The 72,089-nt window shown below is 40.3% G+C and overlaps 2 protein-coding genes across 2 annotated transcripts; one reads left to right on the plus strand and one right to left on the minus strand.

The window, feature by feature from the left end:
* The first annotated feature begins 16,399 nt into the window (after window positions 1-16,399).
* On the plus strand, window positions 16,400-39,393 carry LOC139478126 (sodium-coupled monocarboxylate transporter 1-like). The gene is made up of 15 exons (XM_071260452.1): window positions 16,400-16,756; window positions 20,316-20,381; window positions 22,615-22,666; window positions 23,306-23,373; window positions 24,703-24,857; window positions 25,157-25,297; window positions 27,001-27,130; window positions 28,834-28,922; window positions 30,215-30,339; window positions 32,828-32,985; window positions 33,268-33,479; window positions 34,182-34,282; window positions 35,445-35,518; window positions 37,500-37,580; window positions 38,532-39,393. Exons 1-15 carry the CDS (start codon window positions 16,406-16,408, stop codon window positions 38,658-38,660), a joined length of 1,932 nt encoding a protein of 643 aa, XP_071116553.1. The 5' UTR covers window positions 16,400-16,405; the 3' UTR covers window positions 38,661-39,393.
* A 2,638-nt stretch (window positions 39,394-42,031) lies between these two features.
* LOC139478152 (uncharacterized) lies at window positions 42,032-63,025 on the minus strand. Its single transcript, XM_071260485.1, has 5 exons — window positions 62,683-63,025; window positions 51,373-51,551; window positions 48,639-48,715; window positions 46,734-46,932; window positions 42,032-42,337 (listed from the first exon to the last, which is right to left on the minus strand). The coding sequence occupies exons 1-5, from the start codon at window positions 63,017-63,019 to the stop codon at window positions 42,224-42,226; spliced, it is 906 nt and encodes a 301-aa protein (XP_071116586.1). The 5' UTR covers window positions 63,020-63,025; the 3' UTR covers window positions 42,032-42,223.
* Window positions 63,026-72,089: the final 9,064 nt, after the last annotated feature.

Here is a 72,089-nt window from a genome sequence, read left to right on the forward strand (position 1 = left end):
ACACATTGTACCCATGTCAGGAATCGAACCCGGGTCTTCGGCGTGACGAGCGAACGCTTTAACCACTAGGCTACCCGACCGCTCTGTGAGTTACAATGAATGGACTATTGTATTTGTTCTACTTAAGCAGAAAGAATGAATCGAGCAAATCTGTCTTGTTATTCTTATACATGTAAAATAATATGAAGGTATAGTTTTCATTTTGTTATCTATCTATACTAAATAATTACGCTATAAAACAGCGTGCAAGTACTAGACCAGTAGATGTATAAGGAACAAAGCATATATTGTAATGTTCTTATACTCTACTTAGTTAATGTCGACTGAATATTGTCGTGAACGGTTTCGCATTACTCATTATATTCTTGTGAAAAAATTAAAACAAAGGTCGTAATGAACTGACATCTTAACCCATGCTTACTAACGGAATTGGGTGGTCATGATCAGGCTCGCTGACTTGGTTGATGCATGTCATCGTATCCCAATTGTGAAGATCGATGCTCATGATATCAATCACTAGATTCTCTGGTCCAGACGCGAATATTTACAGACCGCCGCAATATAGCTGAAATATTGCTGAGTGCCGCGTCCAAAACAAACAAACAAAATCCAACGCCGTTGTGGTACGAGGACAGGCATTCAACCTATCAAGTCACCGAATATCATCACCGTGTCAGGTTTGTCTTAAGACAAAGCGTCAGCATAGTAAGTAATGAGAAAATGTTTAATCCCTTTACATTCCAAAACAATTTCCCTACCAGCTCCTGTAGCTGGGATAAGCCCTATGTGTAACGATGGGACGTTTCGGTGGATGGTTCTTACATACCACACGCTCTAGTGCAGTTGTGCAACATGACATACCTGTTGGTAAACGGGTTCTTAATGTAACCTTTACATAAGGGTTATGACTATTTGGGGGGATATTTCGGGGTCTATATGGACAGTTGTAGTTTGCTCCACGTGCTGCGAATTACATAAGCGCCCTTTCATATATTGCCTTTCACCCCGCGCTCGCCCTCCTTTCTGATCACAAAGTACTGAAGCCAGGGCCCGGGAGGTTCGGATGGATTTCAACGAAAACCCGAGCTGCTCTATGCGAAAGAAGGGAAAACATTTCTTTCTTTTCATCCGGCTGCTGACACAAATATCATAATATGGTGAGATAAACCTGCTTGTAAGCATATGTGAGACTTGAGTTGTGAGTTAGCTAAATCGGGCGTCAACGCTACATGCAGAGCTACAGTAAAACCTCAAGTGACCGTACTGACAGTCAACCTACTGGAATACCTTTATCAGATTGACAGTTGACCGTATTGACTGTCAGCCTACAGGAATACCTTTGTCAGATTGACAGTTGACCGTATTGACTATCAGCCTACAGGGATACCTTTGTCAGATTGACAGTTGACCGGACTGACTGTCAGCCTACAGGAATACGTTTATCAGATTGACAGTTGACCGTACTGACTGTCAGCCTACAGGAATACGTTTATCAGATTGACAGTTGACCGTACTGACTGTCAGCCTACAGGAATACGTTTATCAGATTGACAGTTGACCGTATTGACTGTCAGCCTACAGGAATACGTTTATCAGATTGACAGTTGACCGTACTGACTGTCAACCCACAGGAATACGTTTATCAGATTGACAGTGGACCGTACTGACTGTCAACCTACAGGAATACCTTTGTCAGATTGACAGTTGACCGGACTGACTGTCAGCCTACAGGAATACGTTTATCAGACTGACAATTGACCGTATTGACTGTCAGCCTACAGGAATACCTTTATCAGGTTGACAGTTGACCGTACTGACTGTCAGCCTACAGGAATACCTTTGTCAGATTGACAGTTGACCGTACTGACTGTCAACCTACAGGAATACGTTTATCAGATTGACAGTGGACCGTACTGACTGTCAACCTACAGGAATACCTTTGTCAGATTGACAGTTGACCGTACTGACTGTCAACCTACAGGAATACCTTTATCAGATTGACAGTTGGTCGTATTGACTGTCAACCTACAGGAATACCTTTATCAGGTTGACAGTTGACCGTACTGACTGTCAACCTACAGGAATACGTTTATCAGATTGACAGTTGACCGTACTGACAGTCAACCTACAGGAATACCTTTGTCAGATTGACAGTTGACCGTATTGACTGTCAACCTACAGGAATACCTTTATCAGGTTGACAGTTGACCGTATTGAATGTCAACCTACAGTAATACGTTTATCAGATTGACAATTGACCGTACTGACCGTCAGCCTACAGGAATACCTTTATCAGGTTGACAGTTGACCGTATTGAATGTCAGCCTACAGGAATACCTTTGTCAGATTGACAGTTGACCGTACTGACTGTTAGCCTACAGGAATACGTTTATCAGATTGACAGTTGACCGTACTGACTGTCAGCCTACAGGAATACCTTTGTCAGATTGACAGTTGACCGTACTGACTGTCAACCTGCAGGAATACGTTTATCAGATTGACAGTGGACCGTACTGACTGTCAACCTACAGGAATACCTTTGTCAGATTGACAGTTGACCGTACTGACTGTCAGCCTACAGGAATACCTTTATCAGATTGACAGTTGACTGTACTGACTGTCAACCTACAGGAATACCTTTGTCAGATTGACAGTTGACCGTACTGACTGTCAACCTACTGGAATACCTTTATCAGATTGACAGTTGGTCGTATTGACTGTCAACCTACAGGAATACCTTTATCAGGTTGACAGTTGACCGTACTGACTGTCAACCTACAGGAATACGTTTATCAGATTGACAGTTGACCGTACTGACTGTCAACCTACAGGAATACCTTTGTCAGATTGACAGTTGACCGTACTGACTGTCAGCCTACAGAATACCTTTATCAAATTGACAGTTGACCGTACTGACTGTCAGCCTACAGGAATACCTTTATCAGATTGACAGTTGACCGTATTGACTGTCAACCTACAGGAATACCTTTATCAGATTGACAGTTGACCGTACTGACTGTCAACCTACAGGAATACCTTTATCAGATTGACAGTTGACCGTACTGCCACGCTTTTGTGTGGACAGCATATCTCTTCGCCTAAACAATGATGTATCTATTGTCATGCCCGGAAATAAATGTTCCTTGATTTAATGATACATCAGGGATGACCACGACTGATTATATTGTATATTTAACCACAAGATAGGCGTTCGAAGCGGTGCGGTGAGATCAGCTGATTGTTCATTCCAGGTCGCTTTGTTGACGTGTTGCAGTCGGTACTGAAAGTGTTGCCCTTGATGTATGAATATCACACTTTTAAAAATTAAGTAGATTTTGTAAACGTTCCTATATCTATTTTGTAGTATCGCCGAGCAGGCTACATCATATGCATGCATTTCAGTTTGTTCAGCGATACGCGAAACGTGAAGGTCTTATGCAACGTAAAGTTGCCCATAGCCTCGATGTTGTGAATATTGACAGCAATACATGTAAGTACTTGTCAGATATATAACTGAGAGCAATGAGCAATGTTTTCAGGAAACTGTAAGCGAAACAGGCACTGTAAAATTATGTCATCAACTCAATATCAAAATAAAATGTTCAAAATATAAGAAATGGAAATCACTGAAATCTGTTTTGATATTTAAGGGTTAATTGATGAATGTTGTATAAAAGGATTTTATGTATGAATGGTGGCTGGTTGTTGCCAAATACTACCATGAATATATTTCAATATGATCAATGAAAGATATATATTATTTTGGCCTTTTTTAAATTTTACAAAGTAGAAAAAAATTTAGACACAGAGGACCCTATATATTAGTTAAAATACATATTCAAGAGTATTTGTACCAACAACAAAAATTATAAATTATATTCATACTAATTTTCAATCTCTATAATGTTGATTGTATTAACATTGCAGTGTCTACGTCCAGTTTGCATTGACAATAATCATATGATTGTAACACAGATAATGCTCATTCTTAACTTCATTAGGCCTTGCTTTTTATGTTTCCTTGTTCTAAACTGATGTTTCAAATTCCAACATAAACAAATGTTTAATGTTATTCTTTTTTCTCTTCACACCAACAGATATCTGCATTGCACAATGACTCTTATTATTTTATTTAATATCTTGGCATACTAGTGCATGTGTACTAGTATTTGATTACAGGTGCATGGCTTTTTAGCAGTCATCTGTTTAGGAACTGAATATTATGCCAATAAAGATAAGTAACATAAAAAAGGACTCTGGTATTCTTTCATGTTTGGAGAATCAATCAATTTCATTGTGAAAACATTTTTTAATTTCTTACATAAGTGACTTTGTTCTTCATAAGATCAAAATAGATCCAAATTATATTGAGGAGATTAAATTATGCAGACTAACTCATTTCAGTCTGTCTAAAATCCAGTCCTATTTTTCAGGCAAAAATGAATGAATGAAAATTTAAGAAAAAATATACCTTGCCTGAGTGAATCAGTCAATATACATATAGGGCCTGATTATAGACACTGACTGTAACATATGTAATTATAATCTGTTATATGCAAAAACAAATAACTTAAATAAATCCATTATCTACATGGAATGATTGTGGGATTCAATTTGCATTTATTTAACAATCAGAAGATTCGATGATAAACTTTCAAAATTCATATTTGCTATATGATAATAATATCTACAAAATATACTTTATACTACAGGTGTCTTGAAGTACTGTTGAATGAAAATCAGGAAACATAGCTACAGCAGGATAGTGTGTGGGTTTGTAAGGGAAATAATTTGTCAACATTAAAATAAATATAATGTTACTAAAACAAGAAGATAAAACTATGATTTACATCTATTTATGTATCATACACATTTTGTGGGGTAGTCAGCATCCCTGTAATTTACTGCTATTTTAAGAGCATGAGTATCAGAATTCTGTAAGAAATGATGGATCAATGAATTAAACAACACCTTGTTGACTCAGAGCTCTTAATGGTGGGACACATGTTATAAGGTGCAGAATAAAATGGGTAAATCTCTTATTTCAAATCATGATGACTCATATGTATATTGCAACTGAGTAACTGAGTGCTTAATAGATGCATGGTAGATTTTCATTTGGCATATTTCTAAAAAATAATACAAATTTAAATATTCAGATGTAACTTAAATTTTGATATAAAAAGTAACATTTAAACTCAGTTGTTTTATTATTTTGAACGTTATTTCTTCTTAATATATTTGTAAAGGCACGGATGTATACTTACTTTATAGATCATTGGTAAAGGTCTGGGCCTATCAAAGATGTCTGTGTGCTGCAGATGTAGGCGTATCACTAATTGTATTGATACATGGTAGTATTTGTTGAGATTTAAATGCTTCGAATTGTGGTGGGAAATAACGCATAGGCTGATAAAGAAAATGAGTCTGCATTATTTCATCGATGCAATATGTTAGCCCAGACTAACAGAATGCCTCACTGTTTTCTGACGTAGAAAATACCGTGGCAATATACTGTTTTTCATGACGTATTTTTCCATTGTGACAATTCGTCTTGTAGTTGAAGACTCAACAAATGTTGATATTATAAGCTAATAATCACTACAAAATATCTGCTAGTTAAAAAATTCAGTTATAAACGACCATTTTTGAACGAAGGTGCAACAGGGTAACTCTTAGGCTTGGCTCCGTCTCTACATGTCAGTAGTTGTCGCAGCGCGCATTGATCCGGGAACCAGGTCGGAAGCGACAGGTTGGACCGTCGCTTATATCATTTCAAAAGGAGAGTTACCACCCTTTGGAATTAAAAAGATCGCCCATTGACCGTACTGGACCAACAGGAATACCTTTATCAGATTGACATTTGACCGTACTGAATGATAGCCTTCTGGAGAATCTTGTGGGATTGACAGACAGTTAACCATTTGAATGTCAACGATCAGGATTTTTTTGTCAGATTGATAGTCAATGATGACTCATCAGTACAGACGTTGTCAGATTGACAGTCAGTTGACTGTAATGGATGTCAGTACTATACCGTTAATATAGACATTGTCAGATTGACCGTCAGTTGACTGTATTGACATTCATTACTGTAGCTCCATTATCACATTATGCGAATAAGCAGTCGAATGTCATCTTACATTTGAATGTTATTACAAATTATACATGTTTATAACATTACTGTAGAAGTTTTAAAAACTATGAGTTTAAAGAAAAACATTTTTGAAAGTTTAATAACACTTATAATTTTCGATGTTCAATTAAATATGTTGACGCTGCTTAGTTTGTCAAAGTTTGTGACAAAGTAGTGACATTCGTCATTATATAGTTAGATTCTATCACAGGGTGCTCCGTCTCAAGGGTATTTGTCAATATGCAGGGCTGTTATCACAACGGGTTTTGAATACCTGATACATTACCTTACAAACTGCACGTTTGCGGCGGTTATGAGTCGAATAACATACAACTAAAAGAGTTAAGGACCACCCGATTCTTTTATATTTTATTTGGCATAGCAAATTAACTTCAGTTACCTTATATGAAAGTAACGAGTGTTCTCTAATTTCATTTGAGTAGTATATAACAAGACAAAAAAGATAGCTTCTTTCATTTCAAGACACGTTAAATATATGCCATTGTTGATAAATTTACAATTCAAATAGTTGATAAAGTGCGTTGAACGAGTGAACAGAAGGAAGATAATTTATGGATGTCTACAGTTTTATAATGAGAAACACAACGTTTCGGTCAGGTGAATGATGATGGTGATGATGATGATGATGATGATGATGATGATGATGATGATGAAGGAGTAAATATATAATGCGAAACGTTGTGTTCCTCATTATAGTGAGTGAGTGAGTATGGTTTTACGCCGCTTTTAGCAATATTCCAGCAATATCACAGCGGCGGACACCATTAATGGGCTTCACACATTGTACCCATGTCGGCAATCGAACCCGGTTCTTCGGCGTGACGAGCGAACGCTTTAACCATTAGGCTATCAGACCCCCCTCCTCTTTATAAAACTGTAGACATCCATAAATTATCTTCCTTCAGTTCACATCATCATCATCATCATCATCATCATCATCATTCACCTGACCGAAACGTTGTGTTCCTCATTATAAAAATATTGGCATCCATAAATTCTCTTCTTTGTGTATCACTTCAAATTGCCATCAAACGACTTGCTATTAGCTCAGAACATTCATTTGAACTCCCATAAAATTAAAGTCGTCCAATAATACACATATAATGTCTAGAATGAAGATCAAGGCTTCTGCTGGGTTTAATATATCGTTTGAATTTGTGAACAGTTATTTAACTGAATCTGAGGCATGCACAGACAATTCGACTAATTCTTCATCCGTAATTCGTGTTTATAGTCTAGTGTATAGTGTTTATATACAGGACCAAGAACACATAGCTGCATCTTTCCGAGAGCACTTTAAATGCAAGAGACCCAGTCGGCTCAGTCGCTTCAGAGAACGGCTTTACTGCACAGAGTTAGGTCCCCTAGGCGTGCCAGGTATTGATGATCGTGGGTTCTAATTCCAGGTTCGCCCTGATTATACCAGCACCACACCCTTGCCCGTGATCTTTTACCCAAGGTGAGGTGAGGTGAAATGGGGTTTAACGTCGCGTCCAAGATTATTGCACTTATATAGCGACGAGCATGTAAGTGTGTGTGTTTGTGTGGCTGCTTGTACTAGTCCGGACTGATGCCGATTTATAGTGCTAGCTCACTGAGATACCATGCCGCAGTTTAACATGAATACCCCACTCTGACACAGTATACTGACTCCGAGCCGACCAGTCCTTGTTTTAGCCCCTTAATGGCGAGCGCCAGACAGGGTAACAACAAGTACCATCTTTTAACGTCTTTTGGTATGACGCGGTCGGGGCTCGAACCCCGGACCTTCCGCTCCCCGGGCGGACGCTCTACCACTATATCACGGAGGCGGTCTTTTTACCCAAGTGGTAAATATCTGACATCTGCTTCATGTCGGTCTTTCCTTCAGATTGTCTGGTCCAGACTCAATTATTTACATACCGACGTGAAATACCTGGAATATTACCGAGTGCGCGTTACACAACAAACATATAAACAAACCTTCCGCCAACATCAGTCACGCCCTGATATGATGGAAATATCGTTCAGTTAAAAGCATCACTCAGAGTAGGCTCTCTAATTCAGGAGGCAGGTCATATCTTAAATTTTATTTTTAAGCAACATTGTGTGACGGTATTAAACTATCAGCGGTCTCATCAGATTTTGTGACCCAGATTGAAAGCAAATGGCATTAACCTTAGAACAGGTAATCATGTGATCTGTATCAAGTACACGATAACAATTGATAGGCATTATCCAGGTGATAATGAGACCTCAATACGAAACAATATTTAGTCTCCCTGGGTCCGGTTGTACAAAGCGATCATAGTGCAACGACTGTCTTAACTCCTTACGGACCCGTGAAGATTCCGGGGTAGACTAGGCCTTCAGCAACCCTTGCTTCTCGTAAAAGGTGGCTATGCTTGTCGTTAAAGGCGACTAACGGGATTGGGTGGTCAGGTTCGCTGACTTGGTTTATGCATGTCATCGATCCCAATTGCGTGGATCGATGCTCATGATATCAATCACCGGATTGTCTGGTCCAGAGTCGATTATTTACAGACCGCCGTCATATAGCTGGAATATTGCTGAGTGCGGCGTTAGACAACAAACCAACCAACCAACCAACCAACCAACCAACTCCTTACGATAATTGTACGAAGATAGGTACAAAACATGACAATATATTTTTGCCTGTTCCTTAAAGCTACCTCAGCGCTAAAAAGATTGTCACTTCCTTTCTTTAACGTAGAGTTACAATCGAACATGCTCTTCCTGGAAATATTTCAAAGAGCACCATTAAACGGTTGCTCAAAGTTGTTTAATCAGAGTTCTTTCGATGCCATAGTAAAGCCTTCAAAACATTTTATGGTAGGCGGGGGGACATTTCCAAATTTGACCTGTCTTTGCATGTGTTTGTGAAGGGTACCACCGGTTGGGCAGGATATATACGCTCACCTTTTCACTATTTGACACTATTATTCATAAACGCATGCCTATGATCTCACAGTGGACTCCGCTTTAAGTGGAGATTTTTTCTTATTATTATAGAAATGATTTTATCGTAGTCGCAGCTCAAGATCTCTTTGTTGAACGGGGCCAATCGTATCATAACTCCTGCGAATCCATGACCCCGTTCAACACCGCGGCTGTAGCAAATGTATTTGAGTTACGGTAGACTTAGTACTAAGGTCGCTTTCTTGAACGGGGTCGTGTATTTTACCGTTGCCTTGCCGTGATTGTGTACGAAAGCACGTATATCGGGACAAGAACTTGTGCTTGTCTCTTTATCAGTGAATACCGCATGGACAGGCTGTTGTTTTCAAACTGCATTAATCACTGACATATTTTGCATAACTGACTGACGCGGAATCCATGCCATGTGATGACGAGTTGACCAAATGTTTCCACTTGTCCTTCCATGAACAAGATGAGACACATCGAGGGCATGGTATGACTATCAAGCGAACAAGTGGTCGTAAGGTGGGTCGATTTGTAAAGTTGATTTCATCTTTTGTTGAAGTTGTGTCTTTGAACGAGGTAGGGAGACATTGTGAATTTATCGAATACTGTACAAGCTGAAAGTACCCGTGAAGATCTGAGGAAGAATAGGTCTTCAGCAGTTTGGAGATCCCGTGTATGTACGCTCACCTCCAGGGGTCCCTCCGACCACTAGAGGGTACGCATGACATACATATCAGGGGTCTCACCCATTTGTCAGATACCTTAAAATCATAAATGCTACGGTTCAGTTCTTCCACTGTCCAATGCTTGTTACCTAAGTGGTAAAATTTGTCCCGATCATACTCCATTTGATCATACACCGCATGAGACTATAAGGCTTGTCACTGCTAAAACATGCTATTCTTTTGTGGTTTCGAAAAGAATATACGACCCGTGAAGATCCGGGTTTGAATTTATCTCCAGCAACCCATGCTTGTCGTAAGAGGCGACTAGCGGATGGTCAGGTTCGCTGACGTGGTTGATTCATGTCATCGTATCCCAATCCAACAAGCTGCAAGGTAACCTTGTTACTATCCTAATACCGCAACGACGGAAAGGAGGACTCAGCCAAAGCAGATCAGACCAAGTTGAAGATGGTGGTTGGTTGTTAAAATGCTCCATTAATAGAGTTTTAGTCATAAAATAATGGACATTTTGTTGCAGTATTACGGATATGACAGTTAAGCATACACCAGAATCCTAAGCTATTACAAACGACAGGAATTCCAATGCAATGATGTTTGGTTAAAACAAACCCGTAGGTTTCCCAAGTACCGTGCCGAACCACTTAAAGTTGATATTTTTCGGACATACAGTCTATACCTTTTCTATAACAGTTTAGCATAGCCTGTAGTAAGACCATTGTTGATTGAAAATAGCGAAAATGAACGACCTGCAGAGTATTTCATGTGAGTCAGGAACCGACCATTCGATCTTCTGGGGGAGCTGACATAAGCTCACCACGGAACTTCGTACCAGGTGAGCTGTAAATGTTCGACATATTTTATGAATAAATTGTACTGGATTGTAAATAGATCACGCATGACGGATGACGCACGCCGTACAAAGACGGATGGCAATACGTCACATAAGTCTTTCGGACATCTTGCATGTATGGATAAAAAATAAGCTTACTAGAACTGTCCTATGGGGAATTAATGAAGGCATGTCGTACAGTGTCCGCAGCTACACCTACGTACATATCTGAAAGAAATCGATGTAGTAGTTTAGAAGTTGTCCAGACAAATTGAAATGACGAAGTAATAGAAGGCAATAACTCCGCCCAAATAAAAACGACACCAATTGCAATGTGCCCAAGAACATGTTGAAGTGGCCACGTGTACAAAGTTTAATTGAAATCAGTCAATTAGTTTGGAAGGAATTATTCGGAAAGTTATTTTCTGCGGACAGACCGACAGACGGGCTGACACGCTGATTCCATTATACCCCATAAGGTTGCGGGGGTACAATGAACTAATAATCTAATAAAATGATATTCACGAGGGTTTTCAAAAGGAATTCATTAATAGATATTTACTTATTTAGAGTGAGTGAGTTGGGTTAAACGCCGCTTTTAACAGTATTCCAGTTATATTGCGACGTGTCAGCTTAATTTTGGAGGAAAGCCCGAATTGATGCAGGTGTACCACTTCGGTGAAACCCACGAGCACGGCTATGGTCCTGACAAACCTAGAAACATAACGGGAGACGAACCGGGATTCGAACCCACAATAATAGGTTTCTTGCGTGCCCAAGGGACGCATCTCTGCACAGTGAATAGCGGCGCCTTAGACGACTGGGCCACCCTTGTCCCCTTACTCATTTAGATGTTTGAGGCCTGTAAATTACAAAATGGCGACTGTGAGATCATCTTGGATTTCTGAATGAGGTTACAACTGTATGTTGTGCTGATCATCCACACCTAGTTTCATAAAGAGCATTTATTAGTATGGTAAAATAGTCTTAAATAGGGTTAACTATCTAAATTTCGAGCATTCAGAGGACTCCATTCCGTTCGTATTTGTAAATAATTTCAAGGAACGTATACTAATTAACAGGACCATGAACACCTTTCTAGCCTGAATTGCAAAAGTATTTAAGCAATTTATTGCTAAAATACAAGCCAAGATAACTGTATCAAGTAACTACTTCATACGCTTTTTCATCATAATGCCATTTTTTCATTACGTGATAAACCTCCCCTATTTTTGAAAAACACCTATTTTTGTTTTCGATAGATACGTTGTTGACAGTATTGCCAAACACAACGAGGTCGTCCGCAAATAGAAGTAGAAAAATATAAATAAATTCCATTTCAGTAACCAATTTGTTTATAAAAAAACTGAAACAAAAAGGGACAAAGCATACATCCTTGCCTCACACCCATGAAGCAACAAATATGCCAGATAATCTGTTGTTTGAAGGAACACAAGTCTTTACATTACTGTACATGGATTGTAACAGTTTACCCATTCTAGCACTCAAACCATGTTTGTACAATGGCCAGCTTTTTTATTATGTTTCCTGGCACTGATGCTTTCAAAAAGTTCGGATCTGGTGATTTGGGATTCTAATATGTCAATTGTCAGTTCTCCGCGGTTCGCTGTGCAGAGTTGCGTCACTTGGACACGCCAGAAACCTATGATTGTGGGTTCGGATCCCGATTCGCCCCGATTAGGTTTCTAAGTTTGTCAGCACCATACCCGTGCTCATGGGTTTCAGCGAAGTAGTAAACGTCTGAGATCTGCGTCACTTCTGGCTTTCCTCACACATTAGGCTGACACACCGCGATATAACTAATACTGTTAAAAGCGGCGTTAAACCGAACTCACTCACTGTATAGCAATAGGGCTGGGTCGTTACGGTCGTCCAGACACGCTTTATAATGTCCCAAAAACGTTTAGAGTCTACCGCTTCTGCATTTTCTAGGTCACTACTTTTACATTGTGCAAACTGGTCCTTCTTGATTCCACACAGTTATCTGTGTTCATTGCAAACTTCTTAATAAAATATGAGTTATGTTTAGTTTCGTCTGAATGCATTTCAATAATGGCACCGTTCATGTTTTTTAAAATTCTACTTAGTAATTATTACTTTCAACATGGTGAATAACATCGTTCTACACATAGTCCCGCAACACACCGGCTCTACTGCTCATGTACAACTGACCCGTGAAGATCCGGGAGAGAATAGGTCTTCTGCAACCCATTCTTGCCGTAAAAGGCGACTATGCTTGTCGTAAGAGGCAACTAACAGAAACGGGTGGTCAGACTCGTTGACTTGGTTGCTGCATGTCATCATATCCCCAATGCGTGGATCGATGTTCATGATGTCGACTACTGGATTGTCTGGTCCAGACTTGATTATTTACAGACCGCCGTTATATATCTGGAATATTGCTGAGTGCGGCGTTCAACAACAAAAACAACAACAAATAAACAAATGCAAGTACAGTGACAGAAACAGCTGGGTCCTCTTCCAGCAAAATCTCTTCCCCATTTTGTCTATCTATGTTATCATACCAGGTCGATCTCTTCGTCTGAATATATGTAAACACACGTAAGGTAGCTCTACTCAAACCAAACATACTTTTATCCAACAGAATAGTTATAGCATGTCAAACATTAATGACATATCTTACCAGTGAATGTTTTATGAAAAGTATTCCTCCCGAATACCTCCAGAACTGGGAACATTTTGTGGCTGGTAAACAAAAATGTTTATATTCTGGATAAATGTCACTGAAGTAATTTTCTATTGACTATGTTTCATTTTAAGCAACAATGTCATGTTCAGATACAAAAGAAACAAAGCCAATGTCGGACAGTTTGTTGGTTAAATATTCTATATTCCTTGCAATGTAAGATGTGCTTGTGCATAACCTTCGTCCTTGACGCCAGCACCCGCTCCTGATCCACAGTTGTTCAACTTGAGTCGTGATCTGCGACTGGAGCCAACAACTGATGCTCATTCCATTCCAGAGTAGTAGCTGGCATGTCCTCAATGACGAGCCTTTCATTTTTATGATAGCCCCTCTTGTTCTCAGATCTGAGCAAAGTCAGTTTCTCACGCTGTCGCTTATTACGAATAATTGCAAGAAACCGAGCAAAAACAATAAAAATCGTGAAAATGACAAAAAAAGTATCCTATATTTCCAATCAAACTTTATAAGAATATTTTACATTTAGGGGCGATATGTACGCTATTTACCCTTGATGTAAAAAAAATATTTTTTACATTAAGGGTTGCGGGTTGTTACTCTTAATGCAATTTTCCTTACATTAAGAGTTAACATGTAACCCTTAAAGTTTTACATTAAGAGTAATTTTTACATTAAGGGTTGTAACACAGCACGTAAGATTAGCAACATTGTGCAGGCATAGTTCAAATAAGCGATAATTAAACATGCGACCATATCATGACCCCTAAAAGCATCGGTCGTATAAATAACGGCCTTTATTCGTGGTACCTCACTGATGAGATACACCGAAGAAAGAATGGCCACTAATAGATGCTTCTCTTGGTTGTTTCAGGTAAGACATGTTCACTTGATATAGTGTATGTTCTCGTAAATTATATTCCTATTATTTTTTATTGCATTCTATGTTGTAAGATGTTTGAATATTATCACTATTTTAAATTAGGCATTGTAGATTAATTACACTAGTGAATTTATTTTTATAGTTAGGTTAGACCATGTAGCACTAGAAATAATCTAACAATATAGTGTATATTAAAAAAAGTATAAAATATAATATAATAACGTTTAGACATTTATAAGTTCAACAAATTAAAGTTACATATAATCGGGCTCGTGGAAGCAAAGTTATTCTTCTGCACCTGTTGTCAATTTAATATTTGATTGAATGTTTGCAATCAAAGTGTATGTAAATGAATGTATCTTGAAATAATTACTGTGTATCTTCAATTCAAATGATTTAAACTACCCTTGATGTAATAAATGTACTCTAACTAAGCGAGGTGATTATACCGTACTCGCAAATCCCCTGAGCGCACACGACACTTTGTATTTTATTCAATTGCTCATTCATTGCAATATTTTCAGTATTGTTAAGCTCTATTTATGTAGACATTGTACCCATTCAATGACATGCCGATCGGCGAATGGGTTTTTCTAATTTACTGTAGTTTAGATATAAAAGATCTGGTCGTATTATTCAAATAGCAGATTGAAATTTTATATTAATATTCGTGTATCGTATTATTCTGTAAGGTTGTAATAAAATAAAGCTTATGATTACGTTCTTCACAAATATCAAACATCATGTAAGATTATTTTAGTAATTGTTAAGATACTTATTAATATATGTGGATTCTTTTTATTTGGTTGTCTTCTGCTAGGTTGTATTAAAGGGCAAGTTCACACGGAAATGAACCTTTTTTTCTTGTACTTTTTCCACATTAAAAGTATTAACATAGAAGTGTCATAGACAAAAATATAAAAACATCATATTTAATTAACATATTTTTTGCACTAAAACGATTTATATTTTTCACATTTACCAAGTGTTCTATTTCCATAACAAAAACACCATGGCTTATGTCCCTTGCAATATGACGTCATTGGTGCCAATTGATAAACATTATGACGTCATCATGCTTTGTTAGAGCCGCTTCACGTGGTGTAGGTACAGTTTTGTGATTCTAGCATCTCAGATGCCAGCCAGAATTGTGTTATGCTGAGTCACCACTGCGCCGGAGTGTGTCGTAGACCATGTTGTTTTACCGCAAACTGGTCCTTGATATCTTTTGCGTTGAGAATAGACAGGGACCTAGTTGAATTGGCACCAATTACGTCATAATCTAAGGGGGATAACTCAGGCCTATTTCGCTCGTAAAACGAAGGCCTCATAACGGCATATCACTTTCACACTATTGTGAGCTTCCTACTTTCACTGTGAAAAAAAATGAGTGTATATTTTCAAACACAGATACTAACTAATTCTAAAATTGCGTTTTGTTTAGAAAAAGAAAGAAAGTGATTTTTGCGTGTACACTTCCCCTTTAAAGTAAAGCCTATCATTTCGTTCTTCATAAATATCAAAGATATGGTAATACATATAGAACGTGTCTTAGTGTAGAGTTATCTTATTTACAATACATTGTCCGTCATTCTATTTTCAACCAAATGTAAAGTATCTTCGTTTCATTGTTTAATAAATTGCAATTGTTAATTGTATTATACATTGTCAGTAAGATTTATGCTGTAACTGTTAATTCATAGTCCTCGCAATATTATAATTGTCTTAGGTTGTATTTTGCTTATGTTTGATTGTGACATGTACAAAGACTAATGAGATACGCCGAATAAAGACAGACCAATAAAAGATGCCTCTCTTGGTTGTTTTAAGGTGTGCGGTCCCAAGCTAATTCCTTGACAACAAATTCTAGGTATTATAATCAGACTAGACCAAACACAAAGGTTATTATACATGTCATGAGGTTGATTGTACTCAAAATGACCTCGTTCAGTACGTATTTGTGACCCGACTTGATCATGAACATGATGTTTTCACGATATACAGACACGATGTGAGTACTATATACATGTATACAAGCACAACACGTTTTAATTTTCATGGGGAAGATCAAACTGTGTCCTTGTCACGAGTGTGATACGATGTTTATACGAGCTTTACACGTTATATCGTTGAAATATTGAATGCGATGTTTAACAGACACACACGCACGCACGCACGCACGCACGCACGCACGCACGCACGCACGCAATTATATCTGTTCCTTTCTTCCAGATCTGCAAACATGGAACCCGAGATGCAGACGTTCTCCTGGGTGGACTATCTCCTCTTCTCCCTTACTCTCGTTTTCTCAGCCTCCATTGGAATTTTCTGGTCTGTTAAAACGAGAAAGAAGATCGCCCAGTCTCCAGACCATCTGCTAACAGGCGACCGGAAGTTGCAGATATTTCCAGTGACTATGTCACTGGCAGCTAGCTTCTTGTCCGCCATCTTTATTATTGGGGTACCGACGGAGGTTTACGTGAACGGTGGCATGTATGTCTGTATCCTGTTCAGTTATATACCGACCATGGCCGTAGCAAGCATTTTCTTCGTACCGATGTTCCACAAACTGCGGTACACAAGCGCTTATGAGGCAAGTATCCATTCGGTGTTATTTCGTATGATTAGTTTCAAATTTCGTGGACAGCATCCGTGTTTTAGTGGTTGGTCGTGAAGTGCAATAACCTTGAACGCGACGTTAATGCCCATTTTATCTCACCTGGTCAATTCTGGATAATATCTGTTTTCAATTAGCGTTGTCATTGTCCCCTTAGAAATATATCTATAAGCTTGAATATATACATTTAATTAAGAAGCTTTTGGTATAATATATGGGGTGCTAGGAGTGACACGTCTGCGTAGCTAGCGTCCACGAACGTCTGCGTAGCTAGCGTCCACGATATGGTCAAACCCCATTTATCAGACACCCCATTTGTCATATACCCCGGTTGTGGCTTTACCTGATGTAGTAATAGACCAGTCCTCTTGAACACAATACACTTAAATCTCTACAGTGAAGGTCAAATTAATGCGTATGAAGTTAATGGATAGTTTGAAGTAATTGATCTACTCAGATACAATAGATTATGCATCGTATTATTTTCAGCCCGCATAGATTAAACTAGTGAACCATTTGATCATGAAAACAACTTATATTTGAAGGTTCCCACCTCAGCTTCTTACGAGGATATTGAGTTTTCTCAATGTACATGTTTTGACTAAATCGTGCATTTATTGTCGGAGCTATCTGATTTTGTCACATACATGGCAAGTTTGTAGAAAGTTGACTTGGTTACATCGCATAGACGTACGCCCTAGGTACGCTTTCAATATAACCTTTACACCACGAAGAAGATTGGCAATATTGTCACATGCTTTGATCACAAATTGAAGTTTATTTGGTGCTATTTGTATGAAATACGTTAATGGATATTCGTACAAAAAATCATTCAGCCGTGGTTTATAAATTTTATATAAAATGTGAAGAACATAAGAAATCAACTTCAAATGTCATAACAAAATATATCTTAATTAGTTAGAAATAATCTCAGAATTCATTTCAACTGTAAGAACTTGATTATGGACTCAGTACTACAGGGCACACCCAGGCAAGCCAATTAACTATTAACTGATAACATAGAAAATGAAAAGTAGAATCAGCATGAGAAATATGTGTTTTTAATTTTTATCATTATATATATCTTATTCACAGTGTTGAAGCAGAGAAGTGGAATTTTTTTTTTTTTTATTTGTTTGTTTTTTTGTTTCACGCCGTACTCAGCAATAATCCAGCTATATGACGGCGGTCTGTAAATAATCAAATCTGAACCAAACCATTCGGGTAATTGACATCATAAGCATCGACCTCCGCAATAGGGATACAAAGTCAGCGAGCCTGACCAAACGTCCCGTTAGTCGCCTCTTACGACAAGCGTGGGTTGCTGAAGATAAATTCAAACCCCGATCTTCACGGGACGTAAATTCTTTTCAAAACCATAAAAGAAAAGCGTGTTTTAGTAGCGACAAGTCTTGTAGTCTCATGCGGTGTCTGCCCAATGGAGTGTGATCGGGACAATTTTCACCACTTAGGTAACAAGCATTGGATAGTGGAAGAACTCAACCGTAGCATTTATAATTTCAATGTATCTGACAAATGGGTGAGACTCTGATATGTATGCCATACGTACCCTCTAGTGGTCGGAGGGACCCCTGGAGGTGAGCGTACATACACGGTTGGTTGGTTGGTTTGTTGTTTAACGCCGCACTCAGCAATATTCCAGCTATATGACGGCGGTCTGTAAAATAATCGAGTCTGGACCAGGCAATCCAGTGATTGACATCATGAGCATCGATCCACGCAATTGGGATCGATGACATGTATCAACCAAGTCAGCGAGCCTGACCACCCGATCCCGTTAGTCGCCTTTTACGACAAGCGTAGTCGCCTTTTACGACAAGCGTAGTCGCCTTTTACGGCAAGTATGGGTTGCTGAAGACCTATTCTACCCCGGAATCTTCACGGGTGACATACAAGGGATGTCCAAACACCCCTATACAGTAGTGGATTGAACCACGCTCTGTTAGGCGAGATATTTCAATGTTTATGTTACAGTGTCTCATTAGATATGTGGAATTTTTAAAATGCAATTGTATATGTGAAACTGTCATTCATCTATCAATTATCTGACACCAAGAATGATAACAATGCATGACGTAGATGCCGAAATATTTGCAAAACATGTACAAAAGGTTATGGCGCTCTGACCCTTCCACGGTTAAAGGAAGGCTGATGGATATCAGGTGCGTCGTCTCTTTAACCCGTGAACGCCCCATAAAGTTTTAACACTGCTAGGGATGTATTTTCCAAATTTGTTTAGTTCCTTATTTTTGCACCTTACATGAACGATGTCAGTTTCAGTCAGGTGAAAACATTACAAACGCATTGTCGTTGATTGATATTTTAGCAATTCCGAAATAACATCTGAAGTGAATCTGAAGTGGTCACGAATCGGAATTTTACCATGACGACATCATGCGATTCCCAACCTGTGAAAGACCTTAAATAACTCGTGACAATGGAATTCCTAGTTTATACAGGACACCTGTGTGCTGGGTACACCGGTCAAACTAACCGACTGACCATGACTGGTTACAAAACCAATGTTTACGCTATAAATGACAGCTATTATAGGGAAACGCTTGACATCCGCCAAATAAAATGTCACATTTTGAGTAAACAGGTACATTTCAATTGACAGTGAACAAGACTACCCATGTCCTGTCAAACATGACCGTATTGTGCTGTACGTGTTTTTTAAAAAAGGGTTACTTACGTACAAAGTGATGGGATCACTTGTGCAAGGGCTGTCCTTTGTATTAGGCTCTGGAAAGTGTGGGATGGAAAATCTCTGTCGATTTTATATGAATTCACATACATTCATTTGTATGCAGTTTTCGTGCGGTCCATTGTGTTTGACTCGGGACGATCATGAAATACATACACAGCTGTCAGTAGTTTATGCTGAAAGTGATGAATGGGCAAGAGATAGCTCTGAAACGTCGTTCAACATCTTTCCGAGGCAAGAGAGTTAACTGACAATATTAGTCCAGTATCCACCCTTGCCGAACTAGACTAGAATTATGGAGTTATATTTTGGCTGGACTAACAAGCCTTTGCATAGTCCGATCGAAATTGCTCAACAAAATCGACATCCAGTTCGAAAACTGCCGTGCAGATTTCGGTCGATTGCAGGATTTGCAAAGCATGTGTACCGTCAACGAAGCGTCAACAGATATTTTCCAAATCCTTTCTTGTCTAATCAAGGTGCTCACGTGATTTGATGTACTTTGATAAGTAAGACCCGTTTTATTACAAAATAGATCTTCATGGGATCATCTTGACTGGGCGCAGCAATTTCGATTGAAGCAAATACAAGTGATAAGAGAGGTGGAATCTGATTGGTCAATAGAAGGGACATAGAAGGGACATAACTCGTATTAGTCACGGGGGGGGGGGGGGGGGGGGCGCTACGATCGAGCCCAGACATTCCAACAGTCACTTAACTCCCTTGCCTCGGGAAGACGCATTACAAGACTAAAAAAAGTTCATAAAACTGGTGTCATGTATGCTGAATATGTGTCTTATGTTTTAGTATCTTGAGAGGAGATTTAACAAGGCCATCCGGATAATGGGATCCCTGACATTCACGGTAGAGATGGTAAGAATCTAATTTCTTACGTTTAAACATTTTTTTATCAGTGTGGGGATAACATTCAAACGCGTGCCGGACCGTCAATATAATAATATGCTCGTTTTAACAACTGAACTTAATGAGAATAATTTATACCTGAACACTTTTAAAATGAAAGACGATTACAAAGGTTGATTAATACATTTTTTATCAATTGTCTTAACTTATTTGATTGTCATTAGAAAAGAATTAATTGTATCGTAAGTGACCGATTTCAGGCAAGAGTACCGAGTTTGAATGATAATGAACCAATGAACTGATTACCGTTGACTCAAAAAACATTAATGGCACCATTGTTTGTGTCAATATAATAAACAACAGTCTCTAGCAGTCATAACCATTTGAAACATTTTCATCATTAACTTTTGCTGTTACTGAAGCAATAATTGATAAATAAATGAATACAGAAATATTATTTTAGATATAGAAAAAACAAAATTTGTCCTTTAGATGAATATTTAGATTATAAGATTATTTAGAGTATTAGAAAGTCTATATCAGATCCCTGGGCGCATCATACGAAAAGGGGGTATTTTTTGTTACCTTGCTAGGCTCAAAGGCATAACATGAAGGACTGGTCGTCTCGGAGTCAGTACATTGTGTCTGAGAGGGGTATGAGTTTTAAACTGCTGCAAGTTATTTCAATGGACTAACACAATAAAACTGGCTTTTCTCGGGGCTAGTACCCGTCGCTAAATAAGAGTCAGATAATCATTTCACCACACCTCACCTATATTGTAGAGGGTATGCCAAAGTTTCATAAATTATATTATACATAATGCCAGATACGAGGGCTGGTCACAAAAATCTAATCTAACAAACAAAACCAACAATTGTGTGTGAAACTTTCCGGTAGCTGGATAGGTTGTTAAAAGGGGATAATAGCGTGTTAACGTATCTCTCACGCATTTCATCACATCGGAACCAGCTTTCATGTGAGGATCGCTCATAAACCCAGATTCCCTGCCTAGCACATCTCGGAAGCTTGACAACTGTCGCTGCTGGGTGAATATGAGGGCTGATGAAAAGGTTCTAAGCCAAACAAACAAAACCAACGATTTTGAAAGTTTTTTTTAATTTTATGTTTCAACATAATCTCCCTGCTTTTCAATACACTTGTCATATCGATAGTGAAGCTTTTCAATTCCAGTTTTCTGAATAGACCCTGAAAATCCATTCACGGCAGCTTTGAGGTCATCGTTGTCGTCATAGCGCTTTCCACGAAGGTGTTCTTTCAGTTTAGGAAACAGGTGGAAATCATTTGGTGCCAGGTCTGGCGAGTATGGAGGGTGGGGAAGCTAATCGAACCCACATTGTCGCACAGCAGCCTTTGCAAGTTGAGAGGTGTGAGAAGAGGCATTGTTTTGAAGCAGTAGAACTCCAGCAGTCACCATTCCTCGCCGCTTTTCTTTGATAGAATCACTCAGGCGATGAAGCAAATCGGCATAGGAGGCAACGGTAATCGTCTTCGGACTCTCTAGATAATCAACAAGGATCACACCCTTTCCATCCCAGAATACAGTGGCAATAACTTTCTTCACTTGAAGATCTTGAAGACTTGAATTCCTTTGGTGCCGGAGAAGTGGAATGGTGCCATTCCATAGGTTGACGTTTTGACTCGGGATCATAGTGGTAGACCCATGTTTCATAACCCGTTACTAATCTCCTTTTGAATTTGACGAAATCCTCCTCAATTATAGCTCAAAATTTGTATCTGTCATTGTCCTTTAGATGAGGATTTTGAATCTTTGGCACCCAATGAGCAATTTTTTCTTATTCATCTGTGGATGCATGGCTTGGATCCATGGCTTTGAACTGAGTCTTCCCCAAGTTTAGCAATGGTAATGCGTCTATCTGACAGTTTCTCTATCTCCTTGATTAATAGTGGAATAGCTGGGGCACTTATCCCCATACACTTGTGACATGCGGTCATGAATTTCTTGAGGAGTAAAGTAAAAAACTTGATGACTGCTCGGTACTCGTTCTTTTCAATTTTTGTGTCCAGCTGGCCCCCCTCACGTTCAACTGGCTGTCACTAACACACAAACGGCTTGAACAGACCAAACACACTTGCAATGAACTACACACACAATGTACTATACTGACTAGCTCACCGTGTTGTGGCCCACATTTGAAAGTTAGTCAGGCTTAGAACTTTTTGACCAGCCCTTTAAATGAATATGTTTATTTTGTCTTGTAGATTATATATATGGGCGTTGTAATGTACACCCCTTCACTGGCGCTGAGTCAAGGTAGGTATATACGCTATACCAGTATATACAATTGCACGCTTAAATTTGAAACCATATTGTCATTATAAACATGACTGCAATTGGTCAACTTTCAGAAATTATGTATCCTTTACTCATCATGTTCTGTAAAAGAGGCACATTTTATATTTGTAGTCCTCGTGGAAAAAACAGGCGAGAATAAACCTCATGCACTCTATTGCTGGTTGCAAGAGACGGTTAAATTACATCAATGGTCAGGTTCCGTGACTTGCATTGCGTGTCATCGTACGCCGACGGCGTCGGACGTTGCTCATAATATCAATCACTGTTTTGTTAGGCACAGACTCGATAATTTACAAAGTGCCAGAACAGGTGGCGCGGGCATCTTAGGAGCCACAATTAGGTGTGTTAGAAATCAATGGTCATGGGTTCGAATATCAGATTCGCCCTGATTATGTTTCTTGATTTGTCAGATTCATTGGGTCGTGAGTTTCCCATGAGCGGTAAACAGCGTCGAATGCACATCACATCAATATCACATCAATCTGACATGCCGTGTTCAAAACGGAGTTACGCCTGCCTTCCTGCCTTTGATCGATAGTTTTGTATTTATACTTAATTGACGTGTAGACGAAATAAACAGCTCGATGTTTATTTCAGTAACTGGACTTTCAATGGAACTTTGTATACTAACGGTGGGCCTTGTCTGCACGTTCTACACTACGATTGTAAGTACTAATGCGACGTGTCTAAAACATATTGTTTACATAAATTCTATCGTGGCATACTTGTTCTTCAAACTCGATAACATATTGCAGTTGTATGCTATGTTGCAGTTGCATGTCAAGTCATGTTGCAGTTGTATGCTATGTTGCAGTTGCATGTCATGTTGCAGTTGTATGTCATGTTTCAGTTGTATGCTATGTTGCAGTTGCACGATATGTTGCAGTTGTATATCATGTTTCAGTTGCATGTCATATTGCAGTTGCATGTAATGTTGCAGCTGTATGTTATGTTGCAGTTGTATGTCATATTGCAGTTGTATGACATGTTGCAGTTCGGTGACATGTTGCAGTTGTATGTCGTAGTGCAGTTGCACGATATGTTGCAGTTGTATGTCATGTTGCAGTTGTATGACAAGTTGCAATTGCATAGCATGTTACAGTTGCATGACATGTTGCAGTTGTATGTTATGTTGCAGTTGCATGACATGTTGCAGTTGCATGACATGTTGCAATTGCATAGCATGTTACAGTTGCATGACATGTTGCAGTTGCATGTCATGTTGCAGTTGCATCACATGTTGAAGTTGTATGTCATGTTGCAGTTGCATGACATGTTGCAGTTGCATGTCATGTTGTAGTTGCATGACATGTTGCAATTGCATGACATGTTGCAGTTGTATGACAAGTTGCAGTTGCATGACATGTTGCATTTGCATGACATGTTGCAATTGCATAACATGTTGCATTTGCATGACATGTTGCAGTTGCATGTCATGTTGCATTTGTATGATATGTTGCAGTTGTATGTCATGTTGCAGTTGCATGACATGTTGCATTTTCATGTCATGTTGCAGCTGTATGTCATGTTGCAGTTGCATGACAAGTTGAAGTTGCATGTCATGTTGCAGTTGCATGTCATATTGCAGTTGCATGTCATGTTGCAGTTGGATGTCATGTTGCAGTTGGATGTCATGTTGCATGTCATGTTACATTTGTATGGCATGTTGCATGTTATGTTGCGGTTGTATGTCATGCTGCATGTCATGTTGCAGTTGCATGACAAGTTGCATTTGCATGTCATGTTGCAATTGCATGACATGTTGCAGTTGCATGACAAGTTGCAGTTGCATGTCATGTTGCATTTGTATGTCATGTTGCATGTCATGTTACAATTGCATGACATGTTGCAGTTGCATGACAAGTTGCAGTTGCATGTCATGTTGCATTTGTATGTCATGTTGCATGTCATGTTACAGTCGTATGTCATGTTGCATGTCATGTTACAATCGTATGTCATGTTGCAGTTGTGTCATGTTGTATGTCATGTTGCAGGGTGGTATAAAAGCTGTTGTGTGGACAGATGTTTTTCAACTGTTCATCATCACTGGAGGGCTACTTGCCCTTGTAGTACAAGGCGCCATGGATGTAGGGGGACTGGGAAAGATGTTTGAGAGGGCCACCTTAGGGGGAAGAATGCCATATTTTGAGTAAGAATTGTTTTGCTAATACAGATCCGTCTTTTGTATTTTTATGTTCTTGATCATCATGATCATCATCTATATTGTATTATTATTCTGTACAGATTAAAATAAAAAATAGAGCAAAGAGGGTTTTGGTGATCATCATCATCATTATTATTATTATTATCATCATCATCATCATCATCATCATCATTATCATCATCATCATCATCATCATCATTATTATTATTATCATCATCATCATCATCATCATCATTATTATTATTATTATTATTATTATTATTATTATTAATTTTTTTCACCAGCTTCAATCCTGACCCCTTCGTGAGGAACAGCTTCTGGACTCTGAACATCGGTGGTTTCTTCACCTTCCTCACAGTCTACGCGTCAAACCAGGCCACGCTACAGCGATACTCCAGCGTGAAGACCCTGAAAGGAGCGCAACTGTGAGCATAGGATGATATAGTAGTGAGAAAGTTGGGTAATAAACAAGCTATGTTTCCAAAGTACAGCTCGTGCTCACAAATATTTGTTTGCGAACAAACAGCACAAGGTTTCAAAACATTTAGCACGGTTAGGGCAACCTAACTTTTGCATTGAAAAGACAGACTGTTTACCTCTATTCTGCCACGACATAAAAGCGAAATCTTTGTTTTTTTAGCCCACTGCTTTACGTGGGTTGTCGTTCATAATTGAGGAAACCCATATGATATCCTCACATCGTCATTATTTTCTCGCAAGCATGACAGTCATTAAATGTGTGCAGATAACATCACGAAAGGGCGGCTCAAAAGAAACAAAACAGACTCGCAAGGTGTAATTTCTACACCGCACGTCACTATTGTACCCCACCTGGCACTTTGTGACCCAAGGGATATGACGTCAATATAAATATACAAAAGCGCACAACATCAAGCTCAAATTAGAACACACTCTCGAGTCGATTTCTGTCTTATTTTCTGCCCAAAATGTATTGTCATACATACATTGGTGTTGAATTAGCACATTTTTAAAACTTTAATTGTTTAATTAATCATTGAGAAGAAAGTCTTTATTTTAAATATGAGCTTCTGCGTTGATACGGCCGTTAAATCCGCTCTTTAATGGGGTGTGTGTGGGTGGTATCTCTATTGGAAACCGCTTGATTACCATTCTTAATTACTACCAATCAGAATCGATTATTTTTCAAGTTCATGGTACAATTGGGCCTAATGCCACTTTGAACCCGGGTTCAAGTCCCCTCACGGGTGCAAAGTGTGAAGCTCATTTCTGGTGTCCCGTGATATTGTTAGAATATTAACAACCCCGTCAAAGTGTGCAGTGACGACACGGTTTTATCCCTCAGACGTTCAGCCTTACCAAAGAGTGAATGACTGAGTAATGTCGTATAACCAGAATAAATTTAAATCACGGCGTGCACGGGAGGGGGGGGGGGGGGGGGGGGGGGGGGGGATGCTGATCTTTGATGTTAACCAGCACGGGTACAGTGCTGACAGACCAAGGTTCATATTCGTGGCTTCCGGGGTAGAATTGGTCTTCAGCAATCCATGCTTGCTGTAAAAGACGACTAACGGGATCGGGTGGTCATGCTCGTTCACTTGGTTGATGAAAGTCATCGTATCCCATCGTGCGCGGCTGTGCATGATGTTAATGATGTCAATCACTTTTAGCAATATTCCAGCAATTACGCAGCGGAGGACACCTGGGCTTCACACATTGTACCCATGTCGGGAATCGAACCCGGGCCTTCGGCGTGACGAGCGAACGCTTTACCCACTAGGCTACCTCACCTCCCACATGGCGGATGAAGTGTCATCATTCCTGGTGTCGTTGAGCGCTGGTTGTGATTTCAGTCACTGGATTCGAACTAATTATAACAGGTCATGGCTCGATTCGTTACAGACAACTACGATACAGCTGGAACAAAATGTTAAACAAAATTCTGTCACTCATTGATACAGGCGGTGCCGTAGCCTTCTTGTTAAAGCATTCGCTCGTCACGTCGGTGAACCAAGTTCGATTCCCCAAATGGGTACAATGTGTGAAGCCCATTTCTTGTATCCCCCGCCGTGGTATTAAGTGAATATTGCAAAAAGACGGCGTGAAACAATACTCACCAACTCATTTCATGTTTTTTTTGTTTCTCCAGTGTCCTGTGGCTGACCTTGCCTATCGCCGTCATGAATATGCTTCTCATCTGTGCTGTCGGCCTTGCTATCTATGCGCGCTACCACGACTGTGACCCGTTTCTCAGCGGGCGAATCGCCAAACTTGACCAGGTATGAGGTTTCAATTGTTTACGTACAAACTACACACAATTCTTGCACCAAATGTAAAACTTCAATGTTTAAGGAACAGTCTTGTTCGTATCGCTGTGCCATGAGTGAGTGACTGAGTTGGGTTTTAAGGATTTTTAAATAAGATAACTTTAACAGGGACTAAATTTAAGTCAAAGGTGCAAAGAGAATACTACGCAAGCTTCTCTGATTATTTTTAAACCCCAAAATCAAGGCCTAACTTTTTTAACTTCCCAATGTTAACAACATAATACACATAAAATTGGCTCTTTCTCGAATTACACTTGTGTAGCTTCGGTCTACTGCAAACCTCTAAACAATCATAAAAGTGAGTGAGTGAGTATGGTTTTACGCCGCTTTTCACATTATTCTAGCTATATCGCGGCGTGTGGGAGGAAAGCCCGAAGTGATGCAGGTCTCAGATGTTTACCACTTCGGTGAAACCCTAGAGCACGGATATGGTGCTTACAAACCTAGAAACATAATCGGGGCGAACCGGAATTCGAACCCACAATCATAGGTTTCTGGTGTGCCCAAGGGACGCAACTCTGCACAGCGAATTGCAGCACCTTAGACGACTGGGCCACTTGTGTCCCCCTCACAAGCGTTGAGCTGACATCACTTCACAGAAAGCCTCAGTGTCTTCTACGTAATGTCTTTGTTCCATCGTAACTGTAATAATTAAGCAACGTTGTACCACAGAACCCAGGATGTGAATCTGATGCAAGCAATGAATCAGGCAAACCATCATGTGTGTTTAACATCGCTAGTATTTACTTGATGACATTTAGCAATAGAGGCATCATTAATAGATATATGACTGAGGTCTACTCGTGGTTTCACTTTACCGTATTCTGTCTGATTAGTGAAATGATGTAGGCTTACTCCGTACTGTAATGGTCAGGTGAATCTATTCGAACCCACAATCATAGATTTCTGGCGTGCCCAATGACGCACAGCGAATCGAGGCGCCTTAGACGACTGGGCCACCCGTGCTCCTCCTTCACGATTTTGTTTCTTGGTCTGTCAGCATACCAGTGTTCGTGGGTTTCACCGAAGTGGTAAACGTTTAAGACCTGCATCACATCGGGCTTCCTCCCACATTGAGCGGACACCATGAATAACGTATTGGGACAATGATGTGCTCAACAGCATTTTCATGTTTTGGGGAAAACTGAATGATTATTAATATAATGAAGAATCTTCTGGTATCCTCTTCTCAGAAATCAGAAAATCTGGTGTGACGTGTACATGTAGCAACGTTAACACAGCATGTGTGACCGGAGAAGGAAGAATAGGATATATATTGCACATGGTCATATGCAGGGCGCGATTGTCCCGCTATATATGATGGATACCCTCTCTTTATATTCACAGATTGTACCGTTATATATGATGGATACCCTCTGTTTATATTCAAGGATTGTACCGCTATATATGATGGATCCCCTCTCTTTATGTTCACAGATTGTATCGCAAAATATGATGGATACTTTTTATATTTACAGATTGTACCGTTATATATGATGGATACCCTCTCTTTATATTTACAGATTGTACCGTTATATATGATGGATACCCTCGATTTATATTCACGGATTGTACCGCTATATATGATGGAGACCCTCTTTATATCACAGATTGTACCGCTATATATGATGGATACCCTCTCTTTATATTCACAGATTGTACCGCTATATATGATGGATACCCTCGGCAGCATTCCTGGCCTACCAGGACTATTTGTTTCCTGTATTTTCAGCGCTTCTCTCAGGTATATAAATACAAAATGCTAACACAGTTTGGTCAATAGTGAACCTCAATATTTTTGTAGTAGTTTTGTGTGTGTAGAGTTTAACCTCTTTAATCCATTGCCCGTCCTTGCGGCAATCTTATTTTCTCGGACGAATACTGCTACTCAGGTTACATAGCTAAACTGACGGCCAAAAGAAACGTTACCAACATTAACTGATTTGCCACTTTGAAACAGAGATGCCAACATGTTCAAAAACAGTAAAGAACACATCTCACGAATACAGCCTTCATGTTCTCTGTCGTTCTTTGCACGTGCTTTGCGGATTTGGGGAGATATTGGTGTTTTTCAGCAATTTTTAAAAACATTCTTTCCCAAATTATCGTGCAATTTCCGAGTATAAATTACGCACGGATCTGTTCCCTAACATTGGTTGCAATGATTAACACCAACGAACATGCCAAGACTGACCGCTGTCCAGAGGGAGAGAGCCATGGGTATGCTGCAGATGGGAGCGACACAGAGAGAGGTTGCCGTTAACATGAACTGCTCCAAGATGACCATTACCAGACTGGTCGCACGTCTCCGAGAGACTGGCAGAACCGCAGACAGACCAAGGCGTAGTAGACCAAAGGTCACGACCCCGCAGGATGACCGCTATTTACGGGTACTTCATCTGAGGAACGGGGCACTGGTGGCCCAGTCGTCTAAGGCGCCTCGATTCGCTGTGCAGAGTTGCGTCCCGGTTCGACCCGATTATGTTTCTAGGTTTGTCAGCACCATACCCGTGCTCGTGGGTTTCACCGCTGTGGTAAACGTCTGAGACCTGCATCACTTCGGGCTTTCCTCCCACATTAAGCTGACACGCCGCGATATAACTGGAATACTGTTAAAAGCGGCGTTAAACCGAATTCACTCTCTCACTCATCTGAGGAACAGATTTCTTACTGTGACGTCATCAGCTGCCAACAGCTTAGGACATCCGGTCAGCAGACAATTGTGCTGGTCATATTTTATCCTTGAAATATCGTTGGTAACGTTTCTTTTGGCCGTCAGTTTATAAAGGAAATACTCAGTAAAATGATTCGCTTACCCAGGAAAATGTTAATTCTTAAGCCGTTCAGATTAATAGCGTTTAACTGTACATTTCTATCTTCTCGAGGCAACACCATAAGGCAAAGATCACTTATGATGCCTGTCATTTGGAACGATTTCATGAATATGAAGGTGTTCATTGACTGAATTGTCTTTGCTTGCTTAATGATTAAATCACGTCTTTGTTGTTAAGCCGAACTCAATGCATTTGGTTTCAGTACCGTCTCATCAGGCGTGAACTCTCTGGCCGCTGTGTCAATATGCGACTACCTAAAACCTGCCCTATCATTGTTTGGGAAGAAGCCCTCTAACAAAACACTCTCTGTTCTCTCCATGGTGTGCTGTAAGTTATATTTTCTATGACGTTGTATATGTATCAAACAATTTCGAAACGGATATTTTCATAAAAACAATATGTCGATACGTAATTTCTGATTGATTAATTAACAGTCATGGTGTAAACAATGTCGTTGAACACCGCACACGATAATAATCGAACAGAGAATGTTCGATGCTACCAGGGAAGAATGACACAATACAATATATACATGCAGCAGAACAATCGTATTTCCGGGACTTGCCGAGGATGTTTTCAAAAAGATTATTACAACTCCATTCAGTGATAAACGGTTGATTTTGCAATGAGAAGCGTTATGTGCAAATGAACAACGAACAACAATACAATCATGTCTGTGTTAAACTCCCAGTATTAAAAGTGTACATAAATTTTGGGAGCCATGCGTTACCGCGCGTAGTAACCGAAATAACGCTTTATCGAAGAGCGCAATAGCGATCGATCACTGTATTTATATTGTAATGGATCCTGTAAGATTTGTATTTGTGAGAACACACATAATAAATGACAAATAACAGTGCGAGAATCAATTAGGTCACGTAATAATTGGAAATCAGCCTAATGTGTTATTATATCAGGTAATCACTGATATTTAACATTAGAGGTTATGAATGTATTCATATGATCATTGAATATTACCATTTACAGTTATCAGATCATGTAATAGTTGATAATTAACATTTGCAGTTATTAATAAGTTCATGTAAAGATTGTGTTTTACCATAAACAGTCATTAATTAGTAATAACGTAATAAATAAATTATTAGTGAGTGAGTATGGTTTTACGCCGCTTTTAGCAATATTGCAGCAATATTACGGCGTGGGACACAAGAAATGGGCTTCACACATTGTACCCATGTCGGGAATATATAAATCATTAAATGGTAATAACATAATATTGATGACATTGACAGTTATTAGATCACGTTATTGTTGAAAAATTAACATAAGCTGTTATTAATTAGTTCACATAATCATTGCCAATTAAAACTAATAATTATTAATGTGTTCATGTAATCATTGTCAGTTAACTTTTCAAGTAATTAGTTCAATATTAATTAGAAGTTAATATAAGCAATTATTAGTTCACTCGAAATGGACAATTTTGTCTTCGGTGACCTACATTTTCAAGTACAAAATACATTGTTTGATATCTTTGTTGTGGGGTTGTTATTGTACGCTCAGGAGGACCTGAAACTAAGCTGCAAATTGTGATGCTACGAAATGTTGTATCTACTTCAGTGAATGAGATAGATGATGTATCCCATACTGCATGATTCCCTTATCGGATTGGGGGGCACGGGTGGCCCAGTCGTCTAAGGCGCCTCGATTCGCTGTGCAGAGTTGCGTCCCTTGGGCACGCCAGAAACCTATGATTGTGGGTTCGAATCCCGGTTCGCCCTGATTGTTTCTAGGTTTGTCAGCACCATACCCGTGCTCGTGGGTTTCACCGAAGTAGTAAACGTCTGAGACCAGCAACACTTCGAGCTTTCCTCCCACATTAAGCTGACACGCCATGATATAACTGGAATACTGTTTAAAGCGGCGTTCAACCCAACTCACTCACTCCTTATCGGATTGACCTTAACTGCATGCACATGGACATGTTTTTGAAACGAAAAGGTACATCTTTTTTCAATTATGATATAATCATAAAAAAAATATCTTGCGAAAGAACAGATAAAAAGGAATGTGATTTAAACTCACACAATATTGTGTCATAGCGGTTTTAGAGAGATTTCTCATCTTTCTTTGCGATCATAGAAGTAACGCGTCCCTGAACATAACCCTATTGGAAGCCATGATTCTAAGACGTGTTGTTAAATTACAGAAACCTTCACAATAGAAGATGACTTCATGATTCATTATTTATTTACATTTTGTTTGTTTCTTTGTTTGTTGTTTAACGCCGCACTGAAATATTTCAGCTATATGATGGCAGTTTGTAAATATGCGAGTTTGGACCAGACAGTCCAGAGATTGATATTATGAACATCGATCTACGCAATTGGGATCCGATGACATACATCAACCTGACCACCGGAACCCGTTAGTCGCCTCTAACGACACGTACGTGTATAGGCGCCTCTTTTGTGAAGGGGGACACGGGTGGCCCAGTCGTCTAAGGCGCCGCGATTGGCTGTGCAGAGTTGCGTCCCTTGGGCACGCCAGAAACCTATGATTGTGGGTTCGAATCCCGGTTCCACCGATTGTGTTTCTAGGTTTGTCAGCACCATACCCGTGGTCGTGGGTTTCACCGAAGTTGTAAACGTCTGAGACCTGCATCACTTCGGGATTTCCTCCCACATTAAGCTGACACGCCGTAATATAACTGGAATAATGTTAAAAGCGGCGTTATACCCAACTCACTCACTCACCAACTCTTACGTGATGAAGCATGGGTTGCTGAAACCTATATCAACCCGGATCTTCACGGGTTATTTACTTACATATAACTTTAACCCTTTCACTGCAGCAATATTTTACGGGCTCCTGACAGTTGGCCTGGCGTACGTCGCAGGCATCGTGGGGAGAACTGTGCTACAAATTGGTCTAAGTGTCTTTGGAATGCTGGGAGGACCGTTGCTCGGGCTGTTCTGTAACGGAATGTTCTTTCCCTTCGTTAACTCTTGGGTAAGTCTGGTATAAATGTATATACAGTGCAGCCCCGTTACTGTTCGTACGGAAGCCTTTTAGGACCATGTCCCAAAAAAATCATATCCCTATTAACTGGAAATTTCCAATTAGTATCCCTATTAACTGGAAATTTCCACTTAGTATCTGGAATTTGTCCCCTGATATTTAACAAACACGTTGTTGTGATATACCTGAATAACTTTTAAAAACAGCGTTAAACCCAAATGACTCATTGACATTATATCCACTTAACTGTCGCTATTAACCATACGCTTGCAGGGAGCTGGAGCCGGGTTGACTAGCAGTCTGGTCGTGTCCCTGTGGCTTGGGGTGGGCGCTGCTCTGAATCCTGCTCCGCGGGGTGCCTTGAATCTTGTCACGGATGGCTGCACCCTCGACAACAGCAATGTTACCACGACAGCATTATCTGCTATTTCCATCATCACAGCTTCCATAAATAGTACCAGTGTTCCATCTGTTACACGTGGCATGTAAGTATAGTGTTAAATGAAACGTCTTGATATAACTAACGGGTACCGTATTCGACGTAATTAGCGCCTAGGGCGCTCTCAAAATTAGAAATAGGGGGCTCTTATTAGAATATTATTTTGGAAAAAAAAAAGAGTTGAAAGATAAATTTCGTGGTTCATGCAGACAGCCTGAAATGTTTATATACGAGAGATATATTTTTTCCAGAATCTAATTGCCCATAATTAAGGGTGCATATAACACACGAGTGCGTATTATACGGGAATAAATAAATCTTGTCTACATTGATCAAAGGGGTGCTAATTGGGATTGTTCTCTAGCCAATATATTAGCAAATATCGCCGTGGGCGCTTATTTGAGCGGGGCGCTTATTACGTCGAATGCGGTATGTTTGTGTATTGGCGGATAGTGCAACTGACGGGTATGTTTTGGTAGATATTGTTATAAGGTAAAACTGCATCCCAAAAACCTCACAAAATGTAACAAATACTTAATACCTTTTAAAGAATGATTACCGTTGTGATAGATTGATTGATGTGATTGTTTGATAGAAGTGAGTGAGTGAGTGAATTGGCTTTAACGCCGCTTTTAACAGTATTCCAGTTATATCACGGCGTGTCAGCTTAATGTGAGAGGAAAGCCCGAAGTGATGCGAGTCTCAGACGTTAACCACGCGCTGATATGCAATATTTACATCATTTCAGTGACATTTTAGACAAGATATACAGTCTATCGTATCTACACTACAGCACAGTGTCGGTCATAGTCGCCATCGTTGTGGGAATTGTTGTTTCTAGTCTAACAGGTAAGAATACAAGACCGAATATATTTCTTTAAATCATCCTTAAAGCTTTGAAATAAACTCATCACCACGGTGGTAGAGTTTATGGGCGAAACTCACCATGCGAATGGACAGGTTCAATAACCACATGGGTACAATATGTCCACCTTCATGGTATTGATGGATTATTGCTAAATGCGGCGTAAAACCATATTCACTCGCCCACTCAGTCCCATTATTCAGTAGCGTGTTTAAAGAAGCTGCTTTTTATCTAACATGTAACGTGATACTTACACGTGTATTCGGTATCATTAACGAAATATTTTGTAAAATCAAAGGCTGCATCAACACATCAGTGATTGAGTGAGTGAGTGAGTATGGTTTTATGACGCTTTTAGCAATATTCCAGCAATATCACGGCGGGGGACACCAGAACTGGGCTTCAGACATTGTACCCATGTCGGGAATCGAACTCGGGTCTTCGGCGTGACGAGCCAACGCTTTAACCACTAGGCTACCCGACCGCCCCTCAGTGATTGAGTGAGCTGGTTCTAACGCCGCATTAAACATTAAGCCTCATGTGGGGGAAAGCCCACAGAGAAGCAGGTCAGAGACGCAGGTCAAACCCTCAAGCACGGTATAGTGCTGATAAACCCAGAAGTATAATCGGGTCGAACCGTGATTCAATATATATATTTTTTTTACTTATCCGATTAAGAGAGCGCCACGCAGTGCCAAAGCTTACGTCTCTGTCACGCGTGATTTTTTCTTAGCGTTGCATTTTCTACAACATTATTTGCAATTATCAATTCTCAGTTATCATTGTTAAATCGTTGCGATTCAACAACATTCAATAAGACGTGATCACGTGACCTTTGAGCCAAATATCAGGTACTGCACGTGCATGATGTGTTGCGGCGGCACGAATCACTTGTATCACAGTATCACAACAAATTTCACACGAACGTTCTTGACATGTATACTTTCATTTTATGTTGCGCATAGTTTGCCTTTTCAGAGTTTTATAATGACCAGAGATTGAAGCAATGCATGGTTCCATTTTTGGATTGTCGCGAATAAAATTGAGAGACTAATAATTCAGAAATTGGCCAGTCTTGGTTTAATGTTCACCTAATGTGTATATTATCTTGCGTACTTTCTGAAATACTTATATATATTGTTGTAGGTTGCAACAGAGAAAAGCCTGTGGATCCGACATTGTATATCCATATACGGGATGGGTTGTGTTCATATAAACAGGTAACTTCTGTGATTATTGTGTTCCTAATATGTTGTTACAATGAAAATTTTAAAGATAATTTTTATTGTCTGGATAACTGGATACTATATTCGGTATAGTGAGTGCTATTGTTTTTAACGTCGCTTTGATCCGAATTATGTGTTATCCGTGCAACGTTGGGATAAAGGAATTTCGGATTAAAGAGTGAGTGATTTGTTAAACATTGCTATGAACAAAATTCCAGTTATGGCACGAAGTTTCAGCTTTATCTGGGAGAGCCCGAAGTGATGCAGGTCTCAGACGTTTACCACTTCGGTGAAACCACGGAGCACGAGTAACCTAGAAACATAATCGGGGCGAACCGGGATTCGAACCCACAATCATAGGTTTCTGGCGTATTCAAGGAACGCAAATTTGCACAGCTAATTGCGGCGCATTAGAGGACAAGGCCACCCGTGCCCCTCCTCGGTAAATTATCGGCCTATGATCTCTATCGAAAATCGACAAATCTCGAAATACGGATACATCAATACACTGTTCACTATCCCGAGAACATCGAGTTAAAGGGGTTTCTCTGTACTTCTATCAACGAATATTCTACGATCAATTAGTAAAAGCAGGCGTATGCACTTACGAACACTTGGCAATGCCTTGCATATATATATACAGTAACTCCGTTTATACTCTCGAAAGTACCGTTCCCAGTGAAAGCGTATGGATAATGTTAGGATGAGATGGTAATGTTAACTGGCGCCTTATTGTTAGCTTGAGTTGTATTCTCCCCAGGGAGCTGAGCATGACATTCGAGAGAACCCTGATCCTTTGACCGGGGTAATAGTAGCGACGGCATTTGAACATACTCTAGTGTTTGGTTTATAACTTATAAATAATCCCAACTATTTTCATAATTTGTCAAAAGAGACAAAACTCTGTTATGATCATGATTAATATGTACTGAAAGCAGTCACTAGCCAATAGAAATGTAACCAGGTGTGCGTGAACACACATCTTCTGATAATGTTTTGATTTTAAATTGACACGATATACGGCTTTTCCATTGGACGACAGGTCGGTCACATGACCGCGAAATTGTCGTTCACAAGTGTATGAACGACACATTTTGACGTTCATACGTTTTTCAAGAGACCGTTTTCTTGAAAAGACGTAAACACTGACGGACTACTTCCACATTTCTGGGGAAAACCTTGAAAATTCCCCAGCACGAAAACATACAGAAGCGTTCTTTCTGAACATTTAGACGCTTTAATCTTGAATTCAGCGTTTCAGAAGACATTGAGAAACGTCAGAGAGTTTGACTGCGTGATTGTTCACGAATATCCTCGCTACGACCAATCCCAGTGAACAAAACGAAGAATGCACATCCAAACTATCGTAGTATCGACTCGATCCGTGTCTAGGCTGACAGTGACAGTCTACAGCAATCTATGAATTTATCTTAGTGTCTATTTGACACATCTTTAATCACCTTTATCGTGTCGGCCTCTTTACCAATCCATCAAAGACGGTAGAGACAATACAAATGCTTGTGGGTTTTGAAGTGAAGTGAAATGGGGTTTAACATCGCGTCCAAGAGTATTGCACTTATATAGCGACGTGCATGTACGTGTGTGTGTTTGTGCTGCTGCTTGTACTAGTCCGGACTGATGCCGATTTATAGTGCTAGCCCACTGAGATACCATGGCGCAGTTTAACATGAATACCCCACTCAGACACAGTATACTGACTCCGAGGCGACCAGTCTTTGTTTTAGCCCCTTAATGCCGAGCGCCAGACAGGGTCACAACAAGTACCATATTTTAACGTCTTTTGGTATGACGCGGCTGGGGATCGAACCCTAGACCTTCCGCGCTTCGGGCCGACGCTCTACCACTAGACCACAGAGGTGGTTTGTGGGCCGACTCCGTACACCTGAATAATCGAACAATGTCTTCTGATAACCCCTGGTAATGGTCATCACGGTCTTCATGTTCTCTGTTTCAGTGTCTGGCTGGATATACATTGGCACCAACGGACACATCTCTAACAGAAGCCCACCCTGCGCCTTATGCTCTACCATATATGGTAAATATATTGAGGACTAATTCTTTAAAAAAAGTGGTTAGATAATAATGAAAGCATTTTTTTAAACATGCATTTAAGCGTTCCCTTAAGATACAACCAAAGAAGCGAAAAAAGGGAAAAGGTTTTCTGAAAGACAAAACAACGTTGAGAATGACAAGGCAAAGAGTTCATTCCTTTGGATTACTTATGTATTTTTCTGTACTGATATTACTTATTTCATTAAAAAGTCTTTTCTCAAAATTATATATTAATTCCACGATTATGAAAGTTTTGGTCAGCAGATACGTAGAAAAACTGATTGAAACAAACCTTATGAAAACATATCACAGATTCTAAATGACTAAACTTTACGGATGCGATTCGTCCATAATTGCATTCCGCTGTTAGAAAATGCAGCAACCGTCTGATGCCATAATATTCAAAATTCAAAATTTTCGAAATGCATGTAGCCAATGCATTAAAAAAATCTTGAAACTTTGATTTTAGATTAAAGACTTACCTTTTCAATCACGCCATCACTAAGCTGATAACTTTCTTAAACGCTTCGAGGATACATTGCTTGTAAAAGTATGCGCAAGAAAAGTGGATTAGTAGAAGTAGTAGTCGTAGTAGTCGTAGTATTAGTAGTAGTCGTAGTAGTACTAGTAGTAGTCGTCGTCGTCGTCGTCGTCGTCGTAGTAGTAGTAGTAGTAGTAGTAGTAGTAGTAAGGCAACGCGTCACTAAGTTGCGTCCCTTGGGTATGCAAGGATCAGGTGATCTACGATGCAACGCCGTGATCCATTTGGATTTTGATTATAAATTTGTCATCACCATAGCTTTACTGGCGGGATTCGCTGAAGTGAAGACCTCTATCAATCGGGGTCTTCTTCCCACAAGGAGCTGACACATCGTGATGTACCTAAAATACTGTTTAAAATGGTGTTGAGCTAACTCACTCCTGTTGATTATAGGTGAACGGAGATTACAGTATACACGAGAAGGAGCATGGCATATCTTTGCTTGGAGAGAAGAAGATCGCAGTAAATGCAGACAAGATTGAGCGGATTCTTAGAGACGAGAGCAGGTCATCTTGTGTGTAGAGCCAGCAACACATCGTGTGTGTAGGATTTAACAACAGAGAGGCTTATTGATAAATGAATGACCATCCCACAAGCAATATGAGGCAGTTGACATCCTTCAGAGAGAGAGAGAGAGAGACTCTGTCTAACTAACTCTTTTAAGGATACCGGCATCATTGAGCATACTATTATTCTCTTCTGCATGGTTCCCTTATCTAAATAAATGTAAATATAAAAAAAATATTTAAAAAAATAAAAATAAAAAAAACAAAAAAAATAAATATGCATGATACATATTTTTTATTTCAGTTCTAGTATTTGCTATACACAGTTATTTCTTTTTCTTATCCTTATGTTATTATCACGTGTAATAGCTGCAGAGACAGTGAGAGACTCTTATAATTATGGTCACGATATGGCTGAAATATTGCCGATGTGACGTAAAGCTTTAACTCACTCACTCACTCTTATAATTATGTACAACTTAACAATGCACAGTTAAATAGAATCGAAATAATTTTAATCTCATAAACAACACAATTCTTTCGTTTATGAATCACGTATCTTTCTAGTGCATTTACAAGGCTTCTACTAAAATGAAATCCAGCAGATTGATCGGTTTTACGGTGAAGCTTCCTTTTTGTTGTCACGATTATTATTTTTCCGTGATTCTATGGTAACGACAACCATTATTTTTTTAATTAATTTTTATACGATTGTTTTGTATATAGTAGTCTGCTAGGTACCCGTCACACATTCCTATATATTAGTCTATTCGTCACATTATTCATTTCCCCCAGAATGGTTTGTACCAACGACAGCTAACAAACCGTAGTTTAGCATAGTGATCTTACATCTTAGCATTGTGATGCTGTATCATGGTATGAAAGTGTTAAATCTTACCATTGTGATGCTGCATCATGGTATGAAAGTGTTACATCTTATCATTGTGATGCTGCATCGTGGTATGAAACTGTTACATCATAGCATTGTGATGCTGTATCATGGTATGAAAGTGTTACATCTTAGTATTGTGATTCTGTATCATGGCATTAAAATGTTGATTCTTTGCACAGTGATGCTGTTAAAAAATGTTACATCTAAGCATAGAGATGCTGCATCATAATATATAGTACTACATCTTAGCAATGTGATTCTGTATCGTGGTATGAAAGTGTTACATCTTAGCATTGTGATGCTGTATCATGATATGAAAGTGTTACATCTTATCATTGTGATGCTGCATCATGGTATGAAAGTGTTACATCTTAGCATTGTGATGCTGTATCATGATATGAAAGTGTTACATCTTATCATTGTGATGCTGCATCATGGTATGAAAGTGTTACATCTTAGCATTGTGGTGCTGCATCCTGGTATGAAAGTGTTACATCTTAGTATTGTGATTCTGTATCATGGCATTAAAATGTTGAATCTTTGCACAGCGATGCTGTAATATGGTATGAAAGTGTTACAACTTAGCATTGTGATTCTGTATCATGGTATAAAAATGTTGACTCTTGCCATTGTGATGCTGTATCATTGTATGAAAATGTTGAATCTTAGGATAGTGATGCTGCATCATGGTATGAAAATGTTGTATCTTAGGATAGTGATGCTGTATCAGTGTATGAAAATGTTGAATCTTAGGTTAGTGATGCTGAATCTTAATATTTTATAAAATATATTATATAAATACTCATGTCTGTTTGGGGCGAAAAACTCTCTCAGCAGGCTGTGAAAAATCAAACACATCTCATTTTGTTGTGTTTTTGTTTTGTTTTTTGCGGTATCATCTTGGTAGCTAACTCTTTGGACATAAATCTTTAACTCGCTCACTCACGAGGGACTATTCGAGAAAACGAAATCAATCAAAACTCATCAAACATTCATGGGATGACAGAACATCATGCGTTTTCAGGTTTTCGGGTGTTTTCGACTTTTTGATCCCCTGAAATGTTAATTAGAACCTACGATTTTAGCCGAAAGTAACGAAAGTCGAACCGCGAAGGACGACCAGTGAAGCGGAAAACAATTAAAAAAATTGCTGTAGCGTACACGAGGGCTGACTAACACAAGCCGAGTAACGTGAAAACATTCAAGGACATGACGTCATCAATGTGATGACGTCAAAGAACAACAATTTATCAACGTTTGTCAACAGTAAATCAACGTTTGCGAACAACCATGTACACTTTCAGGATTGCGATGTTAATATTCACACCATCTTTCACGAACATCGAATAGTTTTCCATCGTAGATAATAAAACGTACGTTAAAGAAACATTACACCATGTGATGTAGACAAGTCAATTTTATTTCTATATGATAGGCATTATTACATCAACTTATTCAGTAATGTCAATTTAGTCATGTACAGTGCCACATGCCGACAAAAGAAACATCAATCGGCGAATCATATCGAGTAGGCAGGCATTGTTATACAACAACCAAGTATAGCGATGTTACAACCAAGTATAATGATGTTACAATCACGAATAGCGATGTTACAACCAAGAATAATGATACAACCACCATTAATGACGTTAAAACCGAGCATGATTATGTTACAACTATGAATATCGATATTACAACAAATAGCAATGATGTAACAACCAGGAATAATGTTAGAACCACCATTAATGATGTTACAACCATTAGTATATAGATGTTAAAACCAAGAATAGCGGCGTTACAACCAAGCATATTATTACAGCCAAGCATAACGATGCTACAAACCAAGAATGTTACAACCAAGACTATCGATGTTGGAACCAAGCGTAATATTACAGCCAAGCATAACGATGTTACAAACCAAGAATGTTACAACCAAGACTATCGATGTTGGAACCAAGCATAATATTACAACCAAGCATACTGATGTTACAACAACGAATAGCGGTGTTACAACCAAGCATAATGTTACAGCCAAGCATACTGATGTTACTACCACGAACAGCGGTGTTAAAACCAAGAATAATGTTACAACAAAGAATATCGATGTTATAACCACGAATAGCGGTGTTTCAACAAAGCACGATGTTACAGCCAAGCATAACGATGTTACGAACCAAGGATAATGTTACAACCAAGAATAACGATGTTACTACCACGAACAGCGATGTTACAAACAAGTACAGCGATGTTACAACCTAGCATAATGATGTGACAACCAAAAATCATGCTAGAACCACCATTAATGATGTTACAACCACGAATAACGATGTTACAAACAAGTGCAGCGATGTTACAACCAAGTATACTGATGTTTACAACCAAGTACGATGGTAGTAAAATCAAGAGTAATGGAGTCATAGATTAGTATATCAATGTTAAAACCAAATGCAAGAATTAATCATTACAACCGGCGATATTGATGTTACTACCAATTATTATGTTGCTGAAAGCAAGGATAGTGATTATGCAACCAAGTAGGGCGGTACAGCAATAAAGTAGAATGGTACAACATTCTAGTAGGCTCCTCTTTCGAGAGACATAAAAATGTGTTGAAAAAGTATTGTCTGGAACGAAAATTCCAGCGCCCAACGCAGAATATTAAACGGTCGTTCCCCAAGCCTGATGTGCTAGATGAAGACGACTTTTCTCATAGCAACATCTCCGAAGAAATATATTCCGCTGACAACGATGGTAGGTTGACGGTACACAAATGTGAATATGTCCGCGCCATTGACGAGGGCCTGTAAGAAATATGCATGCATCACTGAACTCCGTTGAATCAAACTTAATTAAGATAATGTAACTTTATGTTCTCAACAACATAATTATCGAGACAATGGTCTCATCCCGTGACCACGCTTGTCTGGAACTACGGATAACATATATCGCGCACATCGAGTTAAAAGAATGAAAATGCATCTATATTCAAATCATTACAATATATGTTCAGATTTGATCCGTCTGTTCCAATGCTTATTTATCCACGTGAACCAGAAAAAAGAGAATAGTGAGACCGCCTCGTCTGTTTCATCAGCATAAGGATTCATAGTGACAAAAACTTTCCACAAGACTGTATGACAAGAGGGATGACTTCAACTTTCTCATAACTTCACTTTTATGTCGGGCAATATATTCAGCAGCTCCAGCCTTTGGTGTCTACATTTCACAGCTTCGGAGGTACAATCGAGCATCCTCCTTCGAGGAAGATATCAAAAAGCGTCATATTAATCTTGCTCAAAAGTTGTATGAGGCTACAACATTCAATATCTCAGTAAAGCTTTCAAAATCTTTAAGATTTGACATGTGGAAGACATTTCCTCTACTTTTTTTCAGGTGAAAACTTGTCCTGCCGTTGCGTGTGTTTGTAACGCGTGCCACCGTTGGGGCAGGATACGCTCATCTTTTCATGAAACCAAGCGTCATCACTACAGTGATTTTAACACATGCTTATGATATAGTCGGAATCGCCCAGTGGACAAGCAGATTTCGTAGGAAAATCGAAATGGTTTTGTTATTAATCATTTCTGTCTGCAGACGCAGTGATTTAGTTGGTTGTGTGTTCTGTTTTGAACTATATTTAAGTTATCACACGTGGGCAATGGAAGAAAAACGCCTGAAGTGACTCTGCAAATTATAGTGAGAGAGTATGGCTTTACGCCGCTTTTAGCAATATTCCAGCAATATCACAGAAATGGGCTTCACGCATTGTACCCATGTCGGGAATCGAACCTGGGTCTTTGGCGTGACGAGCGAACGCTTTAACCAGTAGGCTACCCGACCGCCCCCGTTTATAGCGGTTGCACTGTATGTTTACTGCCCTGACAAACCGAGGATCATGATCAGAGCAAACAGAGGATTTGAACTGTATTTTCATAAATCAATGCCTGTCTTGAAAATAAAAGTATGACATGAGTCATTTTTCAGTTTGTTGAAACACACAATACGGGTATAGGTCAAACAGCGTTTATCGTTGTGAACCGAACCACAACCAAATGACGCCATACAAGAAAGGGACATCACCCTGTACAGCAGATTGCGACGTTTCAGGAGATGGCTTCAGACTGTTGGCGAGGTCGGGCGTGTTGTCAGTCTCTCTCGCTTGTTTTGTTATAAGTGGTTAGAATGAATGCTGTTTGGTTTTTATAGAAGTTTTGTATCACCAAGGTAAGCTTATATCACCTTCAGCATTAAATATTGGCTTATTTTGCGCCGGGGGCACGAGTGGCCCAGTCGTCTAAGGCGCCGCGTTTTGCTTTGCAGAGTTGCGTCCCTTGGGCACGCCAGCAACCTATGATTGTGGGTTCGAATCACGGTTCACCACGATTATGTTTCTAGGTTTGTCAGCACCATACCCGTGCTCGTGTGCTCCACCGAAGTGGTAAACGTCTGAGACCTGGATCACTTTGGGCTTTCCTCCCACATTAAGCTGACACGCCGCGATATAACTGGAATACTGTTAAAAGCGGCGTCAAACCCAACTCACTCACTCACTATTTGTTGCCCTGTATTCTATTGTATTCGCGGGCTTCTCGCGCCACGCGTATGGTATTAGTGTTCGTCCGCTGTATTTTGGAGAGCTCTGTTACAACCCGTTTTGTAATAAAGTTGCAAAGTGTAATAATTATTACAATTTGAAACGATTCCAATGTTTGGTCAACTTTGCATCCAAAGTACATATGATGACGACAAATCTTAACGTAAAGACGGTTTGTGTTCCTAATTGAACTTATAAGCAAGTTATGGGTGCCAATTAAACACTTTCAGCATCATTCACCAAGTATATTACACTTTGCAACTTTATTACAAAACGGGTTGTTATGTTCATTTCACTTTGTAATAAGACTCTCGACCCATTTTGTAATAGTTATTACACTTTGAAACGATTCCAATGTTAGGTCAACTTTGCATCCAAAGTAGATATGATGACGACCAATCTTAACGTCAAGACCATTTGTGTTCCTAATTGAACTTATAAGCAAGGTATGGGTGCCAATTGCACACTTTAAGCATCATTCACCAAGTTTATTACACTTTGCAACTTTATTACAAAACGAGTTGTTATGTGCATTTCACTTTGTAATAAGACTCTCAACCCGTTTTGTAATAATTATTACACTTTGCAACTTTATTACAAAACGGGTTGTAACAGAGCTCCTCGTTGGTTTTAAATCGCTTCAATATAGATAGTGATAATGATGAGGATGGCGATGAAGATATTTCAAATTCAATCGACTTTAAAGAACGTCTACTGATGCGGAATTTGCGGGAAATTATACTACCATGGTGTCAGAGAAAAGCAAACATCAAGACATACTCAAAGTTAGTACCATCACTTAACATTACGCCTTCACGCCCATGTTTACTGATGCCTCCAAGGATTCGACCATGGAACGTTCAGCTCGGGCATATTGGATTTCGGATTTTTGCATTTCAAAGTGTGTACAGGTAAATAACCATCTCTCAGTATTTACTGCTGAACTTAGCATCAGCTATTCTTCAAGCTCTAAGGGGGGTTAATGAAAGTGATTCGAGACAGTGAACCATTATTTAATTGAATGCCCAAGCCACGATCATATGAGATATAATTTAAGAAGTACAGTACTCGAGAAAGTCATCCCATTTTCTCTTATAGCACACATGTTATTTAATTCTGCGGGAAAAGTTAGACCTCATGACTGCATCAGGAAAATTTGATATATTGTATAGGTGAAATGTATACATACATTGTGTATTGACTTTTAAACCATTTTAACATTTTTCCTTTCTTTGTTTTTTTTTCGGAATGAGTTCTTACCTTTCAGAAATGAAATAGTGATTACTTGTTGTTTTAATTAATAAATTAGATCGTGAATCAGACTTGTTCATCATTTCATTTTCTTCACTCAGTGCGGTCTTCTTAAAAAAAACATTCGATTGTTGGGTGCAAATAGTTCTTTGATTGTCCAAGTCGCCACAAAACCTAAAGACCATGCCATACCACTGCGAAATGTCAGACCACTCAGCAATTTTTAACCAAATACAAAGTATGATTAATGATGTTTATGAATGATCAAACTACGAACAATTTAAAATAAGAGCGACAAAAACCCTTTCCATTTTCAATTAAAATCTCTGCTAAAAGCAGAGTCATTTGTACGATTCCAACTATATCATGGACATGTGTTTATGAATCACTATCAAATAGTCATGATAGTCAGGTATTCGCGAAAAGGTGAGCGTATCCTGCCCCACGGTGGCACCCGTCACAAACACATGCAAAGACAAGTCATCTGTAAAAACACGGGAACGTGTGGTATAAGACAGAATAGGGAATTGCATCATTTTTGTCATCGATGCGTCAAATTTGGACATATCCTCCACCTGTCCACCAAAAAAACCGATTTGAAAGCTTTTCTGAGGCCTTGGCTGTTGTTACCTCGATGATACAACTTCTGAGCAAGAGTCAAATGACTCTTTTTGAAGCCTTGGGAGAAAGAGCATGCTCGATTGTATCTCATGACCAGCGAACAAAGTATGGGGGTAAAACCCAATTTTTCATTATTTCGTTTTGTCTATAACAAGTTACTTTTATCTCCGTATTTGTTATAATGTAATTATTTCGCAATCGATCTTGTTTCTTGCTGGCACTCGTCACAAACACATCATAGGAAAAGTAAATCGTTCACCTGAACAAACATAGGAAGAAAATAAAGAATTGCAACAGACATCATTTTGGTTACTGATGGGCGGCAAAACATTATGAAAGCCCTTAATAGTCATCCCTATATGGACTGCCTCCGTGGTCTAGTGGTAGAGTGTCCGCCCGGAGACCGGAAGGTCCGGGGTTCGATCCCCAGCCGCGTCATACCAAAAGACGTTAAAAGATGGTACCTGTTGTTACCCTGTCTGGCGCTCGGCATTAAGGGGCTAAAACAAGGACTGGTCGGCTCGGAGTCAGTATACTGTTTCTGAGTGGGGTATTTATGTTCAACTGCGGCATGGTATCTCAGTGGGCTAGCACTAGAAATCGTCATCAGTCCGGACTAGTATAAGCAGGCACACACACACACACGTGCATGCACGTCGCTATATAAGTGCAATACTCTTGGACGCAACGTTAAACCCAATTTCATCTCACCTCACCCCTATATGACTTACCCTGTAAAGTGTTTCTTCCATACAGATTGTCATGTTAAACTCCTCGTTGAAAACAAACGGCCAATGATCCCTGGCTCTCTCTTCGGCTCCATAGCCGTTGATAAATGTGTTTCTGACGATCTCGTTGGTACCCTGTGTCGTGAAACGAATGCTGATGAGCATGTAGGTGCTGGTGCCTGTCAGCAATCGGAAACCGAATCTAAAACGAAACTTAGTATCAAAGGAATAATGCTTGCACAGAGCTTTGATTTCCTGGCATGTTTATTTCATGACACAAATTTAATGAACTGATTTGATGGATTTAACACAGAGACATCAACCTGCCCGAAGCCTCAGATCATCACACAAACTCCAATACTGTGTTTGTGCCAGAGCTGGGCATCCACTGACAATGTATTTATTAAATTCATTGCATAATCTATTCACATTTTGATGCACAATCACACACTGACGATTTCGAGTGGAAAGTGACTGGCCCTGAGCACCAAACAGAAAGCATTCTGTTTCACTTTTCAGGCCAGCCGACTTCATCCAAGCGAAGGACTCTGTAGGGTTGCTGATCTTCTCAACACGCTGCATATAAATTCGTCATTGGTTGTTCAGATAGCCTCTCCTTGAAAAACTGAGTCTGGACCGATTTGATATGGCACTTCGCTGGGTTGACACTCATTTCTGTACCGTCCAATAATACAGAACCATCAACAAAATCAACATTGACACTGAGTTGTATGTACCCATCCTTGGCTCCTTGGCGAAATGCCTTGATTTCATCATGAATCTTGACATGCTTCACAAGAGGATCATCAGACAATAAATGTGTGTGAAAGTGTAAAAAGCAATGAAGATCCTCCACGTCCGTCACACTACGCCCTCCCATTTTTGATGAGTAACTATATGCGATTGCGGGAAGAGTGAGGGTGGTAGGATCTATTATCTGACATGCTTCTTCTAGTATGGGTGACAATACACTGAATATATTATTTCTATTCAATGTCTCCTCAGATCTTAACTGTGTCATGAGTCAAATATTTTCCTTACGATACCTACTACAAATCGCTATCAAAATATTGTATTTACTGTGTTCATAAATTCAAAAAGGTTGAACGATAAGCCTTTATTTGGTAAGTGAAAGACAACGAGGTCTTCTTATATTTTTTCACATATCTTTTCACAAAAGAATGTTTTGTCGCATATGGGAAAGTAGGGGTGTGGGAAAGTCAGGGAAGATATTCCTAACCGTCGCCTCGGGAATAAATTACAAACAGACAGGTACCCGTATGTTTGCCGTACTGTAATTGAATCGTCCCCCAGAATTGTATCGATATTGAGGACAATTGAGATCAATACATTTGAGGAAATCGACACATCAGGTATACGTATATTCTCAATGGTTCGTTCGATTTCGACTAAACGAATTCTTATTGTAGTACTATATAGATCATCTCAATGACAGGTAGGACGCTATCACTACAATGAGTTTATTGTTTTATTGATGTTGATTTTTTGTGACGGAGATATGAAAATAAAAATAACAAAACAATGACGATAATTATTAGAGTGAGTTAGTATGGTTTTTACGCCGCTTTTAGCAATAGTTCACCAATATCACGACTGGAAACATCGGAAAATGGGCTTCACAAATTATATCCATGTGGGGAATCGAACCCGGGTGACGAGCCCACGCTTTAACCACTAGACTACCCGACCGCCCCGATAACAATTAGAAGTTTCTGCTAAATGTAGAGTCCATTTGTACTATTCCGGCTATAGCTTGATCATCTGTTTATGAATCACTATCAAGTAGTGATGATACCGTACCAGATGTTAGTGAAAAGGTAAGTGTTTCCTGCCCCACCGGTGGCACACGTCACAAACACATACAAAGGCAAGTCAAGTGTTTCTTACGATGTGTTTTCTGTAGGTCTTCCTATGAGGCTGACACACGACCCCTTGGACAGCTTCCCTGCTGTGGAAACCCTGTCCTGTTACAAACATAGAGTGCGTGAGTTACGATCTATTTGCGGACATGAGTAAATGGTTAAGTGAGTGAGTGCGTGAGCGAGAAGGATTTACAATAATCCAGCTGGGATTTTGTATTGAGACCAGATAATTCTTCAGCTACAGGTGCGAAAGAAGATATTGGTTTTTTTCAAAACCATGAGCCAAAATATTTGTTTTGAAAAAACTCATTGTAACAATGCAATTTTTGTGGCAGACAATTTAATTTTTCCAACAATACGGAGCATATTGTTTTGCAAGATTTTTCGGTGACAAAAAGGTTGTAGTCGGGATATTTTTTCTACAAAATCCCTTTTGTCATTCGTCCAAGTGATGTCACCACTTATGTCTGCCGTTATGTCTGCCGTTGGTACGACAAGGACGAGGAACTTTGTGTTTCAATATTGAGCAGTGTTGATTGTGAAGAAAAGATACATTGCTAGAATGCGGAATGGTTTCGATTTCTGTGCTTTTGGGTATAGATATCCATATGACAAACAAATCAGTTTTTTCTTCGATATTGAGGGGAAAAGGACAGTCGAAATGGTATGTGGATGTTGAAAAACATAAAAATAAGTAATTCATTATTCAGCAGTGATATTTGAACGAATCATAGTTCGTTGTTTGTCAACCAGGAGCGTGAAAGACGAATGACGAATACCGAATTACATACAAAGTTCTTGTTGCCACTTTCAAACGGATTCAGTGTTGTCGTTGTCGAGGGCAACAAGTTCCACAGTTTGCATTGGATGACTAGATACAAGGTGTTTGTATGTCAATATACGCCCAACAACATCCAATAAACTACTGAGCAAAAGAAAGTACCACAACATACAACTGGATTTGACCAACAATTACAAACGCTATCAAAACGTTACTACGCTGAAAAGAGTCGCATCTGACTTAATGTCGAAAACAGAACTACGATACCCGTATCAAAAACATCATCGTCGGATAATCATTTTTATAATTTTGCCTACCGTCATTCATGGGTGTATACTTTCTTTTGCCCGTCAGTTTAGTTTCGATGTGAAGCACGGACATGACATATATCAATCGAGATTGCATTTGGTATTCGTACGAGTTGACATCAATCAAATACGAAATAAAGAAGAACACACAAACTTCGATACTTCTGTGTCATGTAGCGTTAAAAAGGTGCGAACTTTTCTGTCTCCATATGGCGAAACAATTTTTAAAAGGTACAGTTGTTTTATATGGAGAACGAACAAAAACAGTTGGATTTGGCCGAAATATGTTTGAATTTAACCTTGTTTCGAATTCGTTTTGTCGCTATGTGCACTTCGTAACGTTATGACAGGACAGGCCGACATTCAACGCCTGACTGTGGCCGTGACGTCACATAGACTATGGTTAGAGTAGCTTCCCTTTGATAAAGGGCAGTTACTCTAGCGGACAGACCGATGGATTGCCGCGAAAGGCAAGTAAAAACAATTTGTGTTGGCGATTGTTGTGCATATATGCAGTTCGCCACTGTAAAGGAAACAGGTTTCCGTTTGAACTATATTGGCTACTGTCACTGTCCGACTGACACATCACTTACCCTCTTACTTAATATATATCTGTGCGCACATTCCAAGAAAAGTACAATGTTGAGGTAATGTTTGTGAGGGATGGGAAGAAATTCTCGAGTACAGAATTGAAAAATGACATTATATGATAAAGAGGTTATCACGCTTGTGTGTTTTGGGATGGTATATAGCCTGTATTGGGAATAACCACTATGTACTCGTATTAAACAATCTGGTCATTCATACACTGAAGTTAAATTAAGTTTAATCTTTATTCAACAATATGAAAAATCAGAAGGAATGGGTGCATAGTCAGAAAGAAATGCGAACATTAGTGACTTGTAGTGTAACCATAGAGTTCTTGATAATTTGTGTCATTAAACAATATATCACGTGACTAACCACTGGTCCGGGTAGTCTTGTAGGTACCCGGGTCCTACTCATTGACCACACGACCCGGATACCCGAGTTACCCGTCCCAGCCCTTATGTACATATTCATAGAATGAACTTTCTTACTTTCTTTAGCTATTATTCAACATTGCACACATGTAGGAGGTGTCCTATAACTTTGGTGCATGGCTCAGGACTATGAGGATTCTAGGTCAGAATGGACCCAACATAAACTTATAATTAGGCCACGTGGTCACAATGTGTGATGTGGGTGATTGTGCGTCATAGTACCCGCATTCACGGATCGTTGCTCATGCCACCAACCACCGGTCTACCTGGTCCAGACAGAACCTTTTACCGGCCTATGTGACAAAGCTGGAATATTGAAGACTGCGACTTAACGCGTTCATTCACTTAGTCGGTCATTAGGCTGCACTAATTGGGGAACGGGTGGCCCAGTTGCTAAAGCGCTGTTATCCACTGCGTAGATTTGTGGTCCCGATTGCGTGCCATAATCCTATGCTCATGGGGTCGGATCGCAAATTGCCCTGATTATGTTTCTAGGTCCTATTTGTCAGCAATAGACCTCGTGGTTTCACCGCAGTGATAAACGTCTGCCTCACTTCGGTGCATTGCTCCCACATAAAGCTGACACGTCGTGATGTAACTGAAATATTGTTCAGAACGGCATTACATTTGTCGGACTCGCTCACTTACAGTTGCACATGCCGACTCTGTCCCCTCCCATGTTCCTGAAGATCCACACTGGAGGTGTTCCACAGTCGGAAAGTTGTAGTCGTTACAGGTAATCTCAGCTTTAGAACCTTCAGCCTGCCCGTCTATTGAGACTATCCTTCCATTGACAACGGCCGATGGAATATGGCAGGTGGTGGTGTCTGCAAGAATACACAAGTCAGAGAACAATGTTGTTTTGGACTAGTTAGCGGAACTAAAGCTATGCTGTAGAGGTTGCACCGTACAGAGAGACCGCGTGAGGTAGGTCCAATATTATTTTGGGTGCTGTGTTCTGTGTAAGTAATTTTAATGGCAGTAGAAACTGTTGTAAATATATTTGTAGTAAATATCAATTGCAGCAAATGATTGAACTATTTGAAGAAAAATATTAGTATCAAGTCTGCCGTGTTTAGATTTGAACAGACCAATAGCAGCGAATGGAGCTTTCCAGAATGGTTTTCTTCCAGAACAAGAAAATCTGCCTTTGTGGTGAACAGTAACACGAGCGCTGATAACATTTCGAGTGCTTACGATGGTAGCGGGTGAGTAGAATTTAGAGTTACCTCCCCTCGTTGTTTGACAAACATGGCAGACATGATCGTTCATAAAATTTCTGGATGGGACAGTTTCTAGAAGCTTAGCTGTACGTATATAAATTTGACAAGCAGGCGATTCGGGTGTTTCTAATCTACTTGTTAAGTGCAGTTGTATATCCGAGCTGAAACGCCGAACTCCTGCCAGAGTCCAACACTAATATAATCTGGATCCCACAACAGAGAAAGGCCTGTTACAAGTCATTCAACAGTGACAATATTCTGAACGTTACCCGATAATTCCAAAACTTGTAACACACGATTGCTGCCACCATTTGACCCTGTGTTAATGTTATATTAATTGTAAACCTAAGACTGTGTGACTAAATATACTGAACCAAATTAAAAACTTCACAATGCTAAAATTTTAACATTTTGACCAGTTATCATTGTGGGCCATTATTGCGTATTTAAACAGTAATGGCCACGTATTGTCTTCAGATAACACCCGTTTTTGTGCAGGCGAATCGATCAAAATCATGTGCACAGCACTATAGTGGCAAAAGTGTTTTTTCACGTGCAACTGGTCACGTGGCCATAATACCGCACGTGTTTTCAGCCATACTTGTTTGCAGTCATTAACCCAAACAAAGAAAAACACAAGAAAACAAAAGTCTTTACGGCCATTTGTCATGCCTCGCCTTTCAAACGTGCCACGTGAGCGTACCATCGGCATGTTGCAGACGGGAACGTCCGTAACTGAAGTCGCAAGGACGATGGGTTGTAGTCGACGGACTGTTTATGATTTACAGACGCGTCTACAGCAAACGGGTACCACCGCTGATCGCCCTCGGCCAGGTCGACCACGTGTGACGTCACATGCAGGGGATCGTCAGATTGTCTAACGTCACTTCCGTAACCGATTTTTGACGGCTACATCAACCAGAAGTGAACTGTTTAGGGGTAGACTGAGTGCGCAAACTGTTCGAAACCGTCTGAGAACTGCTCACCTTCAAGATCGACGGCCATAGTGCGGGCCGATTCTGACTCAATTACACAGAGGTCAACGTCAATTGTGGGCACATCGACACTTACGATGGACTCAGAAGAATTGGAATCAAGTCGTCTTCAGTGATGAATCCTGATTTAATCTTCGATTTGCTGATGGTAGGGCGAGGGTGTGGAGGCGCCGTCATGAACGTTACACCCAGTGTTGTGTACAGGAAGTTGACAGATTTCGAGGCGGGAGTGTCATGGTGTGGGGTGCTTTCTGTGGCAATGTACGTTCCAGGCTTCTTGTCATCCGTGGCAACCTCAACGCTGCTGCTTACCGCGACCAGGTACTGGCACCAGAACTTCTGCCTTTAATGGCAGCACATGGACCCGGTTTGATCTTCCAACACGACAATGCCAGACCCCACACAGCAATTGTGACAAGGAATTTTCTTCAGAATGCGGGAGTCAACGTCATGGACTGGCCGTCAAAGTCTCCCAACCCCAATCCCATCGAACACGTCTGGGATGCTCTTGGCAGAAGTCTGCGCACTCTCCAGAACCAACCACAGAATTTGCAAGATCTTGGCACCATTTTGCAGCAACAATGGCGTCGTCTTCCCAATCATGTGTTCACAAGCATCACAAGGTCCATGCGGAGGCGTTGTGTGGCAGTTGTCAACGCACATGGTGGCCATACACGCAACTGAACTTGTGTGCCATCAGATTCTCGTGCTTGGGACTTATGATTTAAACTGTTGATGTTATTACCGAATACCGTGCTTGGAACGAATTATGGTTACCACCGTTAATTAAATCCTTCTTTGGACATTAATGATTAAAAATTACCTTCTCTGATACATTTGTCCGTTGTATATCATGTATGGGATTACTTTTAAAAATGTGAAGTTTTTAATTTGACTCAGTATATTATGTATTGATTAATCGTGTGTGGTCATTTACTGATTCCCAATTTATTTATGTTCGCATAGTTCGGTCATTTACTGCGCTTCGCATTTTTTTGTTGCAAGTCAATCATGTTCCATGAATCAGGTCAGTGAGTGAGTGAGTTGGGTTTAACGCCGCTTTTAACAGTATTCCAGTCATATCACGGCGTGTCAGCTTAATGTGGGAGGAAAGCCCGAAATGATGCAGGTCTCAGACGTTCAGATAGTTTTAATGAAACAAATACATGTATCTGGTTTTGTAGATGTAAGATGTAGCCGAAAAATATCTCGTCTCCAAACAAAAAACATCATCATCCCCCGACCCCCAACCCCAACCCCACGACCACACACACACACATACCGGCTCACTGATCTATGCTCAAGACGTTACGAATATGGTGGAAGGCGTGTGAACGGTTATGGTGCTGTCTAAACCATGGATCGAATCTGCGATCAAGGAAAGGTATGTGATACGACTCGTTTCCTACAGTACGAGTACATTAGTGCAAGCGTAAGCAAGAATCCATTTTGAGATACTTTTGAGAAAATGATCATGAGTTGATTCTGGTTTAAACTATTTTTATATATTCTGAATCTTAGTCACGTTACCAGGACCGTATCAAGTCTCTGATAGGCATTTAGAAGTTGGGAGAACATGAATACATGACACTTTTTTTTTTATAGATAGCAACTTTTTTTATTCTTTGTTTAAAAAACAAAAGAAATTGCAATCCATATGTAATGTATTCCTGACAGTATCGATGTCTGGAAAAATACAAGAAGGTGGCATGGCGTTTGTGGATAATGACGTAAGCTCCCGTCTGAATAGTAATGTGGAGACGAGGTAACATACAATATGCAGCAACCCCATGGCAACAATACCTTTGTGAACGATGACAAGAAATGGGAAGCTATATCTGTCAATAAGCAGACTGAGAAAAATATATAGTCTTGGGAAAAGTCCTCAATAAGGTACTGAATCTTCTTCCATGACGGTTAAGTGGCCTGTGACGAGGTTGGTATTGAAATTGTTTGGTTGCCGCATAGCCGTTCTGTTGATAATTGATTTTCGAGTCATTTTAAAGTCACGCCTTATTGTCATCTGTTTGAGCATGGAATAGCCTTAGTTGCAACGATAATATTACGAATGTGCATATCCAGAGATTCCGTGACATTGCAGTGTCTTGTACTTTTAAATAATGTTTAGATCCCGGATACAAACCCAAAACACGTTCCTTGTCCCATGAATTTTGTGTATGGTCTACGTGAGGTGAGGTGAAATGGAGTTTGACGTCTCGTGAAAGATTATTGCACTTAAATAGAGACTTGCACGTGTGTTTGTGTGTGCGTGCGTGCGTGCGTGCGTGCGTGCGTGCGCGTGTGTGTGTGTGTGTGTGTGGCTGCTTCTACTCGCCAGGATTAATGCTGATTTTTTTCGTGCCTGCCCACTGAAATACCATGTCACAGTTTAACAGGAATACCCCACTCAGACACGGTATACTGACTTCGGGCACATCGGTCCTTGTTTTAGCACATTAGTGGGCACGGGTGGCCCAGTCGTCTAAGGCGCCGCGATTTGCTGGGTAGAGTTGCATCCCTTGGGCACGCCAGAAACCTATGATTGTGGGTTCGAATCCCGGTTCGCCCCGATTATGTTTCTAGGTTTGTCAGCACCATACCCGTGCTCGTGGGTTTCACCGAAGTGGTAAACGTCTGAGACCTGGATCACTTCGGGCTTTCCTCCCACATTAAGCTGACACGCCGTGATATAACTGTAATACTGTTAAAAGCGGTGTTAAACCCAACTCACTCACTCACTTTTAGCACCTTAATGCTGAGCGCCAGACAGGGTAACAACAAGTACCATCGTTAATACGACCGCCCCGTTTAGAATCATGTTCAGGATATTTAGAATAACGATTGGTATATGTGTCAGTTTGGCCAAGACGTGGGCTAATACACACGTGGTAAGCACTAACCATGCCAAAACGGAAGCTGGTATATAGCAACTATCCATGTTTCGCTGGACAGTAAAAACATGTGATTTCACCAGAGCACATAAAGCATGATTTAAGAAAGTTTTTAGACCTTTTAATTAATTTTGTAACTAAATCGAACTAATTTCATGCACCGGCTTCTGGTATGATTGGTACATAAATACCATAATTATTTTGGTATTTATATACCAATCGGGAGGAAAGGTATGTTTTAAAGAGAATATGTAGTCAATACACACGCTTCTGGAAATAAGTGCAGATGAAATGTTACTGAACAACTTTTGCTACCTTTGTCCATTTGGTTACATTGCTGACTAAACAAGTCGCATACTCATGCGTTGGAAGGTATACATTTTAGAAGGTAGACAAATTGTGAAATGACTTATTACATTAAACAAATGAAGTAATATAACATTATGTTTTCTGTAACTAATATTCCATACATGTATAGGTATGTGTAGAACATATACAGACATAAAGGCCGACACACACACACACACACACACACACACACACACACACACACACACACACACACACACACACACACACACACACACACACACACACACACACACACGGACACAAACACGGACACAAACACACACACACACACACGCACGCACGCACGCACGCACGCACAGACACACACACGGACACAGACACAAACACACAGACACACACTAACACACACGCACACATACACACGGACACATACACAAACACACGCACACATACACACACACACACGCACACAGACACACACAAAAACACATATACACATAAACAGACAGACATACATACACACATACTCAGACACATACACACATACAGACACAGACACACAGAGATATACACAAACACAGATACAAACACGCACACACATACACACATACAGACACACACAGACACACAGACGAATACAATTTTATGTTAATTTGTTTTTGTTGTTATTTCCCCACATTGGTAAATTAAATTCTGCACAGGTAAGTTCAGACTTGTGCAAACTGCTTCAGTGTTGTCTATTCTGCGACACTATCCACCTGGGCATCTATTGTAAATAATTCACAGCTGTTTGTGTAGCAAATCGACTTTGATTCAAAGCATATCGAATGTTATAACATCTTTTACATAGAGACGAATTATAAAATACCAAGACTTATTTTATTGGAGCCATCTGATACTTCGTCATTTGGGGTGCTCTCGTCAGCATGCTTTTGCCTTTAGGCAGCGTCTCTCAATAGGTGAGGTGAAATTGGGTTTAACATCGCTTCCAAGATTATTGCACTTACATAGCGACGTGTGTGTGTGTGTGTGTGCGTGCGTGCGTGTGCGTAGGTGCGTGCGTGCGTGCGTGTGTGTGTGTGTGTGTGTCTAGGTGTGTGTGTCTAGGTGTGTGTGTGTGTGTGTGTGAGTCTGCTTGTACTAGTCCGGACTGATGCCGATTTATAGTGCTAGCTCACTGAGATACCATGCCGCAGTTTAACATGAATACCCCACTCAGACAGAGTATACTGACTCCCAGACGACCAGTCCTTGTTTTAGCCCCTTAATGCCGAGCGCCAGACAGGGTAAAAACAAGTACCATCTTTTAACGTCTTTTAGTATGACGTGGCCGGGAATCGAATCCGGACCTTCCACCCTTTCGGCGGACGCTCTACCACAAGACCACGGAAGCGGCCCGTCTCTCAATAAAGACACCACTCGTTTTTACAAATACATCTTAAATTAATTTTTATTATGTCCGTAATTAAATCAACGTTTTAAACAACGTATAATAACATAGCAAAAGACTAACGTCGTTCATCTGTTTATTTCACTATTTTTTTAACCGATTCTGTTCTTCTAGTCTTTAGTCACCCAAATGATCTAGACAACATAGTATTAGGTCAAAATCTTCCTCTCTATATTCATTTGTAGGATCGAGATAGACATCAGCAAAACAAAATTCTTTGTCATCTTGGTTGGCAAGCACAAAATGCAGACGAATTTGCTCACGCAATAAAAGCGCCGCCAAATCAGCTGTGTCAATCAGCGCTGGCTATTCTCTGACTGACCAATCAGAATCGAGTATTTTCCAAAGTCGTTGTAGAATATATAAATAAACTGACGTCCAAAAGAAACTTTCCCAACTGAAAATATAAATTTCAGACAAAGTATATTTTTTTTCGATGAAGTCTATCTAAAACACATAACCTAAGTACAACAATAGTGTATGCAGAAAATGTTAATCGTCTGTTACATGTTTGCGAGATAACAAGCGAAAAAGTGAAAACACGTGCATCACGGACAGCTGCAAATGCACGTGCGGGTAAGGGTATAAAACGATTGCAACGGCAAGTCAGACATCCACAGTGATAAAAAAACACACAAAAGAAATGCCACGACTCACAGTCGAACAACGTGAACGAGCCTTGGGTATGGTACAGATTGGAGCCACCCACGCCCATATTGCACGAACCTTCGGTTGCTCCCTTGATGCAACGTTACAGACAGACAGGGCGGATCGCCAAGAACAGGCAGACCCAGGGTGACCACGCCCCATGATGACCGCTGCTTGCGTACCTTGCACCTCCGAAATCGCTTCCTGACAGTGACGTCATCGGCGACAAATGCCTTGGGTCACATGGTTAGTCGACAGACAGTGGCCAGGAGACTCAGGGCTCAAGGAATCGGTTTTTAGGCCATACAGAGGACAGCAATTGACAGCGCAACGATTGAGATGGGACCGGACTTTACGACGTTGGCAACGACGTGACTGGCAGAGGGTTGTTCTCACTGACGAAAGTCGATTCTGTATGTTTAGGGCTGATGGAAGACAACGTGTTTACCGCCTAAGGGGTGAACGAATAGCGGCGTGTTGCGTGCAGGAGGCCGTACCATATGGTGGAGGGAGTGTCATGGTGTGGGGAGGGATTTGTGGGCAGGAGAGGACACCACTGGTCATCGTTGACGGAAACTTGACAGCTCAGCGTTACATGGATAACATTCTTCGTCCAGTTGTCCTACCATTTCTCCAACAGCAGCCACGTGGTGTCATTTATCTGCATGACAACGCTAGAGCCCATATAGCCAGAATTGTCATTAACTTCCTCGCAGCCAACAACGTCAAAGCCCTGCCGTGGCCTGCACGCTCACCCGACATGTCCCCCATAGAACACCTCTGGGACTTGATGGATCGTCGTGTTCGACAACGACCACACTCTCCAGCCAACCGGCAAGAATTGATCTTGGCTCTCCAAGAAGAATGGCGTCAAATCCCACGTGACCTCATCAGACGACTGACTTTTTCAGTGCGTCGAAGAGTTTTTGCGTGTATTGAGGCATTTGGTGGTCACACACGCTACTAATGACTTGTTATTGAACGTGAACGATTGTTTATGTACTCTGCCTATTGTCCATGATTCTGAAAGCTCGAGTTTTGTACCACACCCAACTTTGGGGGGCTCTGACGTCATTCTCGGTCTCGGTATGATTGTCATATTCAGTGTTGATTATGTTGATATATCGATCTTCTCAATACACTTTACTTCATGCATGTATGTTTTGTTGTTTTTTAACAAGACTGATTTCAAATTCTGGTAAAGTTTCTTTTGGACGTCAGTTTATATAGCATATATACTGAACAGCATTGAAAACGCACCACCATGAAAATGGATGTATTTTTATCCGGGCTTAAGTCATATGAAAATATATAAGTGAATGAGTAATATACGACGTTCTGGACGAAGCATGAAGAAGAACAGGTCGTCAAAACACATTCCTAATTTTTTTGTGAGCGAAATCGCCAAAACGCAACAAATTGCGAGCACATCATGGAAAACGTGTTTGGTTTCACGGGAACCATGCAGAATAGGGCTATAAAAGATATACTTTTAAAAGCCACATCACTTGTTGCTACAGACGTAAAGGGTACTGACACAAGAAATGCCACGATTAACAGCAGAGGAACGTGAACGTGCCTTGGGCATGCTTCAAGTTGGTACGTCAAGTAGAGTCGTTGCACAACGGTTTCAATGCCATCATTCAACAGTCCTCAGGCTACTGAGCAGTTCCCAACAGACAACCGCCAGGGATCGACCACGTCCGGGTCAACGTCGTGTAACTACACCACGTCAGGATCGCCATATTGTTCGTCGGCATCTTCGTGATCGTACACTTCCGGCTACCAGGACTGCAGCAACCGTACAAGGCCGACGGGGTTTGATCAGCTCTGACACCGTACGTCGCCGTCTCAGCTCAGCAGGGCTACGTGCTCGACGTCCATATGTTGGACCCATACTCACTGATCGACATCGAAATGAACGTCTGCGTTGGGCCAAAAGGCATCGTCATTGGAGATTGCGGCAGTGGCATGGTGTGCTGTTCTCTGATGAGTCCCGTTTTCATTTACGGAATGCTGACGGTCGACTGCGAGTGTGGCGTCGACGTGGAGAACGTTACCACAATGACTGCGTTGTACAGACAGATCGATGGGGGGGGGAGGGAGTCTCATGGTGTGGGGCGGCATCAGTCATAACCATCGAACAGAGCTCCATGTGTGTCGTGGAAGAGTTAATGCCCTTTACTACAGGAATAACATATTGGCGAATCACGTCATCCCATTCTTTCATCAGCACCAGGATATGCACATCTTCCAGCAAGATAATGCAAGGGCGGACACAGCACGTGTTTCAACACAGTACCTAGCGAACAATAATGTGCCTCTGCTTCCATGGCCAGCCCTGTCACCCGATCTATCGCCAATTGAACATCATTGGGATTACCTGGGTCAACGCCTCTCACGTCGTCCGCAAGTACAGAACCTGAGAGAACTTGAAGATACACTACGTCATGAGTGGAATGCCCCAGAACACTATTCGCAGACTTATTCGATCAATGAGAAGACGTTGCATGGCCTGTGTTGCTGTCAATGGCGGACATACCCGATATTTGCTTTTCATTTTAACCCTATGTGTCTTCCTTACACTGATGACGTAATTGTAATTACTGTGTGGTATTCCTGTTTCCTTTGTCGTCTTTCTTAATAATCCGTTTATGTCTGTTCTAATCAAAATTGGTCATTGCTCAAGTTGTTTTTGTAATATTTTAAGATTTATTGCTGGTGCGTTTTCAATGCTGTTCAGTATATATTGAAATGTCAAGCGTCTGGACGCTGGACGGCCATGCAGTAGGGACAAGTTCTATTCACTGACGAGTCTCGTTTTCACCTCAGCCACAGTAATGGACGGATTCGAGCGTACCGACGTCGAGGTGAACGTTACGTCAATCATTGTGTCATCGGTTCGAGGGCGGCTGTCTGCACCATTGTAGACGTGCTTGACGGTGGTTTCCTGTCAAAATGGGACAATCCCTGCACATCTGCACATCTGAGGCGACGACGTACGGTTTGTGAAGATATTCGTCGAAGGCCAGGGATGCTTCTTGCAGTCACTGTTGCTGGCTGGAATCGATTTCGTAGGTGTGTTGTTCGAATCCAGTTGTCTTGTCGATTATTGGTTACGCGTGGCCTGCCATTCCGGGGATGGTCTCTGACTGCATTCGCCTGTTGCCAACGTTGCCATAAACACCAAATGGTGTTTATGTGGACGTTAAATTGTCTTGCAACATCACGTTGACTCGATCCTGCTTCAAGCATACCAATGGCTCGAAGACCCGCATTTTCGGACAGGCGTGGCATTTCGTAATGTTGATTAATTGCGTAATTTTGTTGTTTTTCTGAGTGATTGTTGTCAGCACGATGCTAGGCAATGCATGTGAAATCCCGTTCACGCACATGTTTTTATACCCATTCGCGTGTAGTGAAATGCAATCGGGCGAGCTTAAAAGTCAGCTTTTGCATGGAAAGCATGCTTTTCTGTAGCAGTTGCGTTTTTGTGACTTGATTCCATACATGTACTACAATATTGAAAACCAAACTTTACTTGTTCTAAAAATACACTAAAATATTGGTGTCACAGGAACTTTTATTGTTGAGTATATTTTAAAATCCTTTGAACTCCAATTTGTTGCTTCATTAATCAGCAGCTTTACATGTGGCTCTGTACACATTATGCATTGTTTCCAGTTAATATTTTTTAGCAGATCGATTACTATTTTTCATTTTCGTCTTTCTTGTGTGTTTTCAGTCTCCCATTGGAATTGTGCTCAGACTGTACGTTTAAGATGATATACGTTACAGCATTGTGGTGGGCGCAAATAGGCTTTCTGTTGCCCAAGTCGGCTTAATATGTTACGTACAATCAACTTTATCGTGAACATATTACGCTGTAAACAGGTTACGATGGTGACAACATTAAGATTGTATACGTAAATAACTTACAAAATGCAGAACACACACACACACACACACACACACACTCCTCTAGATCGAGACAGAAGCAAAATTTAATACGTTTAACCAATTAAACAGAAAAAAGACAATTACTAGGAGAGTGAGTGAATATGGTTTTACGCCGCTTTTAGCATTATTCCAGCAATATCACGGCGGGGGACACCAGAAATGGGCTTCACACATTGTACCCATGTCGGGAATCGAACCCGGGTCTTCGGCGTGACGAGCGAACGCTTTAACCACTAGGCTACCCGACCGCCCCTACTAGGAGAAGTGAGATTTAACAAGTAAAATCATTTCCTTAGATTACGAAGCTAATGTCATAAGAACGAAACTACACATTACGGTCAATTTTGATAATTTCCTAAAGGGCTTCGCCAATCCAGAAATATATCTTGCTCCTGACAATTTGCACCGATACCGATGTCTTTGTATGGACGGTGTTGAACTGTAACAAAAATAGGGAAAGAAAGCAACACAAAACTTACCTGGTGTCTTCCAATAATATACATTCCCAGACTTAGGTGATGTATTGTCTGGTTCTACAAGACGTTTGTCGAGAAGCTGACAAGTTCCATCAGTTTTACCATACGTAAAGGACAGACACGAAGATGTATTGTGGCAGAACTCTGCACACTGGTGAACCATGCTGGACACAGACTCCGACACAGGTATGACAGGGAATCCTTTGTCAGCCAACGTAACATTCTGGGTGAATCCCGATTTCTGATCACCATGAACTTCTGACAACCAAACCAAAAAGAAGAAGACGAGTTCTCTCTGTTTACATCGAAATATCTTCAGAGCTAGTTCAAACGTCTTCATGTCGAGTTTACTTGTACAGTTATTTTGCAGTTGGTCGTTGGTTGCCGAGCGGTGTGATACGCTTGGTAGCTTGGTTGGCGAACACTACTGTCATAAAACTACGCTGTATCATTGATACGTTGCATGTATACAACCACAACGTTACTTCTGAGCCACAGAGGCATCAATAATTGAAATACCCATTCGAAGGTATTCTTAAGAAAAAGTTGATTGAGAATCAATGCTGTAGGCAACCCGGTGAAGAAACACATAGAGTGAACAAACACACTTCATGGGGTTGAGATCTTTACTATTACTAGATTAAATATCATAGACACCCTAAAACACATACACTCTTCAAAAAAGAAACGCACAGGTAGATTTTTAGTAAATTTCTTGTACCTAATAAGGTCGATATCTTTAATTTATCATAGATATAAATATGATTATTTTTTTGGAGCTCGTTAGTCACATGTTGTTGTTGTACAAAGGCATTGAAAACTGTTCACTGTCATGTCACATAAGGCCACAAGGTTGCGCTGAACTCAGTATCTCGTGTGACCGCCCCGGGCAGCAATCACGGCTCTGCATCTCCTCGGCACTGACTAGATAAGTGTACGAATTCTGTCCTGCGGAATTCTACGCCATTCTGCTTGTAACGCGTTGGCCAGTTGTGGGAGTGTCTGCGGCGTATTTCTGACGTTGACGTACACGCCGATCGAGTTCATCCCAGAGGTGTTCATCTGGGTTGAGATTTGGAGATCTCGACGGCCAGGTCAAGGCGTTGATGTTTTACCAATTTATATTCCGGATCTTTTGTGTAGTCAGGTTCAATGAACCACATACTACCTGTGCGGTTTTTTTAAGAGTGTATACTCTTCAAAAAAGGAACACAAAGTCAGATTTGTGTAACGTAGTAAAACACATTCATACGAGGAAACGTACCAGATATTGAGCCAAAATGTTGTGGGGAGCACACTTGGTGATTGTAGTCATCTCAGTTATCGGTGCAAAGCAAAAGTCCAAGGTAAAGGTCAGCCATCATCAATAACGCGTTTGCCCCCATTGGAATCGATAGCAGCCTGGCATCTCCCGCCCATGGAGGAAACGAGTATGCTAATCACATCCTGGGGAGTGGTAGCCCACTCGGCATGCAACGCAAAAGCCAACTGCTGCAACATCTGGCGTCGGTGTAGCCGTCTATCCAATTCATCCCACAGGTGTTCTGTCGGGTTCAAACCCGGAGATCTGGAGGGCCAGGGGAGAACATCGACGTTATTGTTGTGAAAACAGGCTCTTGTGATCCGTGATTTATGCGGTCGAGCGTTGTCCTGCTGGAATACATCGTTGCCGTTGGGTGCAATTGGGAGGATGTATGGTAGGAGAATTTCGTTGAGCCGTAAGATTGCCCTAGATATGGACCAAACCTATCCTGCCATGATGAAAGATAGCCGCCAAAATCATGACGCTACCCCAACAAAACATGTCCACTTCCTGTACGCAGTTTCCGGCGTAACGTTCTCCCCGATGTCTGTAGACCCGTGTTCTTCCATCCCCTCGACGGAGGAGTAATATTGATTCGTCGCTGAACCAGACATCTCTCCATCGCAGTTGAAGCCATACCCTGTGTTAACGATACCAATGCAGTCGGTGTTGACGATGTTCCCGACTCAATATGACGCGTCGAACAGGACGTCTTGCTCGTAGACCTGCTGTCCATGAACGGTTTCGTACGGTCTGGTCGGAGATTCTGTATTTGGGACGCGGTTGATACTGAGGTGGCTGTGATCGTCCTTTCGCGTAGGTGGCGCAGTCGTATGTAGCGATCTTGGGCGGGGTGGTAACTCTTGGTCGTCTCGACCTTAGCCGATCACTAGTTGACCCATGTTGTTGAAACCTATCCCATAGCCTTGTGATGGTGCTGGGCGCTACATTGAAAACCCTGGCTACAGCTGATCAGGATTCCCCTGCATTCAAACGGCCTATGACGTTGTTTCTTTGCACTTCTGTTAATCTTATCATGTTTTTGAACTGTCACTGTTCGATTGACGCAGATGCCAGGCAATAACAAAAGCTGCACTTTAATGCCGCCAATAGTGCTGCTTCAAGTTGAGTGCGTGCAGCTTCACTGCCCGTTTGTTAATGCATGAGGTCCGTTTTTCCGAATCGTACGTGTTTCCCGACTAAGGGTTTGCGTGTCCTTGTTATGATCATTTTGATCTGGAAATTTATCACTGACACTATAACACATTAAACCTCTTCATTTTCCGCTAATTTTGTTTTTATGGGCAAAAATATCCGTGTTGCGTTTCCTTTTTGAAGAGTATAATTACATAATAAATAATAGGTACAACATTATAATTATTGCAACATACATATACATAGCATAGGCTTATCACAAATAAGTATTACATATCAGTGATCCATTAAAATACTAGATAGGCTGTGTCCTCAACGCATATACCAGAAAATACACAGTTAGAAACATATACAATACTGACATCCAAGGGGGATAACTCCTTGACTTTTACATTGGCTGCATAGAAAGTACACAAAATAATTCTAGAACGCTTACAGAAGAGTGTGACTTCCCACTGCCACACTTATGGCAACACCACATTGGTCGATCTGCATAAATAATACATTAACTAAAAACACTATTTAACATTCAATATATTGAACACAGCAACAAACACATTTTTCAGTGATTCGCATGTATCACATCTGAATCTTTACATTACAAAGCTTTTTAAAGCATTCTAGAAGTAAAACAACACTTACACACGTAAATTCTTTGAAGTGATAGAATATCTTTGAGTGATAAATTATGGTTGTTTAGCTTACCTTATGCAGATTTTAAAAAAACAGACGTAACCAACATTTAAATTAGATTACATACATTTAGTTTACTTAATATGACACTTTATACCTAGTATTTTATTTCAATACAACACAAAATAGAGATTATAGCTATTTAACTCACCTGATTTAAATAACAACTATATTCTTTGCTGGTCTGAGCAGTTCTGTCAGTTCATGAGCTGAGAGAGTATGCAGTGTAATCAAAGTATGCAGTTTAAAAAAAGGTGTTAGCCTGGCGCTAGGTTATACAGGACAGATACACTGGGTTATAGCTGACTAACAAGCAATAACATGTAAAAGATATATGTAAAATGCTGAAATGAAATTAAAAGAAAAAATTAAAAAGCCATATTAACCACACTAGTGTGAGTGGGTGTGTGATTTTGATTTTACGCCGCTTTTAGCAATATTCCAGCAATATCACGGCGGGGGACACCAGAAATGGGCTTCACACATTGTACCCATGTCGGGAATCGAACCTGGGACTTCGGCGTGACGAGCGAACGCTTTAACCACTAGGCTATCAGACCGCCCCTACCACACAAGTATATAATCAGAGGCGTATTCGATACGTATCATGTTGTCAATTCAAAATATTAGTTTTTCGTTATGGTAGCACAATTATTTCTTACTTTAATCGGGGGAATGTGCGGAACAATAGTCTAAGCCGCAGCAAATCACTGCAGAGTTGAGTCCCTTGGGACGCGAGAAACCTATGTTCGTGGGTTCGAATCCCAGGTCGTCCCGATTATGTTTCTAGGTTTGTCATCACCATACCCTTGCTCGTGTGTTTCAACAATTGATAAACATCTGAGACATGCATAACTTCGGGCTTTCCCCCTCGTTAAGCAGACACGCCGTGATATACATGTAACTGGAAGTTCAAAACGTCCTTAAAAACAACTCAATCATTCATGTTATTGATTGCATCAACGTTGAACCATTCAGGAAAGAAGACCTGATGTTTGTGAGTCATATTTCTGTCAAATATTTTGGTTGGTTTCGTGGGTTCTCGAAGAGCTCGCAGTCGTCTCTAAACACTTCCTTCTGTTGTACCAGATAGGTCATGGGGATTGACATATACTTCTCTATCAGAGCTAGATTCCGTTGTCGATGTAGTAAAGACCGGCTTCCAGTCCCTCATCGATAAGCCTTCTCAAGAAGCACGGGAAATTCAGCACCAGAAACGCCTTTTGAACAAGCACATGAAACTCATGTTATTTACCTACAATTTCAAAGTATTTTTTACCTCTTTTGATACATTTTGTTCAAATTATCACACACTATATTTTTCTCCATTGGCCTCTGTAGATAATATACCCTGCATGACGTTTAAGTTGCTATTTCGCGATAATAGTTCCATTTTTTCCGATAACTTGTACGCGTGAAACTTTCTCAATACGTATTCATCATCATCGGAATGTGTTTCTAATTTCCCGATACAGTCATACCAAATGTGGCCATTCGTCAACACTCGCCCCTTTCCGTAACCTGCAAGAAGAGTCGTCCCCCTATCGATGAATGTTGTGTGCGAAAATACGACAAACCAATCGGAATGCGCGTATGATTTCAAGTTCTTCGTTAAAGTATTCCTCAGAAATAATTTTTGATTTTACATATGTCTTGCATCTAAAAATATACCCTAGGCACAGTTAAATGTGTTCAATCATACTGTATAATTCCGCATGCCCCGATGTCCTTTAAATTGCATCTGAAATATATATAATATATAGGAAATATATGTGAACCAGTTGACGCAACGAGTGGACAATTGTTTTAGGCATGCGCTTTTGCGCTAAGAGGGAACCCAGTCGCAAAAATGGCCACGAGTCGCTATTCGGCTTGTCCCGGAATAACACGAGTTGGTCACGAATGACTCGCTCACTCACCGTGGGGGACACCAGAAATGGGCTTAACACATTGTGCCTATTGACGCTTTAACCACTAGACAACCGCACAGCCCCAGGTGATGGAGTAACGTAGCTTATAACATGTTAAGTACTTGACAATACATTAAGTAAGGCAAGAAAGGTTTGCGAACAACACCTACATCAATAACAACAAATCAATACAGCACCAACAACAGTACGTACGGACAGCATCTTCAGCAATACTTCGACAACACCAATATTATTTCTGAGGGATTCTTTGACGAAGAACTTGTAATCATACGCGCATTCCGATTGGTTTGTCGTATTATCGCACATAACATTCATCGATAGGGGGGACGAGTCTTCTTGCAGGTTACGGAAAAGGGCGAGTGGTGACGAAAGTGAGCGAGTTGGGTTTTAAGCTGTTTTGCATGAACAGTATTCCAGTTATATCACGGCGTGTTATCACTCATTCACTCCTACACAACCTGAAATGAGAAGAGCCACGACCTGAAATGAGAAGAGAATGATTTTCTTCTCCCAATCCGCGATGGCGGATATGCTGTTGTCACGTCGAATGTAGTAAGTACATATATCTGTGATATACATGTCTTCAAAAGCATCTAATAACTGTGATTGTGATATCCTTATTTCTAAACACTGACCAGGTGAGGTGCTCCAACAGCAAATCAGAATCAGTCGTTCGACAAGCAGTTTTCAGTGCAGATTGAATCATCTAGGAGCTGTGATTGGATGATTGTGTTTACGATTTTTATGTTTTTAAATGTACATCCATCCCGTAATTAAAACAGACCATGTTTTTTTATATATAGTGCGGTCTTATTTTACATGATGACTTAGGCTGAATGTGACCATAGATAATTAATTTCAAGCCAGTGACATTTGGTGCGAAACTGGGGTTGGTGTGCTTAGCCTTCTGTTCTCGGAAAAGATGCCGGTTAATAGCAAGTCGTCTTTTATTGTTTTTATTGCTGCTTTAAGGCTAGACAATGCACATGTGTAAATGTAATAGTTGCTGAGTGCTTAGTAATTTTGTAAAAACAACAACATAACGTTGCTACAGAAGCCAATGGAAACATTTGGCTGTGTGTAAACCTGATTAGCCTGTCTGCTCGTCCATGAATATTTGTTTCATTACGTTGGAGTGTTACCTCCCTTTGATCGCTAATCAACAAATCTGTTGATCCATTCTCATATCACTTGGACATAGCATATGTCCTTAAGCAGGTTGTTGATTGTTATCTCATTTCAATATCTAGAGAATATGATTAGTTAATAACTCACAAATACTGCATTTTGTAGTCCATTCACTTAGCTGTGGATGTTTCAATGATACCAAGTTCATGCAGTGTGTGTCTCTGGGGTTATTTTACGTCCGCGTCAATGTTTTGGTGGAGTCAACGAATTAGAAATCCAGTAACGTGTATGTTTAAAATAGATCTAGACATGATTGCACAGATAACCAACGTTTGTTTCTTGCTATGTAAATTGAGAAAGTCTTATGTATTGATAGTGTATTACAATCAAAACTATTTCAGTATTTCAGGCTATTGTGGTGAGGTGGGGTCGCATTATTATAGCATTTATTTCATGCATTCGCGTCTCTCTCTCTCTCTCTCTCTCTCTCTCTCTCTCTCTCTCTCTCTCTCTCTCTCTCTCTCTCTCTCTCTCTCTCTCTCTCTCTCTCTCTCTCTCTCTCTCTCTCTCTCTTATTTTATCCCAGAAAAGTAAATTGTCCCATCTTAAATTGTCCCAGGTAGCTCTGAAAAAAATAATTATGGTTCAGGCAGTTGAAAAAAAAGAAATTGTCTGCCACAAAAAGTACCTTCTCGCAAGGTACGTTTCTAAAAAATGTATTCAGGTTCATAGCTTAAATACAAATATAGTTTTGCAGCTGAGGCTGAATCTTTTGCGTAAAACTGCGTTAAACCCAACTTCCTCACTCATTCTTCATTACGATAGGTTAACGTGAACCTGACTGTAAATGAGTTACAGAAAAACAGGCTGACACTTTAAAGACGTGTTCACGACAACGTGTTCGGTTCACCTCTCACTGGCGCCTTCCACGAGTTGTCAGATGAGCTGAAGAGCTTGCGGCAGCTGTACCGTAATGACACGCTCGCTTAACATGCATTTACGAAAAAAATGCGCGTCCACCAGAACTTGAATAAGCAACTATTTATATATGGAAATGATAAGCATCATTCACGCTTTATTTGTAGGTATAAAAACACTGTGTGTTCATCCAGGTGGTCGCAAGGGCTTGGCCATGTCATAATTATGTGTTTGTTTGTTTGTTGTTTACCGCCGTATCTATCACAATTTCAGCTGTATGACCGCGGTGTGTAAATAATCGAGTCTGGACCAGACAATCCAGTGATTGGCATCATGAGCATCGATCTAAGCAATTCTGATGCGTTGTCATGCATCAACCAAGTCAGCAAGCCTGACCACCCGATCCCGTAAGTCGTCTCTTGCGATAAGCGTGGGTTGCTGATGATCAGTTCTCACGGGGATTATGGGATGTGAATAAGAAGTAGAGTATGTTATAGTATGAGTATCTCATTTTGTAAACAACTAAAGCGTTTAGTTATAAATGTTATGATTATAATAATACACACACATACACACACTCACTCACACACACACACATTAAGTAATCATGGTACCGAGCACACTTCGGTGGTTGTTAACGACAATATGTCACTGCTCATTTGAACAATATGTATTCTACTTTCATGTGAAGGAGACCCGTGAAGATCCGGGGTAGAATAGATCTTCACCAACCATGATTGCCGTAAAAGCGCCTGCTGATCGTAACGGGCGATTAACGGGACCGGGAGGTCAGGCTCGCTGACTTGGTTGATGATGCATGTCACCGTATCCCATGTATCCCAATTACGTGGATCGATGCTCATGATGTCATTCACTGGATTGTCTGGTCCAGACTCGATTATTTACACACCGCCGTCATATAGCTAGAATATTGCTGAGTGCGGCGTTACACAATACAACAAACAAAACACTCATGATTAATATAAAATCATGATTAAGAAATCATGCTTCTGAGCAACACTTAGATTGTTGCTAACGACAACATGTTACTGCTTATTTGAACAATATTTATTCTACTTTCATTTGCAGGATCGATGAACAAGCAGCTACATGCCTGTCTAAACATCTCACCTAAACATATTTTGTTACAATAGTGCATTTATAAGTAATGTTGGAAAATAACAAAATAAACATTATATAGCATATTGGATATTGAACATATTGAATGAATACTGAACGAACATGACTTAACATGCTGACAGTAACTATATATAAACTGCCGGGCAAACGAAACTATACACCATATTTAATGGTGGCTAAAATGAAAACATACAAGAAATAGTTATTTGATGGTGATGTATTGGACCTGGGTATCATAGTTGAAAAGCATGGAGCAAGGGTCATAACTGTTAAAAATGAATTTACGACACCAATTTTCGAACTCATTTGAGATCATGACCAGTTACATCAGTGTGTAAAATTAATTTCTCTGACTTAAACAGTATTTGAGAAAATGTGTCCCCTTCGAGAAGCGGACGGACGGACGAACGGACGAACGAACGTCGTGGCTGGGGAAAATAACCAATACACATTGTACACTTGACCAGGTCAGATGTGCCCCGGGGTCAAGGGACGATCACCTGCACTCATTCTCATAATACAGGCAATATATATGTCAGTTCCTGTAACTATCCCCAGGCGATACAAGTTGCCATCAGCGTCGGGTCTGGTAAACAACTGCCTGGGCTCCTCGGCAGCCATAACTGGACTGAAATAACTCAGGCTGAAATAAATCGTTTAGTTAGGGCAATAAATCCATGTACGCATTCAACTATCTTTCAATTCAAATAATTTTCTATTACAATATATAATGTATCGGAAATGTCGTATAAGAAGAATGTGTCGAATCAATTATAAATGTTCCAGCACTATTAGAATATAAGACAGTAATTACGGTTTATAAAAGCAAGATGCCATTTTTTGTTCTCATAACTGCCAAATTGTGTTATCATGTAATTTAGATGTATGTAGCGATGCGAATTGTTTGATAGCTATTTCCACAATAAAGTTACGTAAGCAAAATGGACAAAGTATGATTAATGGTTTTACAATATTTTTTTTTATTTCGACTGTAAATATGGATTGGTAAACAAGATAGTTCTTATTTTAATACCTTTTCCAATATAAAAAAATCAATTAACCAGAGATCGTCAATGTACATACAAGTACACAGCATATTCCTTGGTAGTCAGTTATCAAGTACAGGGAGTGGCAGTGGATGA

The sequence above is a fragment of the Haliotis cracherodii genome, unplaced genomic scaffold (assembly GCF_022045235.1).
Source record: "Haliotis cracherodii isolate W230 unplaced genomic scaffold, xgHalCrac1.p SCAF_39, whole genome shotgun sequence".
NCBI classification, from domain to species: domain Eukaryota; kingdom Metazoa; phylum Mollusca; class Gastropoda; order Lepetellida; family Haliotidae; genus Haliotis; species Haliotis cracherodii.

Bases quoted from the DNA above. Each gene is read 5' to 3' on its own strand.
- LOC139478126 (XM_071260452.1), top strand. From the start codon at position 16,406: ATGGAACCCGAGATGCAGACGTTCTCCTGGGTGGACTATCTCCTCTTC. The intron at 27,131-28,833 runs GTATGAGGTTTC...TTATATTCACAG, and splicing joins GAATCGCCAAACTTGACCAG to ATTGTACCGCTATATATGAT. The intron at 28,923-30,214 runs GTATATAAATAC...ATTTGGTTTCAG, and splicing joins ATTTTCAGCGCTTCTCTCAG to TACCGTCTCATCAGGCGTGA.
- LOC139478152 (XM_071260485.1), bottom strand. From the start codon at position 63,019: ATGAAGACGTTTGAACTAGCTCTGAAGATATTTCGATGTAAACAGAGA. The intron at 46,933-48,638 runs GTAAGAAACACT...GTTTCGTTTTAG, and splicing joins AGACCTACAGAAAACACATC to ATTCGGTTTCCGATTGCTGA. The intron at 42,338-46,733 runs GTAAGTCATATA...TATTTCTTACAG, and splicing joins TGGAAGAAACACTTTACAGG to GCCCTCGTCAATGGCGCGGA.